This window comes from Centropristis striata, chromosome 13 (assembly GCF_030273125.1).
Source record: "Centropristis striata isolate RG_2023a ecotype Rhode Island chromosome 13, C.striata_1.0, whole genome shotgun sequence".
Classification (NCBI taxonomy): Eukaryota; Metazoa; Chordata; class Actinopteri; order Perciformes; family Serranidae; genus Centropristis; species Centropristis striata.
In genome coordinates this window covers 30,321,561-30,393,649 of record NC_081529.1, presented here as the reverse complement: position 1 = coordinate 30,393,649, position 72,089 = coordinate 30,321,561, and the positions used below count along the sequence as shown (strand labels likewise).

Here is a 72,089-nt window from a genome sequence, read left to right as displayed (position 1 = left end):
TAACACGGAACGACCCCGCCTGCCCCGAGCAGACAAGATCAGACGGCCTCTCCTGCACCAGGAAGACTGAATAATCAGCTTTTATCTCTCCATACGGCCAGATTTTATCTTGCTGATTTAACTGATCAGTAGCTAATCTGCGGAGAGAAAAGTGGTCGCTTAAACACATTATTCATCCGCAGAACATATAAATTGAACTTCTTAGAATTTTCTTTTCTTGTTTTTTTCCAATAAAGACACCAGACTTGACTTACGTATATGCCAGAGCACATAATCGTTGCATTGAAAGTTTACTTAATTACCTCCACCAAGGAGGATACTTCAGACTGTTTCTGTTAGTTTGTCTATTTATTTGTCTGCAGGATTTGAATAAAAAAAGGTCTGATTTTCATGAAATGTATTAAAAACAAATTCATTTTTTGTTCATGCATTCATGCAAGAATACTCGGAAAAACATAGTTACCGGTCATATAGGCCTGTTTAACCCTTTGATGCACAACATGGGTCTAAAGTGACCCGACTAAGTTTTTATATTCTATATCTTTGCAATAAATTAATTTCATCATTCAGTATTGCAGGATTTCCACAAATAACTTGTTTTTGATCATCATACATCCTAATTTTTTGTTTTCATTTCTTACCTTTTGAATAAAAAAACTTTTTTTAGAACTATGCTTCTAATGCACAAGGTCATTTTTGACCCATGTTGTGGATTAGAAGGTGTTTATAGGTTGTCACCAATTTAAAACCTGACAAAGAAGACACAAATATTAACTGTCCTATTTTGTTAAATTTGTGTTTTTCCAATGGAAATTATTATTTGGTGGCTCTAATAAGTCTCAAATGTTAAATATGTGAGTTTCCAATGTAATCTTGTGGTTCTAACAGCTCTTTTTAAAGTTAAACCTTAAAAATATGACAGACGTAGTTACAAATATACTCAAATTGTTAAGTTAGTGTATCACTTTTTTGTATCACTACACTTGTAATGCACAAGGTAATTTTTGACCCATGCGTGTAAACTTAATGTAATAATACAACAACTATTTTTCTTCATAAAGCATGCAAGGAAAAATGGATATAATGATCTGTTGTAATAATTTAAAAAAAGATATTCAAACACATAGTCAGCATTAAATAACATGGGAAATGAATGCAGGTCAAGGTTAATGGTTCACCTGATCTGTTCTGTCCTATTCACTTCATTGTTTACATGCTCTGAGCAATAAATTACACATCTCCATGTCCATGTTGTTTCCAAATTATGACTTAAAGCTCATGAACACTCCGAAGTCAGGAGAACAACTTCCAAACTCTGGAAAAGGCACCATTGGCCTTTGCAGAGGGTCTTCCTCAAGTGCCATTCTAGTTTTATATTGCATTCAGGTAGCTGCAGGTAAACTGTGGCAGTTAAGCAAATAACGCGGCTACAAACAGCTTGTTTTGTAACTTGTTATTCTGTTAAACTAGAGATTATGGATTTAAAGGAACACTCCACCGTTTTTTCATATTAAAACATGTTGTTCGGTCAAGTAAGATGAGTTGATACAGACCTCTCGTGTCTCAATGCGTGCACTCAATCGCCACTTGGCTAGCACTTAGCTTAGCCCAGTTCATTCATTAGGATCCAAACAGATGGACAGTTAGAAGCGACCAAACTCCTCCACGTTTTCCCTATTTAAATACAGCTACACGAGGTCTGTATCAACTCGTCTAACTTGACCGAATAACATGTTTTAATATGAAAAAACGGTGGAGTGTTCCTTTAAGCAAATCCATACAATGGACTTACCCTTCCTCTTTGCCACAGAACATAACGTATACTACATGTAACTCGGAAGCTCTCAAGGCTTGAAAATGGTATCAAGGAAAAGGCACCTGCAGGCCTGACCAACTCTTGTGTAAGCACATGCATCTGATGTAATTTGGGACTTATTCTGGGACTCACAGCTGTGCTGAATCAGATGAAGTCTATGTTTGTTTTTTGCCAACGCACCTTGTAGAATATTGGGGATGTGCGTCAACTACTTTGTGGCCATATAACATTTAAAGATAGAAATGTTGATCTGCATCTTGGTCTCAGTCTGAAAAATATTTCTGTATCACCACCAATAGGAAAAATACCATCAAATTCTGCAGTGGTTATTATGGCACATCTCACTAAATCACTAAATCACTAAATCTAGTTTCAGCTGCACACATTGGTTTATTTAAGAGTTTTTGTGGCTGCAAGATAACATGATAAAATATAATTTAAACCTCGGTACCATTTTTTGTTTAATGATGATAGGCCGGGTAAAAGTGGAGATAAGGTCAAATGTATTTAATATGAAATGTATAATTAGATGGTATCCTCATTTTTACCTCATAGATGTTATATTTGCAACCTGTGTTCACATTGGAAATATTTCAAATTCTTCACTGAGCACGATTTTGTTTTGAAAGTAAAAAAAAACAACATTATTTTCAAAACCTGATTTTATGTTGTTTATTTTGTGTGTTCAAAATTGTTGATAGAGTATGTCAAAGTGAAAAAATAAATATCAGGCCATATATGTGAGGTTGTGCTGAAAAAAAATGCAACCAACATGAAATGGTAAACATTTTTCTAGTAGTATATACATGAAAAAATTGAAGTATTAAAAAACCCCCCACCAAAATAGCCCAAAACTGCCAAGAGTAAGAAAACCATGCAAGTCAATGTGGATCAGCTCTATGCATGTCCTCCAGCACACTCACAACCACACAGACACATAATGTACGTTCACACATATGCTCCTGTAAATTAGGTTTTACGAATTGACTACGTGTTAAGCATGTTATGCACAGCGGGCTGTTCATGCATGTTATGTCGTCAGAAGGCACGTATGTTATGACTTGATGCCAGAAATAAACTGTTCTGTCTGTATTCAAATGTTAATGTATCTGCTTTAATTACATCACTGTTGTTTAAGAAATCAGTCTGTCGGTGTGTTTTCTTCTGCTTCAGCCAAGTAATGTTTAATTCATAGAATTGGAAAAAAGATTGAACTACCAAACATTATAAAAAAAAGAATCTCTGTAGCTTTATAGAGGGAAAAGACAGTCACATTGCTTGGTATTTTGAATGAAATAAGGAGATGAGGATCCTATTTCATCTTATTTTTAACACCAGATCACAAAATATGATATTGTTTTCAGATCAGCTGTGAAGCACTGTGTCCTCACAGGCTTTTCCAGTCTTTTCTGTCCTTTTTACTAATTGATGAAGGCAAACATGGCTGAGAGGGAAATTAGTTTAATGTGTATGATTGGCTGTGGCCTGAGTGGGCTGCAGCTGGTGTGCTTACACTGCTTGAAGGGACACGTTGCCAGGACAGTGCATGTGTTGAGATCCAGCTATGTAACAGAACAGGCTGGGACACAAACACACACTGTAACAAATTGCTGTAAGAAAACAGCCAAATTGTGACAGTAACATTCTGTTTTCCACACTGCAAAAAAGCCAACTTGTATTTTTTTGGCCTAAAACAGTGATTTAATTTGGTAAAACTTGGAAATATAAATTATTGACATTTAGGGCAATAATGTAAGTTAGCACAACAAAGCAAGCCAGTTGTCTGCTCAAAAACAAGTTTGTGAGTTGTTGTTACTTATATCTTTAAGTTGGGGTTCAAAACAAGGGACAATAGTTCTGCTAACTCTTATTTCTTTGTTGTGAAATTCTGTCATTAGCGAAAGCTAGCGGCTAACTGATGCTAGCGGCTAGCTGATGCTAGCGGCTAACTGATGCTAACGGCTAACTGATGCTAACGGCTAACTGATGCTAGCGGCTAACTGATGCTTGTTACAGCTACAAGAGTAGCCATTAGCGTATCACTGCTAACTCAAAACTGTGGTCATTATTAGCTGACATTCATAGCGGCGTTACAATCGTGCCAGAGAAATTCAGAGTTGAGCAAACTCAAAAACGAAACTTAAAATATTTAGTTTAATTGTCCAACTTAAAATTTTATCGAAGTTTGTTGCCTTGAAATTTTGAGTTCACCCAACTTTTCTTTTTTTGCAGTGCATTAAAAAGGTACTATACTGTAGAAAACAATGCATTCTGGGGAAAAATATTTGTAGGTAGTTTGCCGTTTCCCGTAAAATACTGTAATATACCATAAATAGCATTGCATTCTGGGAGTTATGGTAGAATCAACAGCGATTAGGCTGAGAAAATACGGAAAGCTACTGTATTTCCAGAGGAGACATTCAGCCAACTCTGGTCTTTCCTTTCTTGGAACATCCATTTTAATCCTGCATTTCTTGAGCAAATCACAAGTTGAACTATGTTTTATTTGTTAGATGATGTTTGCAGTATCAGTATTTTACTATCAAATCAAGGATATACAGGATTGTACTGTAATGCAGTATGTGGTTTTATCAAAGTAACATACTATAAAGTAAATAACAGTAAGGGAACTGTAAAATTAACAGTAGAATGCTGGCAACCCTGCTGCCAGTATTTTACTGTTAATTTACAAGACAATTGTTTACAGTGCAGTACAAGACTAAAGCATCGGGATCGACACAGACAAAGAGAAAGTGCTTAAAAGACACATTATACTGTACTGTGTGTATGTTTTCTAGTGCTGACCCTGAGCTGGTATCCAGGTGAGCAGCCAGAGTTTCTGTATTTGACATTGAGGTTCAAAGAGAACTCACAGTGAAAATATTGATGTTTCTCTGCCGGCTTAGCTCTCGCCATGAACTGTTCTATCAGCTGTTTCCAAGAAAAAAAAGCTTTTAAATCAGCCAGCTGTCTTTTTATAAAGCATTTCATTGGACATGTTTAAATACACATACTGAGTGCAAAACTCTTGACATCCATCTAAAATACACAGAGACGAGTAACGATGTGTTCCCTAAGTGAAAGAATATAGCACACCATATTCCCTCCGTCCTGTTTTTGTGCAGGCTGTGTTATGGCAGTGCCTTGCTGAACAAGCCCGTATGCACGTGTCCTGTTATACACATATCTGGGAACACACTGGCTTAATTACTGACCAATAGTGAAGGGTATAGCACTGGTTCACTCCACGCTGGTTACACAAACCCATCGTTCAAGCCTCGAACAACCGGGCTTAAGTACACCTATCTAATTTCATCCCCAATGCCCTACAGATGGCTAAAAAAGGTCATCAGTGTCTGCAAGTTTTAGGTTTCACATGAAATCAAGGTAAATACTAAGGTTTGTTTTGGACATTGTGCATTTTTTTTTATTTTATTTCAAGCGTGGATAGAGCAAAGGGGGAAAAAAGATTAGTAGATTCATGATGTAAATGGTTATTTTCTGTGATGATGCTAGTTTGCAGACTCTCTCTCAAGAATCTTGACACACTGACACTTCAAATAAACACTGCTGCCTTTAAATAACACAGGACATTTAAAATTATACAGGAAACTTCCTGAGAATGATCTATTATAACTGATATAATAACCTTTATAAAAAAAAGTCTCAGTAATTGTTATTACATTATTATTTATCTTCCATTTGAAGGGTAGATATCATCTGTCATCTCCTTATTTATTTATTTATTTATTTAATTTTATTTAATTCAACACATATACGTACAATACAGCAAGGAGATGCATATACAATTACACTTGTTAGGACTTAAATTTCTTTCATTTCTGATAGTATTTAAAAAAAAAAAAAAGGTGCTACACAGGTCCATGTGTATGATTCATAGAGGAAAAGAAAAAATATATATGTAGCGTATATAAATTATATATCCTTTCATGTTGTTAGGAAATGAAATAATTTCAGAACAATCAAAAAAGAAAGTAAAAAATAACAGTAATAATAATAATAATAATAATAATAATAATAATAATAATAAACTTAATTTAAAGAGGTGACTGGAGCTCAGGTATTGCCTGTATTAGTGCTTGCAGAGTATGCATGAAAACAAAGCTCATATGAAACTCATGTAGCTCATCAAATGAGAAAAGTTACAGAAATTATAAATTAGGAGCAATATGTTATTCACAATATTAGCATTATGGTAGATGCTGAGACTAACACTTGGCAGCAGGAGTAACAACTGGATCAAGCACAAGACTTTCTCTTTTCAGTCATTTTCTCTCTCTCTACACTGATTCACAGGTGAGAAGATAAGTGAAAGGTGATAAGTGGTAAGGTGGCAAAGTGGATGAGCAGAGTTTGAGTCACAAACAGCAGGATCTATCTTTAGACCGTCTGTGGGGTACTTTGATTAGCACATACGACAAAGTCAATACAAACTTGATTGGATGGCTCCCAGGCACCAGTCACACCCAGCTGTTCTTCAGTTGTAGGTTTTGTTTTTCTCATTGTGACGTCTGTACATTGTTGCTAATTTTGTCAAATCCAGCAGAGAAGATGAGCTTTTACTTTTAAAAGGAGGATTATATCCATAAAATATCTTCTTGAACCCTAAAAAATATTTGCAATATTTAAGAACTACACAACAGCACTGCCACTAGTCCTAAATGCATAAGATTATTTAATTTTAATCTAAATGGATATTGTTTTCATTCTTATGGCATGGGACAGTTGGCATACCCTGAATTAATGGTTATGTTTTTATGTTTTTCGTAAATGTTTTTATTTGTTTATTGTTACAACAATCATTGCAATATTTTGTGTTGCTATTTAGACAATCACTATTGCATTAAATATTGAAAAGCCGGTAAATCTTTTAGCATTAAATCAAGAAAAATGTATTTACTTGCACATTGCATTATCTATTTTTACCATCTTTTATTCTTTTAACTGGTGAAAGTGGGACACTTACAACATTTATATGCATCTGCATATCACCAGAATTTACTTTAATGGTAACTTAAACATCCCCAAAGAAAGTTCTGGATTAAATAAATTATAAAGCCAATAAAATAGATTAAATTAAATATATCAAATAGATACGATGAATGAAACATATTTTAAAACATCAATTCAATATATACTGTATACACGAAACTGCTACAGTATAATAAATGCACATATCTTTATGTGGCATCTGAGACATAAAGTCGTGCTGGTGGGAAAACATACTGGAAGCATCAAGGCTATAAGAGCAAACACACATTTTTAATAAGCCGTGTGTGCTTGTGTGTGCCGCTGCGCCCCCTGCGTTCACCTAACCTCCTCACTGTATTCCAGCTGCTTTCTCCGGAGGAAAAGTCTGTTTACTGATTACTGGTGATTGAGCAAACAGATGAAGCTCGCATGCAGTTTGACTGTATGGAGCCTGCACAGGGACAAACAGGGAAAAGAAAAGGCTAATGATGCATGCACATAAAAGTTTAATATTAGATAGTGCATCGCTTTAGCTAATGCAATAAAACTCATTGGTTTAATATAATGCACACTCTGTCATTTTAACAAATCCAAATTGCATTAACGCCGATGAATCTGTGATGATTACGCACAGATATGGTGTAATGTTTTAACGGTTTAGCATTATATTTGAAAACAAGCTGTCTTCACATGTTTCTGTTGATGAGGGGTGGACAGGGCTGACGCACAAAAACAGCCATAGTAACATTATAATATCGGGTCTTGCTCCAGCTCCCCAAGCTAGAGCGTGTCGCATGACGCATTTGGGAGGCGCGGCAAACCTCCTCCATAAAAACCCAGCCTGCTCTCCTCCGACTTCAGAGACACAGCGAGGTTAGACCCCTCACATCACTGAAAGGACTTAAAAAAAACCTTCTGCAACAGCACCAGAGACCTTCGGGTGCAACTGCTGCAAGCATGATTAAGAAAATGTCCCCGGCAGAGAACGAGTTCGACATACCCGCCAAGAACTGCCACAGGATGGTGATTCTGGGCTCCACTAAAGTTGGGAAGACAGCCATCATCTCTCGATTTCTGAATGAGAGAGTTGAAGATCAGTACACACCTACTATTGAGGACTTTCATAGGAAACTCTACAGCATCAGAGGAGACGTTTACCAGCTGGACATTTTGGACACATCTGGAAATCATCCCTTCCCTGCAATGAGGAGGCTTTCAATTCTTACCGGTGAGTTGAGCTTCAAAACTTGAAATTATAAATAAGCATGTCCCTGTTTGCAGATCTCATGAATTTTATAATAATTATTATTATTTTTCACTGACCCTGTCTTCTCTTGTGTTTTTTCAGGCGATGTGTTCATCTTGGTATTCAGCCTGGACAACAGAGACTCCTTCCAGGAGGTGCAGCGCCTGAAGCGCCAGATTTATGAGACCAAGTCCTGCCTGCGAAACAAAACCAAGGAGAACGTGGACGTCCCGCTGGTCATCTGCGGCAACAAGTGTGATAAAGACTTTTACCGGGAGGTGCAGGAGGAGGAGATCGAGCAGCTGGTTGGTGGAGACGAGCACTGCGCTTACTTTGAAATCTCAGCAAAGAAGAACACCAACGTGGACCAAATGTTTCAGACTCTCTTTACCATGGCCAAGCTGCCAAACGAAATGAGCCCAGGTCGCCACTGCAAAGTGTCCGTTCAGTATGGCGATGTTCTTCACAGAAAGTCCTTCAGAAGCAAGAAGTGCAAAGACGGGAACGCATATGGGATTGTTGCGCCGTTTGCGCAAAGACCGAGCGTGCACAGTGACTTGATGTACATAAAGGAGAAAGCCATAGGAGGCAGCCAGACCAAAGAGAAAGGCTGCATCATATGCTGATACTTTCTGTGAGACTTTCCTGAGCTGAAGTGGAGCCGTTCTGCACCCAGGACAATGTGAAAGCCCCAAAATACTTGCAGTGGCACTTGAACCAAAACTGTGATGAGACACATGGTGGACAGGTGGCTCAGCCCGTCCCCGTGTAGTGATGCAGTAGATGCTCTGAAAATGCTGTACAATCTGCCTCTACATTAGCTTGCTGAGAATGGGACTTGAGGAGGAAAAAAAAGTTTACATTTCGCCATTTTGGTGAAACTTAAATGTTTGTGCATTATGAACAAATTTGAATGTGTATTTATTCTGTCTACGTCAACTTTTGGATACAAGAGAAAATAAAACCACTTGTTACTTTCATAGTCTGTCTCCCTCTTCTCTTTTCTTTCAAGCAAAAAAAAAAAAAATGAAGTCACATAAAACACTGCAAAATTTAAAATGTGCACTACTCTGCACATTATACAGAGAATTTGTTTTATTTCCTGTGCAAATAATAAACAAGCAGATAAAAATGTTGAAGCTGCTACATACTGACCTGAGGGTCCATAATCACCCCCCAACACACACACACTGTTTAAAGCCCATCCATTCAGATTTAACTATTTTTTCAGCGTGAATGTGGATAGAAGCTACATACATTTCACTAAATAATTGGATTCCAGATATCTGCAAATCCAATCTTCATGTCTAAAAGCAATAAATGAATCAATTATCATCTTGCACACTGATAAAATATGGTTAATGGAGAATGGTCACAGATCTAAATGAATGGGTGTGACTAATGAGCTCATTAAAAACAGCTTTAAGCCAACAGTTCCTGATCAATTCATTTTATTACAAAATACAAATAATGTAAGATATCACAAGTTAGGAAAACAATACACTGAAAAACTACAATGAATAGAAATAATACTCCGCAAAGTCTGCAACTTGCAATGCATAACATGTGACTTTCATAAAACTGAGGAAAAATAAGTCCTTGTTCATTCAAACGTCCATCCCGTTTTCTAGAATCCCACCTATGCTCCATGAGTAACGATGGAAACAATAAGAGGTCCTTCCTGCTCCTCCACTGTCTGTGAGCTTCATCCACCCAGTGCAGTAATCCAGTCTTAATTATCATGATGCTTTTGGCACGTCAAACATGCACAGACTTTTGTATTTCTGCAGCAGCTGGTTCTTGGTGCGGACCTGCTCCCGCAGCGTTGAAAACTGCTGCTGCTGCTCCGGCGGACTGCAGTCTATCCCGGGCATGTTGGAGATCTGCTCCCGAGCCTCCTGGATCTTTACCTTCAGCTTGGCCAGTTCTTGATGGACATCCTGGCTGTCCTTGTCCATGCTTAAAGAGAATAAGGTGAATAATGAAAGTGTTATTTTCACATTATGTTATTTCGGTCATTTACCTTAATCTAGTTAGCCTAGCAATAACAGCTAACGCTAGCTTTAGCAAACAGGTCGACCAGTTCAGCACCTCCACCACAACGACAGTTTTACAGCATATAAAGAGAGTTCCACAGAGCCGTGACTTATCACGCAACACACACGGACTTTCCTGTAAACTCACCATTTGATAATGTCATGAACGAGAGGCAGCAAAGAGCAATCGTCGCTCTCCTTCTCTTGCTTTGGTTGAGCAGCCGCCATCGCGCTCTCTGCTTTGCGGCGCAGATAATTTACGTCACGCGTCATATGACACGTCACCATATGGCGACGCTTCATAAAGATATGCTACATTTTCATACATAAATGCAAGATAACAAGAAACAACTCATTTCACATGATCTTGTATTAATGTATTATTATTAATAACAATAATTTAAATTAATCAATTATTTTCTTTTAAGTAATAAAATGTGCACGTTTATTTACCCCCTTTATATCTTTGTCTTGTTTCAAAGTTTATTTAAAATATAACAGCAAAACAGGAAAACCAAAAGCACAGCTAAAACATGAAATACTCATCATAATGAGTATTGTATCATAATGCACATTTCATTGTATTATATGCATACACTTTTTTTCTATGTTCCTCATTTGATCTTGCATCATAAAAGAGCGAAATTAAGAGAAAAAAAAATGGTGAATCCCAAAAAAATCAAAGAGCACAAACAAAATAATGAAAACCATGGATATGGACTAAAAAGAGAGGGAATTTGTCCATGTATTACCTTTAGCATTAAACAAGTCTATTTTGGAGACGACTAATATGATATTGTTTTTCAGGGATCCCCAGTTTCTACGATTGGATTCTCTTTCAAATGAAACCACTGATAACCTATATTTCCCGTGAAATAGGCCACAGACAATCTATAAATACACAAAACACACAAACCTGACCTGCGATGGCCGGGAATAATGGCACATGCCGCTCCCTAGCAACCTCAAGCATCTATACCTAAATTCAACTTCATATGTCTACAAGTGTGCCGCAATATGTGGTCTGCATATAGAGTGAAGCATGGCAACCAGTATTAACCTGTCTGCATGACGGGCACGAATTTGGTCTAATGGACTCCAATGAGTGTCTATTCCACAGGTGAGTGAAGAGCAGTATTCAGGTCATGTATTTCCATATGGGTATCCCTTTTTCCTTGTGTGCATACATGACGTCTTTATGTTGAAATTAGATTAATGATACAAGATAAAAGGGCTAATATCAAAAAGTAAGCATCACTACTTCTTCCTGTCCTGAATTTCTGATTCCAGCCTTCTCTCTTTGCAGTGAGTATCAGAGTAATACAAATAGGCATGATGAGATAAATATATCAATACTGTAGTTCTGTAAATAAAAACCCTGACCCATCTTTTTCTCAGAATTCATTGACCTATATTCCTGTTATATCAGGCCTCAGTCACCCACAGGTATTCATTCTCTCAAGTGCCAGTCATAAGCACCATTAGCCAGACAGCTTGAATGAATGCATTCACAATAAGCTCACTTAGTGTTTGACCAATGATAAGTGAAAGTGCATGCAAATGAAGGTACAGCCATGACATGCACACTATGCTTATGATGCAGTTCACCTGTAGAGACCCAGAGGTATAGAGAAACACAACATTGCATGCAATGATTTTCTCTCTTGATCTTCTAAGCCACTGACCTATATATTCATATATGTTGTCATCAAAGATACGCCAGCTAATCCCTGCTACTTCACACGCACATACCACCCACACCTGGTAAACACCACAGGGACAAGATTCTCATTAGCCACCACAGCACAGAAACCACTGCCGTGACACAGCCACTGCAGACTTAATTAACACCCAAGGTTTATTGAACATTTTCTTTGCTCTCACCTCTGATCGAGCGGTCATTGTGATCTAGAAGGGACTTTAACATGACATACTGAGGAGATTTCTGTGACCCAGATTTGAGTTTGGAGGGTGTTATGTCGGAGTATTCTACAATTTGGGTCACGGGGAAAGCTCTGACGTGACCTCTATGAGAAAAGTGGGACATTTCGTGACCAAACATTTTCACACCACACAAACAATTGAACATATTCGGCAGCAATGACATGACGATTGTTATCGTAATTGGACAGATATTATGCATATCCGTGTCAAAGACTAAAATGACGTGTGGCAATAGTAAAGGTTGTAGCATTTCCTGTCCAGGTAGGTAATTATCCCATTAGTATGTGCACATAAGAGTTTGTTTGATTCAACATTTGTCATTGTGACTTTTGTTTCATCTCCAGTGACCCATTTACAGCTGCAGAATCATCCACAAGGAAGGAAGAAGCTTGTTAACTGACTGTTGGTCAGAATCACTGATATCTCTTTGACTGATTTGTCTCTTAATGTTTTTTTGTTTTTTTTAAAGAAAGCTATCCAATTACACGGTTGCTCAAAAAGTTGGAATACATTATTTTTTGCCTCTTTCCATGAAATAATTGTGACAATGTGATTTATTCTTGTCAGATAGAGTGTTTACAGTCATGGAAAAAATTATTTGACCCTTGTTTTCTTAAATTTTTTGTTCATTTTAATGCCTGGTACAACTAAATGTACATTTTTTTGGACAATATAATGATAACAACAAAATAAGTCTATAAGAGTTCAATTTAAGAGCTGATATCTTGACATTTAACATGGTTTACTTAATAATAACCAAATTATTATCAAGAAAACCATGGAAAATGTCTAGATATCAGCTCTTAAATCAAACTCTTATGAGCTATTTTGTTGTTATCATTATATTGTCCAAAAAATGTACATTTAGTTGCACCAGCCATTAAATGAACAAGAAAGCTAGGAGAAAAGGGTGGTCTAATAATTTTTCCATGACTGTATCTTCTCAAAACGTTATTAATCAATCTCTTCAAAAACATATCAACATGATAATTAATCCACAATTAACAGAGGATTGTGTCTGAAAAAAAAATTATTCAAACTTGGTGACCGTGTATTACACAATGGCAAAAAGATATAATCATATTGATAAGTTAACAAACTAAATATGATGCTCTTAATATGTTTCCAAATTTGCATCTTTCTCCATATGTCTTCATCCTTTTTTTGTTTTAATATGCTATTAAAATAACCACAATAAGGACAAGAGAGACAACTTGAGTCACAGATTTTATAACATTGGACTCAAAATGTGTCACAAATAATGTTCCCTTCACTACCTTAATCAACAAACGTTCAACATTATTATGCTTTTTACTCCCTTTGTTTTTACACTTCAATACATCATGTCCACTTCATAGCTACTACGGCCACAACAGGAAGCTGGTAATCACAAACATAAATATGGGTCATCATAAGCTGCTCTACAAACGAGACATATTTTCAGGGAGGACAGTCTACATCAAGTAATTTCACGAGGCTATTATTATAATTATTATAGAGGCAATGATTCTACAGCAGAGCGTCATGTGTGAACTAGTTTGAAATGGGAACAGTGGGTCTCTAGGACAATAATAGAATATGTTATAAATTTAAATTCAGTCAGTGCACACCTTCTATTCACACCTTCTGCAGTTCTTACACCCTTCCCTTATCTTAGCAACAAAAGGTGGAGGAAAGGAATGAAATCAGTTTTTTCCTGGTTGACTCAAATTTAGTATTCTATTTAAGTGAACTGAAATAATTATTCATTCATTAGTATTTATTCCCTCTACACAATGTAAGGGCCATTCACAAACATGTGCAAGGTAGATTAGTGTACTTTATTATGACTTATTGTACAAAACGTTTTTTTCTAGCTTACATTTTTTTAAAGCCTAGATTTTCACAAAAGCCTGCATGTCGTTATCTGTTTTGTGGAATTTTCTCTGTAGAAATGTGTCTAATCCTTAGAAGAAATTTCAATGAAAAACTTCACAAAAATGTCATTTCACATGAAAGTGATGGAGTAAAATCAGTGAGAAAGGCCAAAGGTGCAGTGGTTTTTCTAAATTTTGGCTTTTAGCAGAAATTCCCATGAACATAATCCCAGAGATAAAACAGTAGCAACTTTCTGGAAAAGATATCATGTGCAGCTCAAAGTAAACTGATTTATGACTCTCAAGGGGACTTCTGTCTCATGGTTGGGCCGGGGTGACTTCAGGCCTCTTCCAGTTGAACCCCTACTTAGCACTCCCCAAGTGGCCTGCCTCGCCCCACCCAGCCGCTGTGATGACGTTAAAGGGCTGCTGACAGCTTCCAGCTGATGTGTCACCTCGCAGCATCTCTGGCAGAGAGCTAGCAGGATGCAGATGTCCTTCCCGCTGATCTGGGGTCTAATATTAGCATGCATCTCCAAATGAGAGATCACTCTACAACGACAACTACAATTACAGTGTCATTTAGCAGACGCTTTTATACAAAGCGACGTACAAATGAGAGTAATACAACACAAGCAAGGATGAAGTCAAGAAACATAGCAAGGGTAAGTGCCGTGGGTTAAGTTCGAGTCCATTAGGACACCAATGCTTTATAGGTCACAAGAGCGGTCAGTGAGATACGTCAGTGTAGATCAGGGATGGGCAACTGGAGGCCCGGGGGCCACATACGGCCCGCACCGTCACTTGAAGTGACCCTCAGTACAGCTACATAAATTTGAGCATGAAATCTTAAAAATGCAGTGTAAAAATGCACAAAATTATTATAATTTATTAAAATTACTTCTTGCAATTAATGTTGGTTAATGCTGTTCTTGCACTAAAAAAAAGAAATCACAGTTAGTGGTTATTTTTTATTTGCTTTAAACCTTTTGTATTCCTATTTATACTGTTACCTGCATTTCAGCATGAAATATGTTAAATTTCTGCACTGTAAACATATTGAAAATTGCAGTTTCATCTTATCTGGTTAAGTGCACGGTCCTATATGTGGCCCTGTGCTAGTGTTGATGAAAAATTGTGGCCCCCTCCAGCATTTAAGTTGCCCATCCCTGGTGTAGAGATGAGGAGCGGAGTGACATGTGCTCTCCTGGGCTGGTTGAGGACCAGACGTGCAGCCGCGTTATGGATCACCATCTAGATCATCCAACACAGTCAGTGATGTACCTACCTACTTGAACGCCCTGATTCAGACATATGCTACCTCACGACCGTTGCGCTCTTCCAATGAACGGTGCCTGGCTCTGCCCCCCGTTGGTCCAAGGCAATCCAGACTCTTTGCACTTCTTGTTCCCCGCTGGTGGAACACACTACCAGTTCCTACCAGAGCAGGGACGTCCCTCTCTACCTTTAAAAAACTCCTGAAGACCCAGCTCTTCAGAGAGCATTTTCTCTCCTAGACCACATGATAATTCTACTCCTCAAAGAATTGTCACTAGCACTTATTGATGCACTAATAGCTCTTACTGCACTATACCTTGATTGTTTGCTTTTACTCTTCCTGTAAGTCGCTTTGGATAAAAGCGTCTGCTAAATGACTAAATGACTAAATGTAAATGTGATGCTGTACATTGACATTTCTATAATATATGTTTTTTAGTTTCTTTTCTCTTCAAATACTATGAATTTAATAAAAACTGAATAAAAAGGATATTAATGGTCAAATTGGCTACACAAAAGAAAAGTTTCATTTGACAGGAACATTTTTACATCATCTGAGTCCAGAGAAGCTTCTTGGAAAGCAACCACCACCAACTGTCCTACCAAGAATAAAGCAGTCAGCTGCTGATCATCATTTGTTCCCGTTTCATATTTAATTCAATAAACAACACTTTCTAGTCATGCATATTTGGGGTCATTTGATCATGACATCCTGTGTGTTTGGACCAATAGTCAACAGGTTCTAAAGCAACCTTAACGCTATGGAGTCTTGGGCTATTTTGTCCATTTTTGAATCCTTTTCATGTCTTTTCGTGTCTCTTGTGTCTTTTTTGGTCATTTGTGTCTTTTTTGTGTCTTGTTTGTGTCTTTTTTGGTAATTTTGTGTCTGTTGTTGTGTCTTTTTTAGTTATTTGGTGTCTTTTTTGTATCTTCTTGTTATTTTGGGTTTTTTTTTGGTAATTTTGTGTCTTTTTTTGGTCTGCTTCATTTTTACGTCTGGATGTGATGAAGAAGCCATGCTTTGGTGCTTTTGGAGACTCCAGAGGGTTACAGAGGGACGGTTCACCTTAAAATCAAAAATACAAATTTATCCAAAACAATCTAAATTGATAAATAGCTGTACAGGAAAAGGGAAATAAGTATTTTTGATTTTGGGGTGAACTGTCCCTTTCAATAAACTGAACAATGATTTATTGCAAACTGAATGATTGTACTTACTTTTACACAGAACTGACTCTATCACTGTGAGGTTATTACTTTAGAACCAGATAATGCTCATCATGCTCTGTAGGTCACTTCGATTTCAAGCAGAGGCTCAGTTCCATGGAGCCTTGACCATCTTTTGCCTTTAAGCATGCACTGTAACTGCACTACAGCTGGTTTTATTAGTGCAAAGAGCCAAGCTTTGAACAAACAGTGTGTCTGTTCAAATCAATCAGTTACACATTGTGGGCAAGACAATTACTTTTTGCAGGATAAGCACTTGATTTCATTACAGATGAGTGACACCAAGGTTATGTTTGTTAAATGCAGTAAATAATTGACAGCAGTGCTTATAGTGTTTAAACTTCAGTTTGCAGTTTAACCTTAATCCAACACTTGAATGACACCTCAACTCCATCTCTGCACACTTAAGCTCCTATAAGTCTTTACACCATCACTCTCATTTAAGCACCTTTCATTGCTCACATTATATTTCCCCCCTTTATCCTTTTACTATTTCCACTCTTCATAGTACAACAGCTCCTTAATACGTTTATTTGTATAGCACAATTCAACACAAGGTATTTCAGAGTGCTTTACATACACATTAAAAACAGCAAGACACAATAGAAAACAGTAAAAACAGTCAATTAAAACAGGGACATAAAAATACAAATAAGATAAAATAAGATACAGTAGGATAAGAAAATAGATAAAATAATAAAAAGCACAAGTCAAACATTGCGTAGTTAAAAAGTAAGGGCAGTAGAGTACAGCAGATAAGTGTTAAAGTTAAGAGTATGCTGTAGTAAACAATAATGTTTTTAGTCCTGATTAGCAATGCTGTTCATCTCCCAGCAATACATACATCAATTATTTTTAGTTTACAGCTTTTCTGCAATAAAGTTAAGCTCCTGTCTGCCCATTCAGCACCAGCATCCCCTCCACAATTTTCTAATGAAGTGTCATTCTGTAGTTTATAATAAAAGCAAACTTTATCAATGTTTTTACTTATTCTTACATACTTTGACCAGCTGGAAAATAAGTTTTAAGTCATACAGAGAAGATTTTGCTGAGCACTGTTGTGTTGATTAATACCCAACTGTGAATTGACGATGAAATGTGAACATGCTGTTCCTTTTACTGGGAGGATTTTGTTTGTGAAATCTACAAATATGCTGAAGGCTTGTGACTAAAACCTCTCCAACTGTCTGGACAATAACATGTGTTGTTTTTTCCCATTCAGTCCATGATAAACAGAACAATCTGAGAATCAGAAACATTAATTCTTCTGTTAAGACAGCAGCTGACTGAGGCTTGAAACTTAGAGGCATGCTGGCCTGTTGTGCCAGTCTGGCTTTGTAGTCTCTCTAGCTGAATTGGACTAGTTTTGTTGTTGTCTATACTATATTGTGTACACTTACAGTCCTAATCATAATGTTTTTTTCCTTTCCTGTAGACACCCAGTGTCAATGGGGACACCAGAGAAACCCCTACTCCTACTACCTTAAGCAGAAAACTCAGTCTTTATCTATTTACATGGGATAGATTAATGTGAAAAAATGGTCTGTGCAGGATAAGTGGGAAAACACATATTAAGGAAGATACAAATTCTTATTATTACAACAGTAGTATTAGTGTAGGGTACCAAGAATAATAGCACTATCCTCCCAAGCGCTCCAAATTTAACCAAGGATAAGAAGACCTGCACTGCCCCCTAGTGACAGTTGAGGGAATTGACATGTTTTCATTTCACAATCTCACAAACAAGGCCTTTATAAAAACAAAATTGAATATCGTCACCCTGTTAAAATAACTGCCTAACTCATTTTTTCAATTTTTGCAGGAAACACAAAAAAAACAAAAGTGTAACATATGACATTGATTGATAATTTCACTCAAAAAGGATGTAACAAAGGATGGCTATTGGCATAGTAATAACACTGTGTGTAAATTATGTAACTTAAGAGAAATAAATGACTTAGGCAATTTTTTTAACATGCCTTTGTGACTTAAGCAAGATATGGTAACACTTTATTTTGAAGGGGTCTACATAAGAGTCACACAAGCCTGTCAGAAACATGACATGACAAGTACCATGAGCATTACTGTTACTTCTAAATGTCATTAATGTTCATGACACATCCCATATCATGTTTATGACATGCTCATGTCACTCTTATGTAGACACCTTCAAAATAAAGTGTTACCTTATCTTGCTTAAGTCACAAAGGCATGTTCAAAAAATTGCCTAAATCACATTTTATTTTGACTTAGGCATACTAAATCCTCTTAAGTCACACACTTGACATAGGCCATTATCTTAAAGGGGTAAAATCACATGATCTGATCAACTGAGGATGTAGGCGATTTTACCATAGGTGATAATGAGGAGATGATTTAGGCAAAAAAAAAAACAATTTTGACAAAAAATGACTTAGGCGATTGTTTTAACAGTGTGACAATATTGAAAGCAAAATTAGGGCTGTAAATCCTGCTAGCCAGACCAAGACATCTGCAGGTCAGCCTGTAGTTCAGAGTATAATGGTGGTTATGAGTATGAGGTTGTAATGCAGCAGGGCCACGATTGAGAAGACACTGAAGAATACATTTGGGCCAGCTGCTTGTTCTGGGTCATCTTCCTCACAGGTGCAGATCTAGTCCACAACTATCACCACTAGTGATGGAAACTAACATTTACTGTACTGTACTTGCAATTTTGAGGTACCTTAAATAAAATTCTTGGCTATATTGAACTCTTATTCCACTATATTTGAGAAGGATTTGAGAAGGCTGTTTTTACTCTACATTTTAAAGCATGGGTCTCAAACTAGCGGCCCGCGGTCCAATTGCGGCCCTTGTAACGATATTTTGTGGCCCCCACCTTGATATGAAAGTTTAGTTTGAGTTTTATATGAATGGCACTTTACCGTGTTGTGTGTGAAAGGTCCCTTTAGTTCTTTTTTTTTTTTGGTAATTTTGTGTCTTTTTTAAATAAGTTTGTGTCTTTTTTTAATAATGATGTGTCTTTTTGGCAATTCTGTTTCTTTTTTTGGTAATTTTGTGTCTTTTATGTGTCAGTTTTTTAATAATTATGTCTTTTTTGGTCATACATTTTTTTTTAGTATTTCTACATTTACACATTTTGTCAATACTGAGCAGAACATATTCTAAAAACGACCATTTTTTTCTAAAGTTTTGACAAATTATGCAAAATTTGTTATATACCATAATGTTGCAATGTAAATGTGGATTGATTTTTTAAAATGTATTTTAGTTCACATTTATTTTCCTGTATATAATCAGATTTTTCTGGGGAAAAAATTACTGGTTGCACCAACTGACACTGGGTTAGATCACGTCAATGACCCACATACATACATACATACATACATACATACATACATACATACATACAGCATATAACCACTAGGTGGTAGTCTTAAATTGATGATGCTAAAGGGTTCAACATTTACTATTATGAATGAGTACATGGAATTTTTGCTGATGGTCATATTAAAACATTTAGTTTGCACTCTCAAGATGTCACACATTTAACTTAATTGCAATCATAAACTGACACATCAGCATCCTTAATGACAGACTATTAAATACATGCATCAACGAGACAGATGACACATCTGGCAGGTCAAACACAGCAATCAACAATGATTGACATGACAATATGTCATCTATTCATACGGTCAATTTGAATGACGTTGTTAGACATTTTGGGGTCGGTTAATAGATTCAATATTACCCTGAATGGGAGGTGTTTTTGTAAAGGCAGCGTCATTGATGCATCCTTTTTTTTTTTTTGAAACTTTATTAAAGCAACATGGTGCAATACAAGACAATACACCAACAAAACGCCTTCAGGGGGGTTCAACAATACAGAGACAAGCTTTCATACAAGGACATTGTAAAGTGTACATAAACTCTGTTTTTATAGCTTTAATGTTGGTAGATTTCTTAATAGACTTAATATATTGTTTGGTTTCATTTTCAAAGACAAGAAAGAGAGGTTTTTGATTAACCTAACGACATTTATGGACATTTAAAGAACATTTAAAGGACATTTATGTCTTTTTTAGTTATTTTGTGTCTTTTTTGGTCATTTGTTTCTTTTTTGTGTCTTTTTTTGGTCATTTTGTGTCTTTCTTTGTCATTTTGTGTCTTCTGTGGGTTTTTTTTTTGGTTATTCTGTCTTCTGATTTTGTGTCTTTTTTTGTCATTTTGTGTCTTTTTTTGGTCTGCTATGTTTTTACGTCTGGATGTGATGAAGAAGCTATGCGTTTGGCACTTTTGGAGACTCAAGAGGGTTAATAGTGTCAGTAAATAGTGATTCTTTCCCAATCTTTTTCATCTTTTTCCAGAGAATTGTTTTATTTTGAATCTTTTTTTAACTTTATTAAAGCAATATGGTGCAATACAAGACAATACACCAACAAAACGCTGTCAGGGGGTTCAACAATACAAGCTTTCATACAAAAACATTGTAAAGTGTACATAAATTCAAAGTTAATAGGGGTAAAATAAGGATTTGTTTCTATATATATATAATGTCTTTATTGTTCCATATGTAGTATCTATGCAGGGGGAAGTTATGTTTGTAGATTAATGACCAGTAAAGAAGCATCTGCTTGTGAAAGTTGGATAATTTTAAGGGGATTTTTTCAATATTGTAATTACAAAATAAAAGGAAATTTATGCCTCCTAATTTAGAGAAAAAAAAGTTTGGTATGAGGTTCTAATTGCGGCCCTCGTGACGATATTTTGTGGCCCCCACCTTGATATGAGAGTTTAATGTGAGTTGTATATGAATGGCACTTTACCGTGTTGTGTGTGGAAGGTCCCTTTAATTACTTTTTTGTAATTTTGTGTCTTTTTTTGTCATTTTATGTCTTCTATGTGTCATTTTGTGTCTGTTTTTTTTTTTTTTTTTTACAATTTTGTGTCTTTTTTTTGGTAATTATGTGTAATTTTTGGTCATTTTTTGTCTGTTTTGTAATTTTGTGTATTTTTTTGGTCATTTTGTGTCTTTTTTTTGTTTACTAATTTGGGGTCTTTTTTTGGTCATTTTGTGTCTTTTTTAAGTAATTTAGTTTTTTTCTGTCATTTTGTGTCTTTTTCTGGTCATTTTGATACTGCCTCCAGCGGCCCCCAGGTAATTTGAGTTTGAGACCCCTGGTTTAAATTAAAAAACACCCATGCGGAACACGCCGGTGTCCAAACCAAGCGCAACTCACGTACTCCAAAACCAACGTGGTGACGTAACGTCTTTGTGTTGGCAAATCACGGTGCACGTTGGGCGGGCATTGTGAAGCTGTAGTTGAGTGTTAGCAGGCTAACTAGAGAAAGAAAGCTAACTAATCGTGAGAGTGGAAGTGGAGCTAATGTTGAAGGAAAAGGCAACTGTCAAAACAGCAAGGGGAGCAGACATTTTAGTGGAGTGATCATTCCGTCAGATGCCTCCATGAACTGATGTGTAGCTAGTTAATCAAAGAGCGTGTTTGTCAGATGCCCGAGGAGCATTTTGGATACTACAGCGATTGTCCCATTTCCAAACGGAAACCATTTCTGGACAGACTGTTCGAGCTAGCTAGTTAGCTAGCTAAGTGAATCATCCAGGAGGCTTTTCATTGTCACCTAAAAACCCTAAAAACTGAATGTTTTGTCTGTCATGAGTCCGGCCGGGTGCTCCCATGTGAACGGCTATAAGGTGGATAATTGGAAACAAAACCTTCGAGTCATTTACCAATGCTTTGTTTGGAGTGGTACTGCTGAGACCAGGAGACGCAAGGTAAAAACACAGGAGCTGGAACGTTAGTTTCAGAAACAAAAGTGAAATAATGTTAATGTGACACAGTCAGACACAAGGCTGGAGTGCAGATGATGTCCCACATGAAGCACGACCACTGAACTGGGTGGAAAAAAAGCTACGGAAACTGCACTCTTGTTGCTAGTACTGGGGTTAGCCAGCCAGCTAGGTTATCACCGGCTATCCCAGCTGCGGGGACTGACTGCTGGCTTCTTTGCTACAAACTGTAACGTTTCATTTCCTTTTTATAGCTTAAGCAACGATTATTTAGCCTTTTTTTGACGTGCGCTAGGTTAGCTTAGCAATCCTGTTTGGTGATTGCTGAACAGTTAGCTGCATGGGCTAAACTTGGGTTTGAGGAGAGTTGTGGCCATGGGCTAACATTACCACACCAAATGGACCCATTGTGTCTCCTCACATGCACACTTTGGGTCCACAGGTTAGCGGTTCTCTCCCAGCCAGCCCAGGTCAGGGTTTTTTTTTCTGCATTGGCCATTCACGCACGAGTTTGGATGCTCTCACGTCAGCTGATTACTTCATTCAGGGTTCATACGGGTGCTTGAAATCCTTGAAAATGCTTACATTTTAATGTTGTGTTTTCAAGGTTTGAAAAGTGTTTGGATTTTGGATAAAGTGCTTGAAAATGCATGAAATTCTTACTGTATTTCTCTTGCAATCTGACTATAGATAATCACATGTTCAATGAAAAAAAAATGATAAATTGAATATTGAGATTAGCAAACTGTACTTTTGGTTGTTAAACGTGTAAAACCATCGCTGTCGGTATGGTTGAGTGAAATTACCCCGTTTAGCATGTAAGTACTCATCTAAAACATGCAACTTACAATCGTTGTAAGATACCGGAAAAGCTTGAAAATGAACCTTGAAAGTCCTTGAAAAGTGCTTGAATTTGACCACTCAAAATGTGTATGAACCTTGTTCATTGCCAATTTCTTTTTGGGTTTATCCCATAGCTTCTCGGCCTACACCGCTCCGAATAGCTCTTTACTGTGTGATGTCATCACTAGACTGTGTTGCAGTTCCTTTCACTTTCCCCATCCTTTCCCTCCACTTTTTGAAAACATAAACTTGTTTTTCTGTTCTGTTTTTGTGCCATGATGCTCATTTTGAGAACCATAGAAGCTCAAATTTCACTGTGGATTAAAAACATTTGTAGGTTGCTTGACTGTTACATTAAAAGATCCATGCTTTTCTTATATATGTCATACATTTTTATGTCGTTGTGATAAAATAGGTGCTTCAGGGTGATGCAGGATGGACAGAGCTGGTGAGTCTATGCTTATCCCCTCCTCATCTTCACTGACATACTGTAGTTCACGAGCTGGCTTGCTTTCTCTCCTCTTGCTCACCTATCTGTGTGCCTCGGTGCCTTTCATTTAATGGACTGAATATTAGATGTAAACCTACGTAGCGGAAGAATTCAGCCCCATCCCTGTGTCTGCTGTTATACACAGTCAAAGCCAGTGAGATTACCAGGTGGGAGGGTGGACTATGAGCAGAACAGCCAAAAGCATAGTTCAGTTACATTGCAAGCATGTGAAGCAAATAGCTAGTGCAAAATGGTCGATGACCCTTCTATTTGTACAGTGTTTAAGAGACATGCTGTGGTTTAAACACAGTGTTCATATTGTCTCTAGTAATGTTTTTTTTTCACCCTGATGTACTTAAGAATCAAACAGTGCTAGAGAGCATCAGAAAATGTATCTGACAGTCCTATAAAAGCCTATCGGACAACGTAGTGCGTGACACTGCAACAATTTTACCAGCATTTGATGAACGTTAATATTGACTGTCTGGTTTCTTTCTCACACTCTACCTGACAAGAATGCAATAAACAGGAGCTCAGTCAGTCTGTTGCGGGAATAAGTCCGGTCAGGGGTGCTTTCTGTTGCTCACTGCTTAGAAATTCATAATTTTCTGGCCAACTTCGTAGGCGTGTTTAGCTGTTACAAACCTGGCCTTTTGCTTCCATTTGGGAGAACCATTTCTATATCAGTTTTAAAAGCCTCGCTGTCCCGGCACCATCAGCGCTAAAATGACAAGCATTGCATCCAGTTTCCAAACAGCATCACCAGTTTTATGCTAATATTTACCTCTGACAAAAAGTGCCATATAGAGAGAAACACAGGCCGTTTATGAAAGGTAAGGTGAAATATCACCACTTACAAGGCATGCTTTTCTACCATGCCCTGTATGTGGTGGAGAGCTGCATGAATACCAGCCTGCTCACTGTCATAGTCCTCAAGGTTAGATGGCATTCAAAGATCCTTTTATATTGAAACTTTTTGTCGTGATCAGCTGTCGTGATCAGGTTTCTGTACATTTAAAAGCTGCCATTGGTAGTTTGAGGATGGATTGCATTGTCATTTTATGATCTGTCCTCCAACAGTACATGTCATCTTAAAAATGAGGACCTCCTAGTTCACCTGACATAGGTGTTCACAAGTAGAGCACAGAAGTAATTTTACATATCCGACAGTTGGCCTTGCTATGACCTGTCATTGAAAAATATATCTTATTTTTTAAGGGAATATTTGTGGCTGTAGTGCAGGTAAAAAGAAGCCTCTGTGGAATGCAGCTATGTAATTTCTCCATTTTCTGTAAAGTGACCATGCTGTTGCATTACTGAATACGGTTGTTTACAATTAAAGTTCCCTGACAAAAAGCATTAAAAGTCAGTTTTGCTCACAAGAGCCATCCTTTTAGCTTTGCACAGGATTCTGTTGTTTAACAGCTGTCTAACATCTGTTGCGGCGTGTACCTCGCGGTGCCGCTCTGCGCATCTGGACCCAGACACTGACAGTACAGGTGACTGATACAGAGAGAAGGGAGTGTGTCTGGTGAATGAAGTGTTTTCTCAACTGCCTAATTGCACTCCAGGATGGCTATGTGGGAGTACGAGCCTTTAGTCTCACACCCCCCCTTCACCGATACTCTTTACCACCTAACTACTCTGACATGCAGAGCAGGTGGAGTGCTGCTCCAGTGGTACACAGGCAATGCAGTCTCCTGAGGTGAGGCAGTCTTTGATTTTGTTCAGCTCTGAATTATAAGATAGGCGCCTTTTAACATCACATCCTAGTATCCTGACATTGTGGAACAAAGATAGGTATACAACTCCTGCATCTGTCCATGCTGTGTGGACATTGTTATTTGAACAGATGACAGTGGTATTGAGGGCTGCTCTAAATGGCAGGATGGTTGACGAAACAAAAAGCTTTTTCACCGCACTGCTTACTGCATATTCGTCTTACAATAGCTCAGTAATTGCGGCACACAACGTAGTAAAAGAGGCACCTTCTGTATGGATGGAAGTTGAAAGGCATTGCCATTCAGGGACTGAGGGGTAGAAAAAATGCATTTTCACATTGTATTTAGGCTTTGTTTCATTAGCCTGCACCTTTTATCCTGAATTGCTGTTCGTCACCTCTTTTTTCCCCCCTCATTTCTTTTTTCCCTTTCCTGTAGTCCGTCCTCAGCAGCCTCCCTGCAAGCTGTCATCCTCTCTACCTCAAGCTAAAATCAATTCCCAGGCAATGTGCAGGGACATTAGTGGAAAATCTGTCACCTGCTCTGCATGCACAATCTTGAAACCCACATGGGTAACAAATGGAAGAATGAGTGCCAGAGATAGGAGTTTGCAGAGATGACATCACAGCCCAGAGTGGCTTGGGATCTGCTATCCTTAATTAGGAAACATTAATTAATAATAATTCTTTTGGCGTGTTGGTCCTAGATGAAATGCCCCATTAGATTGGGATGTGCATGTGGATTCACACTACCGCAGTGTATGACAGCATGCACTTTGGAACTGGCACACAAGTGTTAGACATAAATTATGGATTTATCTTAGTGACAAATGTGATATTGTTGTAGACTCCTACAGGCCTCCAGTCCGATGTCCTTTTGCGTAAACACGTCTCATTTACTATTCCTGAATCGTTTTATAATTGTATATGACACAAATACTCCATGGAGAAAATAATTGAATGCAGAATGAGCTCCCACTAAGGGAGATATAAAAAAAAAAAAGAGAGAAGTGTGCAGTAGTGTTTTCTCTTTGGTGTTAATGGATTTAGAATCTTACATGGTTTTGTTCTTTGCATTCATTGCTTCATTATATTCTGTTCTGGTTGAGGTGTGCTATGTGCCACATATAGCCCGAGGGGCTACACCCACCGTAGTCTGTCAGTTTGTGTCATGTTACAAAAATCGACCCCATTCCAGATTGCAGAGGATGAACTATTGTTCTGATCTACTTCCTCTTCAGGCTTCCTGGGTCCTTACTGTAATTCCAGTCTAATTTATTATTATTGTGCTGTGAGTGTGTGTTTGTTGAGTCTAGTGAGCAATTGTTTGAGTATGGCACGTGAGCCTAAGTGTGTCTTTGTCTGAACAGATTACTTATGCTTCCTCTCTTAGTTGAGACTCATATTACACCAGATTACCATGTGCCATTTTAGCAGACCTGCTCAGAAGACACACCCCAGAGATAGAAACCTGTGCTTGGTTTTAACCGTTTAATTCATTCCTCTTTTCGCCCAACTCCAGTCATATTCATAATTCATAGTTTGTCAATGGCTATGGTAGTGGAGGGATTGTGTGAATATTCATGAAGGTCATGGTTATTTATTTTTGTGCGCTGCTCCATCCAGCAGTAGAATTTATTTACTATAAGAGGAGGTTCTGTCTACTAAAACACTGCCGCCATGAAGGAATCTGCCATGCAGTTAAACCAGAGCTATTATCTTAGGTTGAGTTGAAATTGGATGAGATGAAAGCAGAGTGGGTGGGGCTGGTGGAATTTTACAGCCATAACTTCTTTGAAGAATTGGCTGTCACTTTGATTAAAGGGGTAAGGGTCGTGATTAGAGAGCTGACTGAAGTCAGCCTGTTTTATCTTCTAGTTTTGATAAATCATATATGATCAGAGGAACCATACCCTCCCTTTTTCCCACAAGTGCAAACCCGCTTTCTGCTTGCGATGAGGCAAGATGACAGAGAAATCGTTCGCTAGATGTTGCCTGGAATTTCAGAGGCAGGGAAATGGATATAATTTTAAGGATGACACATTTACTTCCTTCTGTCACTCTTTTCTCCCTCCTGTTCTTCCTACTTCACAAACACACATACACACAATTCACTGAGACACAGCCAATCCCAGAGAGCGGCTGATTCCTGTGCTGTGAGCTGATCTCTTTGTCAGATCAGTCTCCATCACATCACAGGCCTGCTCCCTGACTCATCAGCATACGTTTGTAGCATCAGGATCTATTCCTCCAGCCTCTTCATAGCCCTTTGCTTGTTCCTCTTCTGCGCTCACTCCCACGCTTTTTCTTCCTCCTTTTCCTTGCTTTCGCTTTTTTTATTCTATTTGCAAACCTTGTCAGCCCACGATTCTCATTGCCTCTTGATTATCTCATTAAATTTGTGCAGAAATGCTTTTATTGTTAATCTTTTAATATTTATATTATTGTGGTCGCAACAATTTAAAGATTACACAAAATATACACTGAGTTCTTAAACTGTCATGCCAATTTTCTATGTATTTCATGTGAATTTTCAGATCCTGTAAAATTCAGAGCAAAGCCTCTAATCCTCTCATTTTCCCATCCCATCCTTTTTCCCTCATCCCTCCTCCTCACAGACAACACTCAGTAGGTTTGGTGATGTCAGACGTTGGTTTCTGGCCCCCTTCCAGACCCATTTCTTCCATGTCTGTGTGCTCTGTCACTCCCAGGTCTTGTCTAATGTGGCTTTTGGTCCGTCAGTCAACTGTGGCTGTGGCTCAATGACTCAGACTAAACAAATGGCACAATGTCTGTAACCTCCTCCCAAAGTAATGGGCCTGGTGTTTCACCTTGTGGTGTCCCCTTCCCTAGTTTTCAGACTCAAAGAATCTAGCCTCCCACAAATACCCTGTATCTTATTTAACAGTATGAAGTAGGGCTGCACGATTATGGCCAAAATGATAATCACAATTATTTTGATCCCGATTATTAATCACGATTATTCATCATGTTCTGGAAAACATCTGTATTTTTATTGCACTACTTTTAAACAAACAATAGGAACAGTTTTTAGTGTGTGCACAGAGTGTCCAGTGCTTTTTGTAAACACACAGAGATCGCTAAGTGAACACCTCCTGCAGCAGCAGCACATATACACTGTACTGCTACAGAGCTAACTGTTAGCCTGTTAGCAATTTGCAGACTGGACACTAAGGGGTTAATATCCCCTCCGGCTCTGCAGCTGGGAGAGACTGCTGCAGGAGGACTAGAAGAGTAAAAAGGCATCTCCAAAAGGCAGAAAAAGTCGCTTGTTACCAGTCGATTTTTTTTTTAATTGTCACTAAGGACGTCTGAAAAGTTGCTAAATAAAGCAACAAAGTTGCTAAGTTGGCAACACTGCTTCGCCGGCTTTTACAAATGGCGTGTGTTGTTGCTGCGTTAAGTACTAGGTCACATCCGGCTTATAGCTTGCTTGTTATTTATTTAGGCAGCTACATAACTTCAAACCTTAACTATGCGTCCAACACCTGGTAGTTGGTGGACTCCTGGTGTAAAAAGTGCTTGATTAGATATGCAGGAGAGAAATGGAAATATTGCTGACGATCAGGTTAATTTAATCGTGTCGGCCAAAATCGTCATCACGATTAAAATTTGATTATTGTACAGCCCTAGTATAAGGCACTTTAGTGTACTTTAGGTCTTTGTCATTGTACTGCCCATGCTGGATGTTCTCCACCACAGTGCTTTCATCCTTGATGCTAAAGGAGACTGCCAACCACTGAGAGCTTGATCTCTGCATTAGTAATATTTAATTACAACTAGGTATTGTACCAGTACCAATACCAGTACCCTTAAAGATTCCCATCGTGTGAATGGAAACATTTGTGTAAAATGCCACTACCACATTTATTTTTTACAGATGCCAAAGACTTGTAGTATAGCCATACTTTAAAGGTTTTGATGGCATCTTGACTGCACCAAACCACACACTGTATGGTGTAGCTGCTAATCTCAAAAATAAATTGGATCCATTGATCTTTATATTTCTAAAATTTCCTTGAGCCAACAAAAGTGATTGGGGGGAAAAAAAAATCTATAACATCATCACAATGTAAAGTCTATTGGCTGAGGCTGAACTTGCCAGCAGGGCCTGCGGGGGGAAACACTAGTGTGCATATTCAGTAGGCTGCATAACGCAGAAGTAAACCCAGAGGCAAAAAAAAATATTTGGGGGGTGTTTATGCAAGGCGAGCATTTCTCATTATAATACATCCATGATCTACAACAAGGATTGCCTCTTTCAGTTGACTAGTCCTGGTAAAAAAGATGCAACGCTATTATGCACACGCACACTTGAGACAGTAATGGTGAGAAGACTCATGAAAAATACATTGGCATGAAACAAAAAAAGCAGCATTTTTACAAAAATATTCAAGTTATAAAAGCTTAAGACATTATGTGCCATGTATGCTTACAAGGTTTGGTGAGGGTTAGTCTTAAATATGAAAATGTGTGTGCCGAAGGATGAGCATGACTTTGCGTTTTGATTAAGCTCCTCTCTGTGTAAGCTGCATCCAGCCCCCCTCTCCGCCCCGCCTCCCTTGACAAGTTCACTTTGACTGATTTTCTCCTCCATCTTTCCCCTTGACCATTTCTCTTCTTTTGCCTCCCTTCAACTACCTCTCATTTGACTGTCCAACAGGCTCTGGAAAGACATCACGGCAACAAAGCATGCTGGTCATGGCCTGAGCCAGCCAATGAGGCTGCTGTCCAGCCCCCCTTAGTACCACCATCTGGCTAATGAGCTGTCAATCACTCCCCAGGGGCCGGCCAAGCCCAAAACCAAGAAGCAATCAATCTCTTCTAGTGTGGACACTCAATTATTCCCCATTGTTAAAATCTTGGGCCCAAGTGACAGCTTTTCTTTGGACTAGGCCTTTTTTTCTGGAAATGGTTCTCTGTCCTTGTGGAAAAGATGGAGATTGTGGCATTAGACCCTTGCAACATAATTTATTACTCAGGTCTGCTCGATATATACTCTCTTTTAAAGACTCTGCAGTGCACTAATAGCCCCACTGTGCCTCTTTTCTGTAGGCAGTGCTCATAGATTTTCCTGGAGGTAATGTTCCAGGCTTCGTGGACCCTGATTGATCAACTTGTGATCTGATGAGATTTGAGTCCAAGGGGACCAGTTCAAAGAGTGTCACTCACATCAGCAGCCTCTCTTCGATGTGTGTGTTTATGTGTTTTCGTTCGGTGAAGCAGGGTGGTTGTGGGCATCTGGTAGCTGCAGGGTTTGACAAGTGATCGCACACCCTTTTGTTAAGCTGGAGCTAGGCTGTTAACCATCTGTGCAGACAAACACAAACACACTGCCTTCTGCATGATCCTCCCTCTTGCCGTACATGTTTGTCAATGTTTTTACTCATTCTTGCAGCCTTGGTCAGTCTACACACTGGTGAATTGGATAAATGTTGGCTTGGTGCTCTTGTGTGAAGGGGCTTTGTGCGACGCTTTTATGAATCAGTGTGGCACTTTTCAAAGCATGCGTGTTTGGTGTGTAGCTCCGCTTTGAACATGTGTACAGGGAGCCAGTCTGGGACCAGATGATTTTCTCATATCGTAACACTACTACAACACCATAAACCATAATTTTCACTGAACTTTTCTGAGTGAAAACCCTTCACTGCCTCCTATTTTCTCTCCTACACCCTCTGATCTCTTCAAATCAAATAGGAAGCACAGCCTCTCTCTCCCCAATGAAGTGATCTTAATCAGATTCACACATGCACGCCTATGTAGATCCATCCCATATGCTGCAAACCCTGCGCCATCAACCAAACTACATTTTTTTTTCATCATGGCATCAAAGCTACTCCACCGTGAGTATCTCAGCTTAGTTCCACTCCATCCACACTTTATTCAGTTTTATTTCTTTTCCCGGAGATGGCAAGAAGCTAGGCTCCATAGGCTGGGACTCAGGGTTTAGCTATAATGTCCTTATAGCGGTGTGTGACAGTATGAGGCCAAACCACACACTCCAACAATCCCTCATCTCTCCCGCAACTCGGATTCATTTGGACGAGGAGGGAATACAATCTCGCGCAAAGACCATACAGCATGTCGTTGTCAACAGAGGTTACAATGAGCTGATGGGGGACGGAAGTGAAAAGAGAATAGAGTAAGATTCGTATTGTGTGTTTGTCTCCAGGGCTGCTGACTGAGACTGCATTTTGCAGTCCAGGCATTGTCATGTGGGGATAGTGGGAAGTGAGGAGGGGGGGGAGGCGGTAACAACATCATCCTGCCAAGGCACTGACAGGCTGCAGCCCCACGGGGTCAGTCAGCAGCACGGTTCTGGAGCATCACCATCCGTCTCCTTCCCCAGCATCCCTCGGCTTGTTCATATTAGTTAGAGAATCAGAAAGGACTGTGTGTGTGTGAGTACTCATAGCAAATGTCTAAAAATGCCTGTGTTTAAACTTCTGGAGGGATTCTGCGTGTCTTTTTATGCATATTTATAGCGTGCAGTATGCATGTCAGCCATTGTTAATTTTGTTGATTTACGAGCATGTGTGTAGGCATGCACAGGCTCATGAGTGTGAGGCGGCCTGGTGAGTCACTGCTCTCATATAGCCGTGCTCTCTACCCTGTATTGACTCTCTCCCGTCCCCTCCCCGGCCTGTTCTTTGCAGAGGCAGGAGCATGCTCAGTAGAGCCAGACCTTTGTCCACATCATAATCGTCAGCGTCATTTTCTCTCCTCCTCAGTTACAGCTCATCACATTACTGGCTCTGTTTGAATATATGAATGCATTAACCTAAATGCTGAGGTAGGAGTAATGTAGTGACTTTGAAATAACAAAGTAGAAGATGGAGAAAGTGAATATGGATGGTACTTTATTAAGATTTATATGTATGCACAAAGCAGCAACCTCAGGGCCTGAAAAGTGAAGCCAATGAGGAAGTGCATTAAACCTGTATTCTTTCTAATGGCCAGCAGGAGGCGACTCTACTGGCTGCTATAGAAATCTGAAACAAAAATGACATTACTTACTTGATTTATTACCTCAGTAAATATTTTCCAAATGAGTTTATGGTCTCAATCCCTAGTTTCATGTCTTCTCCAATACAGCATGATGTTCATTTTTTTAAATTATGGTCTCATGTACTGTAAAATAGACGATAAAGCAGGGTATGCTTTAGGCTGTGGCTACCTTGCTAACCTAGTGTTAGTTAATAACTTGGTTGTTTTCTAGTCCCAGATACGGTTGGATTGGTTGCAAAAAGCCAAGATAGCGAAGGCAAAAAAACAAACAAGCATGTGACAGCCAAAAAGCTAAACTTGAGGCTTCAAGTCCAGAGTCCACAAACAATGGATGAAGTGGCTACCAATAGGTATGACCATTAATTATATATAATCAGCTGGATCAAGAACACAGGACAACTTGTACTGTAGCTGTTGGACTTGTGTCTTTGTTAGCTGAAGGCCGCTCAGTGGATTCACAAAGCATGTAATGCTATCTCATCCTCACGTTAAAGATGTATTGGAGATCCATTCATCCAGCTAATGCCTTTCTGCATCTGTTCTTCCATCAATCAGCAGCTTTGTACATTAGCGGGTGATTCCCCTTGACAAGGAGCCCAGCCTAACTTGCCTCAAAGAGCGCATCCCAGATGGGAGATACAACCTAGCGCAGCACGAACGTGAGCTTGCTACCTGTCCGACACTTGTTCCAGTCATCTGAGCCAGCGGCTGATCAATAGCTGATCTAATAGAACATTAAAAGCCCTGGGCGCAGAGAAAGGCAGGACTGCTGACACTGAGGAGTAGACAGCCCGTGAACCATGGTGAGAGGGAGAGGAAAGGGAAACAGAGGGGGGCCTGGAGGAGAGATAGATTTTCTGTCGGCTAAAGGGGTGTTGTGGCAGTGGAGGGGGAGGGCAAGGCGTGGTATTGGCAGGGTTTCTTGTTTTTGACTTGGATTCCTGGTGCAATGGCCGTGGATAGAGGACAACAACACTGTTTCGGTCCTCCTTTAAAAAAAAAAAAGATCTTTCACTAATGCATATATCCTGGTACACATTTGTGAATGACACAAGCTCTGCCTATAACCCATTTAAACCGGGAAAGCATTACCACATTTCTACCATTAAAACCGGGGGCACTGTTGTGTTATTCTACCATTAAAGCCGGGAAAGCAGATACGTCATTTTGTAGTATTTGTAGTTTTTTCCACCTATTTTCGGTCTCTTGGTCAATGAAATGCATCTGAATACATGTGGGAGTGTCGCAATGCAACATGGGACTTTTCCAGAACTTTGAAATCATGACGGAAGACAACTATAGCGGAGGGAGCTCAGATATAACAGGTCATTTTATCTGCTACAGAGGCTGAAAAATTGATTATTTAGTAGGAAGCGTTGACACTTCTGTTGAATTTCCAGAGAAACTTCAGGATTTAGGGGGTTATTTTAAAATCGGCCATAGGTTTTACAGGCATTTTTTTCCGGCGTTTTAGGCCTAAATATATTATGAAAGAGTCTGTTGTAGATTTGGTTGAATTTAGTGACAGTCAACACTTGGCTCCCCATCACTTACCATACATCCTTCTTGGATGAGCACCTCTCACTGATTTGGTTCTGCCCATTCAGAGCTGGCCGGCTAACAGACCAATATGAATAAAAACAGAGCTTAGTGTCTGCGACCCTGAATATCCCCTCTACTGCAATGTCATCACAATCCAGCCTACGCCTACTAATGCTCAGCCAAAACACAGACCCGACTGTGAGTTTTGCAGCCTATCTCTGCGGCAATACGTGCTAGCATGTGCCTGTTTCATGTAACCCTTATGTCCCTAGCCTACCAGAATATAAGCTAATTAATAATCAATTACCTCTGGTACTCCCTGCCAATGCCTACATACCAATAGAAGTCTGCACAAGACTGTTATCTCAATCTAGCACCCATCTGCTCGTTGACAATTTCTGACCATTTCCACCCACTCACACTGATGAGCCATCCCAGCGTTTGGCCCAATTCAGATCTCTACCGTCACAAAATGATTCTTTCTTGAAAACCATTCTGTCTTTTCACATAAAGAACAGTCAAAGTTTTTATTTAACCCATTTAGGCCTAAAACGCCTGGAAAAAATGCCTGCAAAACCTGAAGTTTTTCTGGAAATTCAACTGAAGTGTCAACACCTACTAAATAATAGATTTTCAGCCTCTGTAGCAGATAGAAATGAAATGAGCTTATAGCTGTTATATCTGAGCTCCCTCCGATATAGTTGTCTTCCGCCGTGATTTCAGTTCTGTAAAAGTCCCATGTTGCATTGCGACACCCCCACATGTATTCTGATGCCTTTCATTGGCCAAGAGACCGAAAATGGGTGGAAAAAACTACAAATACTACAAAACGCCGTATCCACTTTCCCATAATGGTAGAAATGCGGTAATGCTTTCCCGGCTTAAATGGGTTAAAGAAATGCACATGGAGTTACTCAACTTTTTTTTTTTTATAGAGCCATCTTAAGTTGAGCTTTATTATTTCTTAAAAAGTATAAAAATCTTCAGGCAGTAGAAATGAGTAGTGGCTAAAACATCATGGATTGTTTCTGAATTTTGACCCATAGGAAGATATACCAGATATTGTAACATCAAGATTCAGAGCAGCAGTATTGGTGTTATTGTTCATGTATAAACATAAGATGTTGATCTTTAGGAATCAAGACTTGATAGTCTAAATACAGCATAGCCATTTGTGTCGAAGTTTCAATCTAAAATTGAATGGGATTGTGACCTTAACATCAAAAGTATAATCAAATTGTTGATTAAGAGAATTGTGATAATCCCTAATAAGATGTAGACTATGGATGGAAAGTTTTGATGGAACATTTGAACTTTGGAACAAAAACGTATGTCTTGGCTGGAATGAGTGATGGAAAAAGAACTTTATTCACCAACCACAAGAATGACTTCATCACTAAGCCCTATATCATAGTATTGGCCTCATTATGGTGGCCCACTTCAAACGATATTTTATGTTGCAAATCCTTTGTTCTCACCATTTGTATTGGTTAAATGATAAAATTAACCTAAAGTGTTGTGGCCTGGAATGTTGAGGTTTAAAGTTATCCCATGAATTATTTAGAGTTAGTCATCGCTTGATTATACCACACAAATGGTATAATTTTTAGTGTGCTATGTGTCATCCAGAGAGAAGAAGGTGAAACTGACTGGCACAACCTCTTTTATTTCTCTACAACAATATGCTTTATGTTGTTCATATGGTGTCAGGTTATTCTATTGTATCTAGTCAAAAGCAGACAATGCTGTGCAGTTTCTGTCCAGTAGCTTCAACAACGTGTGTAGGAGTGTGTGAGTCTTTCTTCCGAGTTCCACACAGTGTACCAGAAACTGAAACCTGGTAAATCTAGCCAATAGTTTTCTTTCTCATTTTGTTTCTCTTCACCTTTGCATTCACACCTACTTTCCCTCTGTCTTCTCTGTATGAGTGGGCGACTCATTGCGGCATGGTCTGCACCCTGAAAGGCTTTGATTAGATCGCTCTGTCTTTCCTCTCTTATTCAATTTCTCCTTCTCAAAGCAGCATCGCAGACTACATTACAGACAGATCTGTATGGTGAATGAATTATGAGTGTAAGCTCTGCTAAAAGATTTTGCATTTCCTGACGTAGTTGTGTAGTCTAAAAACTAGGGGTTTGACGAGATCTTGTGGCACGAGATCTCGCGAGATTAAACTCAACGATATTTCTCATCCCACTAAAAATCAGTTTTGCGAGATTTGTGAGTTATCCAAACTTCTATTTGTGATCTGTGGGGGCAGTAAAATGAGAAGAAGAGGAGGAGAAAGAGGGGAAGCAGCAAGCAGCCAGAATGACGTTGCAGGGGCCGGCAGCTCGTTAAGAAGAGTAAGAACAAATCGAAGTGGCACAGTCCTGCTAATAGGCTAACAGTTAGCTCTGTAGCAGTACAGTGTGTATGTGCTGCTGCTGCAGGAGGTGTTCACTTAGTGATCTCTGTTTGTTTACAACAAGCATCGGACACTCTGTACACAGTTAGCGAGGCCGGTTAATTCAAGATTGCTATGTTTATGATAATTAGCCATGCTGCTTTGTTTTGATCAGCTGCTGATGTTGTGCAGTTAGCGACGGCGGCCACAGTTGAATCTCCTGTGTATAATCCGTTGTGTATGTGATCACGGTCGAAACTGTTGCTAAGCGACTATGCGACGATCGAAAACCATAAGTCACCTCCGGGGTCTCATTAATCCCTCTGGGGTTTTTTATTTTTTATTTATCTCATTTTAACTTTTATACATTTTAGTTTTAGTTTCAATTTGTGGAAGAAGAAGTTTATTAAAAGCTCATGCTTACATCATGCATGTAAAGAGTTATAATAAAACATTTCAAAATGCATATGCAACTCGGTTAAATAAAAGTCTGTTGGTCCAGTCATATATTGTGTCATTGTAGTTTTCTTAAAATCTCGTCTCGTGAGCTGAGAGTATCGTCACACCCCTACTAAATACTATATATTTGTTAGAGGGTCACAAGTAAAATGCAAGAATTCCTAATACTACCTTTAGGCTTGTACCGAATAGTGTAAAGCTTCATTCATAACATTGACATCCAAATTTAAAATTAACATTTGTATCCTGCAATGCCTTTTTTCATGTGTATTTTTGTCTGTTTAAACCTGTTATTTCTGCAGATAAAGATTAGGACTAACCTAATTTTATTAGTATATTATTAGCACCGGTATTAGAGTATTTGGAGAATTACATTCCAGTGGTGGCTGCGTAGGTCTGTTTCCGACTCTTGTGATCCAGATCATTCCTGGCCGCGAGGAGACTTTGCTGGGAGGAAAGTGGACAGCAGCTCTCAACACTTTTTTTTCAAATTGAGGATTTTGTTCAAGGATTATGTTGTTTTTTTTTAGGGTGATGACGTCAAAAAATATGACGACAGACATCTGAAACTCCATTCAAAAACCCAGATAGAAGCTTTGAATATTAAATAAGGAAATTTGGTACAGCCTTAACTAGTTTTATCAAATCTTCAGATGCTTATATGAACATTGTCACTAGTGGTCGACCGATACGGGTTCTTTATGCCTGATACCGATTATTTTGACATCAGTCTTAACCAATCACCGATATGTGCTGCTGATTTTTTTTGGGGCCGATTCTTGAAGCCGATATTGCCTTTTCTCCCTCCATTTACATGATTAAAATGACACAATAATAAAGAATCATTCATTAACAAATCAAACAAAACATATTAACAGTTGGATAGCAAACAATGTGTATGTTGTTCTAGGCCTCGAGGTGGTGGCGCCTCAGATGATCCACATTTTTTATGTGTTTTCTTTTTTCCGGTATCAGCAGCAGCTCACCAGCAAATGGCAGATGTTTCACCGAGCCTTGCTTGGTGTTGGCTCATTGAAATGGGCTAATTGATTGGCAAACGCACGCACATATGGGCCGATGCAGATACAACTAAAAAAAGCAAATATCGGCCCGATATATCGGTCGACCTCTAATTGTCACCTCATGCAGTTCCACCACAGGATTAGCTGTCTGTACACAGCAACATAGGCCTCACATAAGTACAGGCTATATGGTTGTGTGCATTAGCATTAGCTTAGCCTGTTTTTGACACCTGTTTGAAAGGGACAGGGTTTTTGTGCTAAATGTAAAAGCTGTCTGATAGTCTAAAGGTCTTCATAATGCAGTTATTAAGTCTCAAACTAAGTGTACATGAGTGCAAGTCCTCACACAGCATCTGTGTCATATTTCTCCAGAATTTGTAACAATCTTCACCGTGTCCACACTTGTCTGCCACACTATTTTCAGTTAATCTTTGCTCTCACCTATCTTGCCATATTTCTCTACTCAGGAATGGCCAATCCTTCTCTGGACTCCTCTGTCTCATGAATGTCGTAAAACTTTTGCAAATACACAGTGTAACCACCGAACGTAATGTGACTTGTGTATAAGACGGGACCTGTGCTCCTCTGCGGCCCCTGTAGAGCTCATTTATGGCAGGTTTGCAGAAGATGTCAGGCATTCTAATGTTCAATTTTTCCGCTTACCTCTGGGTACTGTAGTCAAACCAATTACACACACTCCAGCTGCTTTTAGTGTGTACTTCAGACAAATTCTGCTTGCCTTCTCCAGTGTGCCTGCCAAGCATTAAATCCCATCATGCCCTGCATGTGTTACAGAGCGAGAGATTCGGTGTGGAAATATGTTGTTATTCAACTGCATTGAATTTGTCAACAGGCCCAGCAATCTTTAGTCTGTCTTCATATCAGGTCTATTCAAGCACCGTGTCCTCCGAAGTGTTTGTGTGACTGACTGGAAGATAGAAATCTGATTCAGCTGGCAGGATGTTCCACCCTGACTGCCTACACCACTCTACAGTGTTGCTCAGGGCTCTGTCCTACTGCAGAGGATTTTCTCACCACACTGACTGTCCTCTTCTTTTTTGCTCTCAATCCCCCCCCCCCACCCCCCCCACCCCCTTTCTCTTTTGGCTCTTTCTTTCCAGGCCAAGTCGTGTATCTGTCACATGTGTGGCGCTCACCTGAACCGACTCCACTCTTGTCTCTACTGTGTCTTTTTTGGCTGTTTTACGAAGAAACACATCCACGAGCACGCAAAAAACAAGAGACACAATCTAGGTAAGTCACTCAACTGTGTAAGAAAAGAAAAAATCTGAATTGCTTTGTGGTTTAAACGGCAACAGCAACGAATTGTGTGTCATAGCTCTCTGCATTCAAAAATAAATCTCACAATAGGGCTGAAATGATAGCGGATGAATGAGGATGTGAATATATTGTCCCTCCCTGCGTCCAAGGCTCAGTCCCATCACGTCAGTCCTCACATTCACATGCACCCCTGCGGCCCACTGCAGCATCAGCTATTATCAGAAAAGGATTACAGCATTACTTTGGGCAACTTCCTCCTCTGAGCAGACCGGGAGCTGAACCTCACTCTAACCGCAGCACATTACCATTCTGGTGGGAGCGCCTTAGCCAGTCAAATGTCACGGGCTTAAGTTGGTACTCTCCCTTTCATACAGCAGCGAGGGAGGAGTAGACATCGCTAATCCACAGCTACTAGAAAGCCTACCTTCAACCTTGTATTCTAATTATGCTAAATAAGATAATGACACTAATGAGCAGGATTTTGATATTACCCTGACGAGAACAACTAAATATGGAACCCGGTAGGGTGGCTTGTAGTTGTCTGAACAGCTTTAATTGATTTAATGCATTTCAACATTTGGGTTATACACACACACACACACACACACACACACACACACATACCCACCCCAAGTGCACAGCCACAGTGTTAATTACCTTTGAGCTTTCCACAGGAGCCTCTCTGACACTGGCGCTCTGTTCTTCTCCATCTCTAATCAAATTAATCCAAACTCCCTGTCTGCTAGATAGCAAGCTCCCTTTTCAGCACTCCTTTTTACGTCTTTCTCTCCTTTTCTAACAAATTCACTCCTTAGGACCTTTTTTCATATCTTCACCCTGTGCTTTTTCTAGCTACCTCATTCTCTGGACTCGGGATGCTCAATTTTGAATTTCTGGGCTGACACTAGGGTTGTCACGATATTAAAATTTTCAACTCGATACCGATACTCAGGAAAATATTCAATACTCGATACCATTTTCGATACCACAAGGATAAAAACAAAGACCCCAAAATTTAACAGAAATATTTTTAATAACAAGAAAAATGCAACATGTAAAAATGAACAGAGCCACAGGTTAAATATTTACAATAAAAAACAGTTGTGCGAAAATAAACTGCAACGATGATAACAAGCTTCAGATACTCGATACTTTTGCAAATGAGTATCGTATCCGGATACAACGTTTTAGTATCAATACTTTTTTAAGTACCGATACTTTTGACAACCCTAGCTGACACTGATGCATAAAATAACAATTTGCCCAACAGCTGATGCCAATACCAATGTCTTTTTTTTTTTATTTTGTTGTTTTTTATTAATGCCTCTGCTCCAGGGAAGCAAATAAGTCTTCCTTATAAAAAAAAATAACTGGACTGTTTTAAAGGAGGGTTTTTGTCCGAGTCCTCCCCCAAATAACCAACAAAACATTTTGCCAGCACAAAATTGATACAACACATCAGATAAACATCAGCCACTGCCATCAGTGAATGCCATCTCATTTACAGATTGGCTGAGTTAACAAGGCGAATATTGGCTGATATATTGGTGCATCCATACTCTGAACACCTTTCAAATCTTCTTCTTTTCTTCCACATCCCTATCCTCTCATTCTTTGCTCTCATCCTTCATTCAAGTGAGCAAGATTGATGAAATCATGCCTGTATCTTCTGCAGTACATCGTCTATATCTTCCTCCTCTTGCTACAACTTGTGTCTCATTTTTCTCTCTTAATCGGGTTGCTGTTGTCCAAAGAATAGAAACCTATTCAGGGCAGAGTTATCCAATAATTATTTATTTCCCGCATGATTTATTTCTTTATACGTTCTCCTATCTTGCACACAAAGAAACGCATTCACACACATACAAAGCATGGCACTGTGACGGCAATATTTCATACAGCAGTCAGTATTTCTACAGGATGTGTTAGCTCACTTTCTCAATGTGGGTAGCACCAAAAACAGAAAAATGTCCAGTTAAGCTAAAAATAGGGTTGTCACGGCAACAGAGCTGAGATATTGTTGCCGTGGAGTTTCAGAATGGAAGAGGATGGTGTGTTAGTTGAAAGCCCAGGTGGGGGTGGGAAAAAAATACACCTATTCCATCACTACTCCCTTCATATCTTTTATAATTGCTCGATGCAGACAATGAGATGGAAACATTTTGCAGTGAGTGGAAAATGAAGGGCACAGAAAATCACTTGTCTTGAGGCTGGCTGTGCCAGCAAGGTTGGACAGCAAAATAAAACCCAATGTGTGTTACTGTGGTGAAAAAAATCTATTTGTAATTACGGTGCAATCTCTCTTTCTCCCTCTCTTCCCCTCCTTTCCGCTTCCAGCGATAGACTTATTATACGGCGGAATATATTGTTTTGTCTGTCAAGACTACATATACGACAAAGAAATGGAGCAGATTGCCAAAGAGGAACAGAGGAAAGCCTGGAAATTGCAAGGTAAAGCGTTTTGTTTTTTTCTCCCAGAGAACTTAATGCAGCTTTTGAAACAAGGCCACCTGATATCTCAGTGTCGTCACGTTTGTATTTCTTGTGTATCCACAGGCATAGGGGAGAAATACACAACATGGGAGCCGACCAAGAGGGAGCTAGAATTATTACGACACAATCCAAAGCGGAGGAAAATCACTACGAACTGTACCATAGGTAAACAACAGACTGCACAGATTTTTATTCTGAGACTGTGTGTGTGTGTGTGTGTGTGTGTGCTCAGGGGATTCTCTATAGCTCTGTGTGTCTCTATGGCGCAAGTGCACTTGGGGTCACTCTCGGTTTAAGTGTGATACCCAAGGTCAACAGGACCGGGCAGCCCTACAGGCAGCACACTGACAGAACACAGTGTTCCCTCGCTCATACTGTAGATGCACAGCGGGCCTGGATTTGTGTCTCTGTCTACCCAGAATTTGTTTTCTCTCATAACTGTTTTTCTCAGTGATCTGTTGCCTTGTTTTCTTCCCGCTGCCTCTGTTCCGTCTCTGATTTTGTACATGTGCTGTAGCTGATTTTATCCTTCCCTCTGCCCACAGTCTCCTGCTGTCCTTCACCTCCTTTATATCTTTAAAGAGCTGGGTTGGTAGCCCTGATTGGGCACTAGACTGTGTGTTTATGTGCGTGTGTGTGTGCACACCAGGACCAGTCTGAAGTATTAAAGCTCACGCTGAGCGCTCTCTTCCAGAACCAAACCTTGCTCAATTGGATTAGACCCAGGACCTCGCTGTGTCTCACCTGTTTTACTGGGCATCACTGGACCACTGTAGCTTCACTTTCTCACTCACTAAATGAATCCATTCACAACTTTGGGGTCTGCTCCAGGTTACACACAGTTTTGCTGGCAGACGTGACCCAGCACCACATTTTTAACAAAAAGAAAACAGAATCTGAAAGTGGCTACGGCTTTTATGTGTCTACCCAGGTCCCGGTTAGCTACTACAACAAATCTAATTCTGTGGGAGGCATTTAACTAGAATTAAATGGCATAGCAATGAGTAAACCTTGCTAAAAGTAACCTGAATAAAACTTTAACACATTTTTCATTTTTTTTCTGGTTGTTAATCAGTTAAGACTTAATGACATGAATTCCTTCTTTTGTTATTGTTGTAATGAGAGACCCCGTGGAAGAAATATCTAGATCAGGGGTCTCAAACTCAAATTACCTGGGGGCCGCTGGAGGCAGTATCAAAATGACCAAAAAAAAGACACAAAATGACCAAAAAAGACAAAGAATTACCAAAAAAGACACAAAATGACCCAAAAAGACAGAAAATTACCAAATAAATACACAAAATTACTAAAAAAGACACACAATTATTGTAAAAGACACAAAATTACCAAAAAAGACACAAAATTACTAGAAAAAAACCCCACAAAATTACAAAAAAGACACAAAATGATCAAAAAATACACAAAATTATTAAAAAAGACACAAAATTATTAAAAAAGGACAAAAAATTATTAAAAAAGACAAAAAATTACCAAAAAAAGACACAAAATTACCAAAAAAGATACAAAATTACCCAAAAAAGTAATTAAAGAGACCTTCCACACACAACATGGTAAAGTGCCATTCATATAAAACTCACATTAAACTTTCATATTAAGGTGAGGGCTGCAAAATATCGTCACGAGGGCCGCAATTGGCCTGCGGGCCGCGAGTTTTAGACCCATGGTCTAGATGTATGTTTCGGTCTGTAATTCTTTCTGATTTTGATGGTTTCTTATAAGCAAGTTGAGCACAGCTAAGAGGCAGTCAGTGCAGAGAAACGGATCAGGCCCTTTGTGGTGATTCAAGTTCCCTCCTATGGCAGCAGTATGAATCAGAAGCACTGTCATGTTCAATTTTCGTTGCCATGTTGCACTCACACTTTTTTCTTTGTCTCTTCTTGTCCTGCAGGTTTACGAGGGTTAATAAACCTGGGCAACACATGTTTCATGAACTGCATTGTTCAGGCCCTAACACACACGCCGCTGCTGCGAGACTTCTTCCTCTCCGACAGACACAAGTGCGAGATGCAATCAAACTCCTGTCTGGTGTGTGAGATGTCGCAGCTCTTTCAGGAGGTATGATGCGCAGTTTTCGTGTCTTGTAACATGCTTAATCCGGCAAAGAAAAGAAAAAGGAGAATGTTTGATTTCTGTAGCAACTGAGTCATAAGTCTAGAGTTTTTCTAAAAAACATATAATACAGAATGTTCCCTTGCAGAGTAACCCACTGCAGAAGGCTGAGTCACTGTTGAGCTCTTTTGTTGAGTCCAAAGAGGGAGGCAGAGAGAAGGGAGAAATCCTGCCTGAAAGGAATGTACAGAGCCACATGCAAATGAATAAGCAGAAAGCCGTAATTACACTTTTATTGAACCTGGTCAGTCAATGTGAATTCTGTTGCAGCCATTTATAGCCTCTAAATCGCAGCTCTTGGATGCGCAAGTTTGAAATTTTGCATCGGATAAACTCATCGGCCCTGAGCGTTATGTAATATCTGCCTGGTCTGCTCCCACACTGCCTCGCTTTTTTCTTACACCCTCTCACTTTCCAGTATATATGGGCCCACAGATGGCAAGTGGTGCTATAATGACTTGAGTCATCAACAACCCCCCCCCTCCACAACACACACACACACACACACACAGAGCCCTGCCCTGTCTCAGTTTGCTGAACCGTTCGGCTACATAACACATGAAGGAGGTAATCGCTCACCTCTATCACCCATGGAGGCTGACATTGATTGAGTATTCAGCTCTGTGAGAGACAGAAAATTCAAGATCAGTCGGACGAGAAAAATGTATCTTTTTAAACACACACAGTATCACTCCTGAGTCCTTCTGTCGCCCCGCCTTGTCCCAAACTCTCTAATTTCATTGCTTACTTGGATCCCTTTCCCTCATTCTTTCTAACCCACCTCCACATCGTCATCAAAAGCTGTCTTCTGACTCTGCAGACACACACACACCGAGTCTTTTAGATGTGAAGTTGAGAGGCTCAGCCTGCTTTGATCAGCCACTCTCTCTCCCCCGTTTCCTCCTCTTCTTGCAGCGTTCGTCAACCACCTTCAAACTGCTGAAAAGGAGGCGAGTTTGTAAGATTCTAAAGAGACGTCAGCGCGGCATGTTTTTCCCTCTCACAGCTCAATCACATTTCAGAGAGAGCCGCGGAGAATAAAGCAAGGTGTGTGCAACGTCTCCGTGTCGAGAAATGAGAGCCCTCTCTGGCATTAATGAGCTCCGGTTGGAACCTCATTGGAGCGTTTGCGCCCCGCCAAGTCTTCGGCTCTGGTACTTTCTTATCCACATCTCCTGACCCCGACCTGGGTTGTCACTCACTTGAATCCCCATGGCAACGCAAAGAATACGCAACACTTCACAGATGGATGTTTTTCGCTCCAAACGCTCCAGTTTTCCAAGCAGTTATTCATCTTATCTGCCCTGTTCATCACACCTCTGCTCTCTATGGGTGTGTTGTCATTAGAGCCGGGGCTGTTGGGCGACATGTGGTGGAATTTATTCATATCTGACGAGGCCAAAAGAAAGTAGGTGCTACGAGTCAGAAAATTACCTTGACTGACGAAACGTTTATGGTTCAGCGATGAATTATAGATGACAGCGTGGAACGAGCCATAACATTGGCAAAGGGGTGATAAAATATAATGTACCTAATAACACCTGGAAAAATAGGCTAACCACCCTCTCCTCCTCACCCCCCCACCAACTCTCCCATCTCTCTTCCCTGCTTTCAGTTCTACTCGGGCCACCGTTCGCCCCACATTCCCTTCCGGCTGCTGCACCTGGTTTGGACTCATGCACGTCACCTCGCAGGCTACGAGCAGCAAGATGCCCACGAGTTCCTCATCGCAGCGCTGGATGTACTACACAGGCACTGCAAAGGGGACACCATCAGTAAGAATAAAGAATCAATATCTTATCCCCAGTGTGTATTCTACATTAAGGATAAAAACACCAATGTGTTGTCTTTCAACCCCAAAACTCTAAGCAGTTTCAGGACATTTATTGCTCCTGTCACATTTTACTCACTGTGGCCTTGTTTTTCGCTGCACCTCTATGGAAATAGCACATGGCAAGAAGTAGGTAGAACTCAAAATGTCTTTAGTGCAGTATAACAGAGCTACAATGAATTCAATAAAAAAATAGAATTTCTTTGATTATTTTACCAAAATTGAAAAAAAAAATTCTTATCTACAACATGGAACCCAAGTCGTCACCCTGTTAAAATAATTTTTTTCGTTTTTTCAAGTTTTGCAGGAAACACAAAAAACTTCACCAAAAGTGTAACATATGACATTTATTGATCATTTCACTCAAAAAGGATGTAACAAAGGATGGCTATTGGCATAGTAATAACACTGTGTGTAAACTGTCAAAAAAATTGCTTCAGTCATTTATTTCTCTTAAGTTGCATTCACTTAAGAGAAATAAATGAATTTTTTGAACATGCCTTTGTGACTTAAGCAAGATATGGTAACACTTTATTTTGAAGGTGTCTACATAAGAGTGACACAAGCTTGTCAGAAACATGACATGACAAGTATCATGAGCATTAATGTTACTTCAAAGTGTCATTAATGTTCATGACACATCCCATGTCATGTTTATGACACGCTCATGTCTCTCTTATGTAGACACCTTCAAAATAAAGTGTTATCATATCTTGCTTAAGTCACAAAGGCATGTTCACACAATTGCCTAAGTCACATTTTATTTTGACTTAGGCATAATAAATCCACATAAGTCACACACTTGACATAGGCCATTATCTTAAAGGGGTAAAATCACATGATCTGATCAACTGAGGACGTGGGGTGATTTTACCATAGGAGATGATTTAGGCAAAAAAAAACAATTTTGACAAAAAATGATTTAGGGGATTATTTTAACAGTGTGACGAAGTGTTACTAATATTGAGATAAAAAAAATATATATATTTTTTGCATTTGCGTTTTTAAAAATAATTTCTGTTAACTCATGATTGCAGCTTTTTCCATTCAGTTCTGAATGGGATGCGGAGGAAAGAGCAGTATCAGTTGAGATTGAGAGGAGTGTGTGTGGGCCACCTACTGCCTCTGATCCGGCATGTCGAGTTACACCTTAGATCTACCCACAGAGCACAGTGCCTTACTTCACTGGAAGCATACTGAAGGAGAATGGCAATGGTGTGTACCGAAGGGACAGGAAGCAAGCAGTGTGAGGAATGTCAATAGGCCCTGCTGCAGTGCAATGGCAGGCTGACTCACCCACAGACCCTGCAGTAATGCCTGCTTCGATTAGCTAGAATCCACAAAGGTGCTGAAAAGGTTGCTGGTGTTCACCTTGCGTGTGTGTGTGTGTGTGTGGTCCTAATGTCTGCTCTTTGTGGTCCGCAGGAGACGACAATGGGAAGAAGGCCAACAATCCAAACCACTGTAACTGCATCATTGACCAAATCTTCACTGGGGGCTTGCAATCAGATGTTACCTGTCAAGTTTGCCAGTAAGTTTGTGTGTCACTTTTTAAAAAGTGTAAAAAAGCAATTTACCAAAAAATAAAGTCCCACCTGAGTTGTTTTCTGTCCTTTTTATCTTGATGGAGCATCACATCTCCACCTACAAACCCCTCCTTCCTTTTTTCCTACATTTACTCCTCCATCCATCATGCACCTATCCTTGTTGTCCTCCGATAGAATAGTCCTCTCTCTCCCCGCTGGGCTGATCGATGTGGACACCACCTGTCCTCCCAGAGTGGCTGAACTACTGGTTGTGTCCACTTCTGCTCTGCTCTTATTTAAAGGCCCCGTCCCTGCAGAGCTTGCTGTAAGGGGGGGTTGTCTAGACAGCAGCGCAACCCAAGCGTTGCCTGCCTGCCCCCTAGAGCTGTCCTGTCACATTAACACTAGCACGCTGCACTGAACTGCAAAGCACCTCGCCCATACTAGCAGGCGAGCCAGGCCCAGCTCAGTGCCATGTTACCTGCCTCCACAGTGAAAAGAGAGACTGCTGGTGCTGAGCTAGCGATGCTGTCTTGGGTATCATTCTGCTGTAAATGAAACCCCTCTGTGGTAATTAAACAACTCTCCTGCTGGCTACAGATTCCTTATGGTTAAGGCCCTAAGAAACAGAAGATGCACCCCCTAAAGCTTTTCCAACAAAAATGGTTCCATACTGACGCCATACTACTGCAGGGTTGCTCTCTCACCTATCATAAATGCATGCCCACTTGTCTTAATAGCCACCTGCTGGTACCACTCGGTGTTACAGCACCATGACTCATCTAATCAAAAGTGATAATGTGAAGCAGCCCTTCCCCTGTGTGCATATATTTGTATATACTGCGTGTATTCTGCTCTGGAAGCCTCCATTTTGCCCGGGCTGCAGTCCATCACAGTCATTGGACTGTAATAATACAAATTCCTTATGTAAAGCCAATTTTCTCTGATGTAACACTTCATTGAATTGCAAATGGACCTGCTGTATATTATGCACATGCACACACTCGATCTTCCAGAGGGCTTAAACAAAAACCTGATTTGAATCTACAGAGGCTGTGTGAAGTCAAGCTGGTGTATTGCCATCTGTGTCATCATCCTTTCATCATGACCTGTAACAAATGACACACAAACTAACGCACACTATTTATTCAACTTCATAGTTAAACTCCCTTTTTTCTCTCTCTCTCTCTCTCTCTTTTCTGTAGTGGGGTTTCCACAACGATAGATCCATTCTGGGACATCAGTCTGGACCTTCCTGGCTCATCGACGCCTTTCTGGCCCCTCAGCCCTGGAGGGGACGGCGGCACAGTCAATGGAGAGAGCCACCTGTCAGGGTCCACCACTCTCACAGACTGCCTACGCAGGTACAGCTTCAGTCTCAGCTTTTTGATTTTTATTTATTTTGTTTTATTTGCACACAATCATTCAAAATACAAACAATAAACACAACAAATATATCTTTCACATGGAAGGAAATAAAGGGTGGGCTTATAGAGAAACCTCACCAGGTTACTATAACTCAAAAAAATACAAACAAAATAATTACAGGCTGAATTTCTAAGCTGACACCAGACAGGTTGTCTCATTTTTTCTGACACGTCAATGTTGATTTGCTCTCTTTTTATACCCTCTCTCAAAATAAAAACTACATTCCCTGCAATCACAGTTGTAGAATATTTAATTGCGCTAAATGATAAGTGCTTCTTTCCAAAAACCTTTAATGTAAAGTACTACTACTAGCTATGTTCCCCTGGGCCACAGACTGTATATAAAAAAATGACATGAAAGTGCCCAAATAGGGAAGCCATAACATCCTGATCGCCCACTAGTGGCTAACTGCAGTAAATATCATAAGCCCCGCCCCCTCTGTGTTAGAGGATGAGACGTTTGCCACAATAAAGGATCATGTGGATCAAGTACATGTTTATTTTTCTGATAAGTTTGGTAAGATATTTGATATTATTGAATGGATTAAATGTCATAATTGACGGCTGTGATTGATTTTTACGATTAGAATTGCAGCAAATCCCAGTATCATTGACCTTTATCTTACCATTGACATTTGCATATACACTACAGGCCAAAAGTTTGGAAGAAACTTAGATTTTCTGTTCACAATGGCTTTCTTAAAAACCAGTATGAATTATTTGGATTTTTGGATGTGTTTACTGCACAATCAGACTTTGGTTTCATTGACTTGAACCATTTTCCTCAATTGACCTTTATGTATACATTGATGTTACCAGATCATTGCTGAATAAATGTTAAAAAAAGAAAACAATTTCAGGGTTGAGAAGATTTGGAAGAGTCACAACTTTAGTGCAAAAGTGCAAAAATCACAGCTTGCATTATTCGTTTTAGCTATTTGGCTTTTAAAAGATTGGATACAAAAATCCCAATAAATCTCAACTGTTCATATCTCTGACAAAAGAAACAGATTTATCCATTAAGGAAAGAAGGATACACAAAGTCTAAGCAATAAAAACCCAAAGACCTGATAATTATAGTAAAAATGTGTTCTAATAAGCGACTCTGCATCATAATCATGTTTATTTCATTGCAAAGCATACCAATGATGATCATTTTTTTACAAATTTGATCTTGCTTCCAAACTTTTGGCCTGTAGAGTATATGGTATGAAAAAAGTACTCCTTACAAATCTCATACTGTTGCAATCCTACTTGCGATTGGTTGGGCGGCGTATGGGCGGGCCCTCGTTACAGATCACCACCCGATCACAACTACTCAGATTCCAAATGCGTAAGATGGCAGGGACCTGGGATATTTTGGCTGAATTGTTCATAAAGTGGGGAAAGTAAATCCACGTCATTCAGTCTATGCCCCGTGCTGATGCAGAGAACATCAGCCATGTTCATAACATTTGGAAAGATAAGAAGGTACTGCTGCTTTCTATTCATTTTCTTTCACTTATTTCCCTGTATCTCTTCTGTCACCTCCACAAATTCGTGGGCATCAATCGTCTCCACTTGAAATAAATTTCATTTATCCCTCCGCTTGTATGAGGGGTCACATATTGTGTCTGCTCAGGCACAACAACCCTGTTATCCCTGGATCTCATCTTCCACCATCACCAGGTTGGCAGAGCAGGTGTGACCTCTCATATCTCCTCCACTGCCTCTTCATTCTTGCAATTTCTTTTCCTCCTCTCCTCTCCTCTTATCTTATTTCATTCCCTCCCCTCTCCACCTAATTCCTTTTCCCCCGTGCCCTCACTCTCTACCTCTCGCATTCGTCTCATCCTCCCCCTCTCTTTCTCTCGCCTCCTTTCCTTCTGACTTTTTTTTTTTTTACTGCAGCACCTCACACACCCCTAGTTGCTGCAGCAAGTCTCTTAAAGGTACAGAGCTGGTTGGTGCTGTTGCCGTGGTGATAGAGGCGTTGGCATTACCAGCAGGGCTCTGGGTTGGGTGGGCTGACATACAGAGTGGCTGCACCAAAACTCTGCAGGCTGACTTGATGCACAAGTCTGCAGATTAACTTCAGGTCTGTGGGAGTGGAACCAGGTTTTGCGAGCTACAGGAGGCGAGATCAAACAGTTTATCTAACATAACAAAAAAAGAACATAACCATGATAGTTTTCTTCCTCTTTTTCCCAGTTTGCACTTCCTGTCTCTTGTTTGCCCACATGTTCTCTGCTCTTTCACACCCGCTCACAAGTCTTCTCGTCTCTTTTATCCCGACCCTCCCTCTGCAGGTTTACGCGGCCCGAACATCTAGGAAGCAGTGCCAAAATCAAGTGCGGCGGTTGCCATAGTTACCAGGAGTCCACCAAACAGCTGACAATGAAGAAGCTCCCCATCGTAGCATGTTTCCATCTCAAAGTGAGTCAGCCAGCGACAACATGCTGCCATTTATCACTTGTTACATTATCTGTCACTGTCTGATATTAGATTATTTAAGGGTACATTAAGCTCATATCATCCACCCATCTCATTTTATAAAACTCTGGACTCTGATGTGCCTTAAACAATCATTCATATGCCAATGCATTATTTATGTATACTTTAATCCTATTTAGTTGTGTAGTTTAAATTTTTATAACTTCATGATTTGCAATATATAAATATATTTATATGATGCAATATTTGGTCCATTTTGCCCTGTGTGTATGCAGCCTTGCATCTTATGAAGGCGAAGTTCAGATTTTGCAGTGACTTATAGCTGTCTGCTACATTGCTTGTGCGTAGGTGTGTTCGTGATTCGATTCAGCTGTTGGTGCATTACCTCCTACTGTGTAGCCCCTTTCACCCAGCGTCCCAGGACACCTATGACTTTAATGACTCGTACAGTCCTAGGCTGGCCATGTTTTATTTATCATAACAGTATTGAGGGGAGGGGCTATAATGTATTTATGATATTCATAGGAACAGGCTGCAAGAAGATTGTCTAAGATCAATCTGAGCCTGTTATTATCTTGTTATGAATGTGTAAATGTGTGAATGCCGGGGGGTGCACAACATGCATTTTCACATTTCACTAGCTGTGTTTTGTATGTTGTAATCATGATGCCTGTTATTTCTAAATATGTGTCCTCTCCCCTCCCCCTCTCTCTCTCTTCCTCTGTATCTCCTTCTCTTGCCATGTTCCTGCCCCTTCCCCCTCTCTCCTCTCTCATCCTCCCTCTCTGGCCATCTCCAGCGGTTTGAGCACTCTGCTAAACTGCGGAGGAAGATCACTACATATGTTTCCTTCCCCCTAGAGTTGGACATGACGCCTTTCATGGCATCCAGGTAACCCTTCACTTCCACATCTTGTCTTGCTGGTTTTCACATCCAGATATAAATACACTGATTTTTTCCCCTAAAAACACAGTTGCCACTAATTGAATCGGTTTATTACACATTAATGTGCATACATCTACATACTGTATGATGAATTATACATACTATGCACTCTGTAATCGCACACATCTGCATCTTTGCCAAACAGCATTATAAAATGCTCCATATGAATACATATTGATGTCAGAAAAGCATGCAGCAGCATTATTGCCCCACCCCTGACTGTAGCATCCATTCAGCTCTGTTCAGAGACAGAAAGATCATTAGAAGCACCAGCTGGAAAGATATCTGCTTTTATGGAAAGGATACTTCTGCCACCTAGTGGATTCAGGTGCAAGTGCAGCATGTTTACACATGCATGCAGCTTTAAAAAAATGCTAATGTCTTGCTATTCTTTTTCCTCACAGTAAAGAGAGCAGAATGAACGGGCAGTATCAACAGACGGTTGATGTATTAAACAACGACAATAAGTGAGTACCGAAGAAAAACATGTACTACAGCAAACAGGTTTATGAACACTCTGCTGCTTCTCAGCAGCACTGACTTATAAGAATAATTTGTCCTCTAGCACAGCAGCACATGCTAATGACCAGAGGCATCCGGCTGTGACTTCCCCAAATTAAATCAATTTGAAGCCTATTAAAAGCTGCTTAGTTTTCTTCATCCATGACAGTTACAATGGCTTTCATTTTCTAGGACATTTACAGGGAATTTACTGTCTTAATACCATTGACAGGTGGTTTGTAGTAGAGACAAGGAGGCCTCTAATACACAACAAAAGTATGAAAATAATGACAGTATGGGCTTTAAGTCGAATAAAGGTGATCATGTATGGAGAGGATAATGGGGTTTTATAAAATACTTGTTTTAAAGTTGGAATGAGTGGGATTTGCATTTAGTGCATACACACTCCCTGACCACAGTGAATGCCACCCCCAAAATCACTCTCGTTTTGGAATGAGCTTTGTCCACTTGACTTTTCGGCCTCGCTGTATTCGTAACTTCCGCTTAGATGCGTGTTTACGATCTTGCACGGGTCATAGTTAATATGAACATCTTGTAAAATAAAGTGTCACCATACATTGCATATTGCTGTGGATATGAATAATTCTGTTCTCTAACTATTCTATTAACAATTGAGATGTTTGGATAGAGGCATTGAGAGTCTGGAAATCTATTATATGTACCTTGAAAGTGCTTGAAAAGTGTTTGAGCCTACTCTTAAAAAGCTGTACAAAGTACCAGTATTTTGATGTTCAATTTATCTTTCTGAGTAACTTTTTTTAAGATAAAAAAACGTCAGGATTCCATTTTTTTATTATGATTATTTTATGGTTCCCTTACTGCCTAATTACTGAAATTGAATATATTTTAATATCTCGTATTTGTGGAGAAAAAAAACATTTGGGAAGCACTGAGTAACTTGTGTTTCCCAAGGCTGTATTTTCTTTTTTTGCAGATACAGAGAGCACCTCTAACCAAATACCTCTAGTGGTTCATAAGTGGTGATTTAGATCAGGGGTCTCAAACTCAAATTACCTCAAAAAGACACAAAATTACTTTAAAAAAGACACAAAATGACAGAAAAAGACACAAAATGACGAAAAAACATGCAGTATTACCAGAAAATACACAAAATTATTTTAAAAAGACACAAAATGACCTAAAGAATAAACAAAATTACCAAAAAAAAACATAGCATTACCAAAAAAAACAACTAAATTACTTTAAAAAAAAAGATACAAAATGAAAAAAAGACACAAAATGAAAAAAAAAAACACAGAATTACCAAAAAAGACAAAAATATTAAAAAAAGACACTTTTTTTTAAAGACACAAAATTATTTAAAAAAGACACAAAATTACCTCACACAACACGGTAAAGTGCCATTCATATAAAACTCACATTAAACTTTCATATCAAGGTGAGGGCCACAAAATATCACCACGAAGGCCGCAATTTGCCCGCGTGCCGCAAGTTTGAGACCCATGATTTAGAGGGAATATTTTTGAGGACCAATTCACATCTTTGTCTTTTATTTCCAGGTATTCCTTGTTTGCGGTGGTCAACCACCAAGGCACATTAGAGAGTGGCCACTACACCAGCTTCATCCGCCAGCACAAAGACCAGTGGTTCAAATGTGATGATGCCATAATCACCAAGGCCAGCATTAAGGACGTACTCGATAGTGAAGGGTGAGTATGGGAATAAGATATTCATTTTATTTTCATTTTATTAATTCTTCTTTTCAAACCGAAAAAATGAACAACATGAAATACAACAGCGTAGACTAGATGCATATACATATTCATACACATACTCACATAGGCACCATTAAACAGATGTACATAAACATATAAACATTTACACACATACAGTATATATAGCCCTATACATATACATGCATCTGCCCCGTCAAATAATAAGATGGATATAAGAACCAGTTAACTTAATATTCAATGCGCATTTCCTTATATAATTTTGGTCCGAAAAAAGGGAGTAGGCTGAAGTAAAAAATACTTATCTAGGCCTAAACCCTGATACTCAGCACTTCAAATAAGATATTTTCTCTCTATAAATAGCCACTTAATGTCAAATAAATGTGTATTATTATTATTATTTATCTTATCAGTCAACCATAGTATATCAAACAAATTAGATCTGAGAATTTTTATAACTCCCGCAAAGAAAACAAACAACAACAACAGAACAAAACACTGAAGGCAGTTACAAGAACGTCCTCATCCTATTTGCAACCTATACTTTTTTAGCATATCATTTTTCATAAGCCTTTTTAAGTTAACAATTGTTGTGCATGATTTCATTTCATCGCTGCAGTTTTTCCATATTCTCACTCCATTACTTGTAAATTATTAGAAGTACTACAAAGTAATAGGAACCAGTTAACTTAATATTCAATGCGCATATCCTTATATCATTTTGGTCCGAAAAAAAGGGAGTAGGCTGAGTAAAAAATACTTATCTAGGCCTATCCCCTGGTACTCAACACTTCAAATAAGAGATTTTCTCTCTATATATAGCCACTTAATATCAAATAAATATGTAATATTATTATTATTTATCTATTTATTTATTTTCTTATCAGTCAACCATAGTATATCAAACAAATTAGATCTGAGAATTTCTATTACTCCCGCAAAGAAAACAAACAAACAAACAAACAAACAAACAAACCAGTTTGCAACCTATACTTTTTTAGCATATCATTTTTCATAAGCCTTTTTAACTTAACACTTGTTGTGCATGATTTCATTTCATCGCTGCAGTTGTTCCATATTCTCACTCCATTACTTGTAAATTATTAGAAGTACTACAAAGTGTTCTACAGTATGAAATCTCAATCAAGTGTCTCTTTTCCCCCTCAGGTATCTCTTATTCTACCATAAACAGTTCCTTGAGTACGAGTAGTCTTTGTGACCACTGACCATGAAGAACCACTGCTCTTCTAACGAGAGAGTCAAGGGACTGGGGACAGGATGAAACACAAACACACAAACCTACCTGAAACTCTTTGACTACCAGTCTGCGCCTCCCACAATGGAGGGCAAAAAAAAAAAAAAAGACGTGTGAAATCATGCAACCTTTCAAAAGAAGAAAAAAAAAAAAGCACTGAGCTACTTCTTGGCATCTACTTGACAAAACTGAATGAAGAGGAGAGAAGGTGGAGGAAGAGTCGGGCACCGTCAGTTCCAGGCTCGGGCACAGGGAAGAGGCCCCACACCCCTCTCTCTCTCTCTCTCTCTCTCTCTCTCTCTCTCTCTCTCTCTCTCTCTCCCCTCCCCGACCTGCTGCAGGGGCTGTCTGAGTGCAACTGACTGTCATGTTGATTGGGCACATCTGGATTTTTTTCTTACAGTATTCTGACCCCCTCCACCCTGTACACACACACACACACACACACACACACACACACACACACACACACACACCCTCCATTTCTCTCCCATGGTGCTATCGTTTCAACTGACCAAGCATTTAACTTGATGGAAGACAGTTTGTTTGTCATATGCATATGGGACTGAACGCAAAAAAAAAGAAAGAAGAATAGAATCGACGTATTATGAACTTTGCAAGAACATTTTTAAAGGTTATGATTCTTATCATTTGTGAATTTAGTTATGAAATACTGTATGAATCTAGTATACATCTATTTTTTAAGAGCAAAAAAAAAAATACAAAAAAAAAAAACATGGGAGAGCTTAGAGACGCTGCCTTTGCCAGTTGCTGGGGAAGTGCTGCCATGGAAACTAAGCAGATTTGGACCTGAGTGTGCTCATGTTCCATTATTTACTGTGTTGATTGTTTTATTTTTAAGTCTGGTTGAGGGCAGGGAAAATCTATTTTTTTTAGCAACTCATTGAATTTTTGTTTACTGTTCTTTTCAGTGTCTTTTTTTTTTTCAGTACAGTCATGTGTCCCTCGCTGTCCTGGTACTGGAAATAATTTTTTTTTGGACGTATTATACTTTCATTCTTGTGGAATTGTTGGTATAATGATGGTGACGGTGATGGTTCAATTGGCTCACCTTTGCTTTTTATGAACTGTATGTTGAATGTGAGCTTTGGGTTTCGTATGGCATTCTGAAGAGAAGACTCGATACATGAACTCCAAATGAGGTCTGATAATATGTGAGAATGCTGTGGTCTCTCCTCATTAAACACCTTGGATGCTCTGTGCAAAAAAAAGGAAAAAAAAGAAGCCCATTTAACAACACTGCATGCGACTTGGGCTCTCACGATCTTATAATATGTGAAAAATTGCCCTCGGTAATGCCTCAAGGCCTGCTGCCCATCATGATTTTTGTTTTGTAGTTTGGGGCTGGGAAGACGATCATGTGAGATATATAGAGGGTAAAACACATTGCACGTATACGGGCACTGTGCGACCACAGCCTGGCTCTGAATCCATCAGTGTTAATCTTCTCCATGGCAACTGTGTGGCTGGTGTAGACCGGTGTGGTTCGTGGTGTGTCTTGCCTCTGCAGTGCAGTAAACCCAGTGCTCTATTCAATCAGTATGCTGTCAAGTCAGACTTTAGATAATGCACATACACATCAGGGTGTTGTGGTCTGTTTTGTTTGAATATCACTGATTGTGTATGTATAAAAAAAAACACAGAATTAAAAAAAAAAAAATCACTCATGTATAAGATGAGGGCCCTAACCTATCACAGTAATGCCACATTAAAAAAAAAACCACAACCCCTGGTTGTTTAGCTGCTCTGTAATTGAAAACAAACATGCATATCCTTTGGTCTGCTGCAGAACCTCAGCTGGAGGGCTACGGCGGGTTTCTGAACAGTGAAGACTTGTGAAATGGTCGCACATTGTTTTGATGTATCATGGAGCAGTTAAGGCCACCCAAGGACATTCAGGGACGCAGCTGAAACGAAGAAGGAAGAGGAGAGCTTCATTATCCGTTTCAGTGATTAAACTCAGAACAAAACTGGAATGTGTATGTTCTCTATTTTGTCTCTTGCTCCATTCACACCGCCCTTCCTTTGAACATTATTATGTTCTGAAACTGAAGTGCTGAAGTATATTCCTGTCAACAAAGTAATGTGAAGGAAACGGGAGCTTTTATTTACAAAGCTGATGTTGAGGATTGTCAGTGCAATGCATTTGCAAACATGAATTTTCAACTATAGCCTTTATAATAAAACCCAGACTGTGTTCCGAAACTCTTGCATGCATTATGCATACAATGTTGACATTGTACTTCAACGTTGACACTTTTGCTCATTATACAGTAGTGTTCAAAATAATAGCAGTCCAATGTGACTAACCAGATTATTCCAGGTTTTTAGTATATTTTTTATTGCTACATGGCAAACAAGGTACCAGTAGGTGCAGTAGATTCTCAGAAAACCAACAAGACCCAGCATTGGTGATATGCACGCTCTTAAGGCTGTGCAATTGGGCAAATAGTTGAAAGGGGTGTGTTCTGGTTAGTCACATTGGACTGCTATTATTTTGAACACTACTGTAAATGCTGCACGGAGGATTGTGGGTCAAAACAGCCAGAAATGCATACTGCAAAATGTAGACATCCTGGTATTTTTGACAAACTATGTATTTGGACATACTTAGTCCTTTTATTTTCAGCATATAGATAGTTGAACGCTATCTATAGCAAGATTTAATAGGCTGAATACGGTACAACACAACTGCAAACATGCACTCTCACCATAGGCTTTCTATTAGACTGTTCATTCTGTTTTGAGAGAAGCTTCAGTTATGCGTTTGGCTTTGGCGCCACTTTGTGGTCAAACTTGGGAAGCTCAGGGAAGGTCAGTTTAAAAAAAAAAAATCAAACCTGCATAAGGATTGAATGCAATGCAGGTATCTTAAAAAAATGTGAAAGGGAAAGTATTCATCTTAAATGAGATGGCCTCACATTAAAATATGTTTTATATCTGATAATAACAAAAAGGCCTTTAAGTTATCAGGCATAGAGCATTTCAAATTCACATTCTTAAGTCAATACATTCTACACATTTCCTCCAAATGTTTATTCTTATTCCAACATAAAGTATTTTCCCACTTTTAAATATTTTCTTCATGAAAAACATTCCACAACATTGGACCCAAAAATGTTCACTTATTACTGACTTTATTTAGTTTCAACACAACTATACAGTCCATGTTTGCTCCATCAAACTTGAAGTTTCACTATAATTGAACAGAACACAAAACTAGAAGAACATACATGATGCAAACTTTATACAATTAAACTTTTAACAGTTGTAATATCTTAAAAAGCCTGTGAGACATAACATTTGAGCGATTCAAATAAGGCTCAACAATAAAACAACTAAACTATCAAAGGAAAGTAGAAAATCTGCAATGTAATCTTAGAAAAAAAGCTGAAAAATAAAATATAAGCATTGTAAGAAAAGCCAAAATCCTAATTACAGCTGAATGATATATTACATTTTGTGCTGCACACTAACACAAACTATACACTTGAATCAGGTTTTATCTGACGGAGGTGTTTGGTTTCACAGCATTAATGCAGCCTTAGTCATCTGAGCAATGTCTACATTCATAATTCATGTCCAGAGTCATCTCTCTATTATTATTAGTATGCTAATTAGTGTAACCATGGGACCAATACTCTTGGTCACTGTTGCTATGGAAATATAAGACACTAGAGGTGTGTCATGTCTTTCGATGGTAATAAGACTTTACAGAGCAGGTAAAGAACTATGCAGAGAGAGAGATTGGATATGGAATTTGATTAGTCATGGCACAATTCACAACACGTGTGTGTGTTTGTGTGTGTGTGTGTGTGCGCACACTTCTATGTATCATGCAATATTGACACATGAAGACGATTTTCATATACATTTTCTACATTTTAGCTTGAGAGTAGCGATGAATGCAGCATGCACACACATGATTCTTTGCACATTAATCTTGATCTGTCACTGGCTTTGGTGTAAATGAAGCGGGGCCTGCATATGTAGGATAAAGGTTTGATAGTTTATATAGATAGACAGATAGTAATCTGACTTCAGCAATAGATGGAGTCACAGGACGGCAGGATGAACTGTGAGCAGCACAGTGATGATGGTGATGATGATAAAGGAACACCAGAGCCTCTTGAGGATAAGTGTTCTAGCCCTTCACAAATTCACGTCACTCAGACACCCGGAGACAAAAACTGGACTTGAAATGTCGCCTCCCAAATGTCACGGATTGTAAGAGGAGGATGGGTCAGTGTCATTATACAAGTGGTTTGCACTGGGAGGCAGTGGCGGGACTAGACTCTGGGGGGCCAGAGGCAATGAAGCCCATCGAGGGCTGTTGTATGAATGACAGTTACAGGTAGCTGGCTGACAGCATCCGGCTAACACAGAACACCTAGAAGGGCCCCACTTAGGGGGGGTTTAGAACAGAGGCAGTATTCTGTAAAGTGACTTTATGGGAGGTTTAAGGGGGTTTATAGCTGGCATTGCACAATGACAACTATAAGCAGCCATCAGGGGCAGTTTCCCACCCAAAACAATTTTGGGGGCCCAAAACATTTGTCTGTTTTTTCTCTCTGAACGGTGTACCCCTTATGGGGGGCAGGAAAAGCTAGGTCCCTCATATTTGCAAAACAGAGTAACCAAAAAAACAACAAGTCATCCAAATCAAATGACCACATTGGACGTTTGTTCCCACCCCCAAACATGACCCACGGGAGCGTTTCTTAAATTAGCACCCCTGCCGTTAGCAGAGAAATCAACACTTCATACCTTAACGTGACATTCACAGTTGTTAAATTTGGAAAAAAAACTACTTCTTCAAGGTTATAGGGAAAAGTACATGGTAAGGCTTAGAAAAGAGGGTTAAATAATTAAGATAAATGGCCATAACTACTGGTTAAGTTACATTGGTGATGTGAAACATGACATAGACCAGGGATGGGCAACTGGAGGCCGCATACGGACCGCACCCTCACTTGATATGGCCCTCAATACAACTACATGCATTTGAGCATGAAATCTTAAAAGTGCAGTGTAAAAATGCACAAAATGACTTCTTGCAATTAATGTTGGTCTGCTGTTCTTGCACTAAAAAAAGAAATCACAGTAAGTGGTTATTTTTTATTTGCTTCAAACCTTTTGTATTCCTATTTCTACTGTAATACATGCATTTGAGCATGAAATATGTTAAGTTACTGCACTGTAAACATATTTAAAATTGCAGTTTCATCATATCTGGTGAAGTGCACGGGCCTATATGTGGCCCTGTGATAGTGTTGATGAAAAATTGTGGCCCCCTCCAGCATTTAAGTTGCCCATCCCTGGCATAGACAGTGAAGTTGCTATGCACAGGCTATGCCTGGAAGTTAGCTTACAGAAAAAAAACCCTACAACCCTACTGCTATAATTCATGTAGACTACAGACATAACAGTGACTTTCTGTGGGCAACACCAAAATGGTGTTTCACAAAGAATAAAGGTTTTATCAAGCTATAACTCATAAAAACTCTGATAAAGACCGTCCTGCATTTTCAGGGCTGTCTGGTCACCCTGTCTGAGCAGGGTTTATACTCTTGGATGACATAAAAACACATTAAGAATCATGCAGTTTTGACAAAAGCAGTTACTGTGACAACTGCAAAAAATGACAGCAACATTATCACATGATATACATAAATAATAAGAGAAAGAACCATTCCCAACAGAAATACAGTCCAGTGGAAACAGGCATACAGTGGCATCACTTTATATAACACTATACAACATTTTAGTAGAGATTCTGTACATCATAGCAGCACTTTGGTTAGAGGCTGGCTCTGTATATCGAGTCAGTACCATTAATGTAATATAAATTATGCATGTAGCTATATTGAAGCAGCGAGTGACACAGGACCAAATATTTGCCTGCAGACTGAACACTGTTCACATTTACATTTGATACATTTCTTCACAAGTAGAACTGGTCGCACATTAAATCAGACTGTTCTACAGACTGTACTACAAAACACAAGAATCAATGGCACTGACATCATCATGTCTCAGATAAAACCTTACTTATTCAGTGTCTCGAAAACGAAATGACACTAAATATAAAATCCTCTTCATATAGTGGCTATACAGTCATTTACAGCCAAATGGAGAAATAACTGATGACACAAGAACAAAAATAGAGGAATGATGAGGTTGCCAGTTTTTAACAACAGTGTTTTGTTTTTCAGGGTATGAGCACACTGTTGTGTTGCTATTTTTTACATAATGCAGGACTGTGGAAACTTGGCACCGGCTCTCCTGTACACTATGTATATAATCCTGCATGGGTCTCCAGGGAAAATTCACATCACCCAGGGGACCATTTGCAAGTGGGTGTTAGTGTCCATTCTGCCTTTCCTCAGAGTCAATACTCCTGAGAACAAACAGCCAAACAGATTTAATTTTCATTGACAGCATAGAGCAAACTGCTGTATGAACTTCTGATTACACTATAATGGATTTGATTACAACCAATGGAACCCTACAATGTGTCAAAGGTAGACAGGAAGAGAGCAGTTCGATATTCTATTGGTGCTTTGTCCTCTTTAACAAGGAAAATGTTCCTCTGTGACATGTTTAATATTTAATTATGTCCTCTTCCTCTCTGATGTGACCTTAGAGACTAGAGATGTAGTGTCTGTTTTTACCCATTGGTTTCTTAAGAGCTGAAATAAAGCTCAAAGTTGGAGGCTGCAGTGGCTTCGACAGATGCCATCTTCGTGCCTGGCTCCCCCCTCCCGGCTAATCCAAAAAAAGGGGCGAAGAGGTGGAGCAGGGATGAGCTGAGGAAGGCTGAAAGCAGGTGAGCCACCTGAGAGAGCAGCAGCCTGTCACTCAAAGCAGCCACGCCCTTAATTATGTATAACTTATTATTATAAGGTATAATATGTTCAGTGAGTAAGTTATATAAAATGTGACCCCTGTACAGTTGTCATGAGGGGAATATTAGCTATAGAGATAAAAGCGTCTTTTGTACCAGGCTTTAAACATGTCTATTTTTGCTGTAAAATTGGACATTTTAACATGGGTTTCTATTAGGGTTTTTCGACCAGAACCGGTTCCCGGCTGGTGTTAGTTGGTTCTACTTGCGAACTCTGAACTGTTTGCTTTTTCCACAGGCTCTAGAGCCACGTAATTGCGTCACTGCTAACGTCTGTATATGTCTCATGACTCTCTCGGCAAGTATAATAACAACAACAGACTACATGTCTCTACAACTCATCTGTGCTGCTCATTTTAATCACTATGGATGCCAAATACATTCTTTTTAACACTGATCGTAAGATGTTAATGTTAGACTTTGTTGTAAGCTAACGCTAGCCTGCTAGCCCGCTTGCCCGTGTCAATCACATTGCAGTTAAACAAATCAAATAAATGAATGATAAATGTTTTAGTTGGTCTCTCTCAATGGCACCGCTAACGATTGCAGGCTACTGTTAGCATGCTAGCTCGTCCGTATCAATCACATTGTAGTTATACAAATGAAATAAATTAACGATACATGCTTTAGTTGGTCTCTTTCAACAGCCAAGTTGGTCTTGTCGGTCAGATAGAGACTTGGTTCCGCTGTGGAACCCGTTTTTTTGGTGGTGGAAACCAAAGAACTGTTCACAATTGGGCACCAGCCGGGCTGCAGCCGGGAACCACCTCCAATGGAAAAACCCTGTGTGAAGACTGAGTCCCTTTTAGAAGCCAGCCTTAAGTGGCCAGTGGAGGAATTGCAGTTTTTGGCACTGGCTTCACTTTTCAGCCTGGTGGTTGTTCTGTATGAGAGAGCGTATGTGAGTCCTCTCAGATGCTGGTCTGCAGGTCCCCGTTCAGCAGAGTACTTTGTGTCTCCGTGGGGTCATTTATCATGCGAGACTTATCCTGACGGCTGTCGCTGCGATCAGCCTCATCCAGCCCACCCACCTTCTTATGACACAGAACATTCTGGAAACTCTTCTTGAAGTTCTCCGATAGGAAGGCGTAGAGGATGGGGTTGGCGCAGCTGTTGGCGTATCCCAGCACCACAACAAAAGCAAATGTGCTCCTCAGAATGGGAGTGGTGCTGATGGTTCCTGTCACAGAGGTGACGTTGAAGACATAGAACGGCAGCCAGCAGAAGACAAACACCGCCACCACGATGGACACCATCCGAGTCACCTTCCTCTCAGAGCGCTTCCTTTTGGAGGAACCCACACGGATGCCTGAGGACTTCACCTTAAAGATGATGAACAAGTAGCAAAGGCAGATGACCATGAGGGGCAGGAAGAAGCCCAGGATGAAGGTGTAGAACATGAAAGCTGTGTAGTATGCCTCTTGAGGCTCAGGCCACACGATGGTGCAGAAGCAGCCGTCGTGCTTTGTGATGATGCCGCTGTAGATGACGATTGGCAAGTTGACCATCAGCGACACCCCCCACACGGCTAAGTTGATAGTCTTGGCCATGCGTGGCTTGCGCCACTTTGTGGACTTAATGGGATGCACCACAGCTAGGTAGCGGTCGATGCTCATGACCATCAGGCAGAAGATGGATGTGAACTGGTTCAGGGAGTCGACGGTCATCACCACCCTGCAGAGCACGGGGCCGAAGGGCCAGTGGACCAGCGCCAGCTGGATGGCGATGAATGGCAGGCCGAGCATGAAGAGCACGTCGGCCACTGCCAGGTTGAGGATGTAGATGTTGGTAACTGTCTTCATCTTGGCGTAGCGCAGTATGACGTAGATGACGAGGGCGTTTCCACAGAGCCCCACGGTGCAAACCAGAAAGTACAAGCAGGTGATGACCACCGTGCTGGTTTTGTTGAAGCTGTGGTCCGTGTAGTTTCCATGGAGGTCGGACTCATTGGCCTGCATGAAGCTGTCGTACATGAGGTGCTCCGAAAGGTTGGGAGGGGACGATGGGAAGATCCAGGAGTCCATGATGCCTCACTGTCTCACATGGATTATGGCATCTCACCTGCACACATAAACACTTATCTCAGTAATGGTGAACATTTTAAAGGTCTAGTATGTGGATAATTGATCATTGAGTCTCATTCCCTGGTTACTGGTTCGCCCTGACAACCAACACAACCTGGATATGAAACTCACTAATCAACTATCTTTCTCCAGAACCACACACTGCACCTTTAAAATGACCTTTTTATTCAAAATTATTTTTACATTCCTGGCAGCTAGGGTCAAGTTAAAAGAGAATTAAAAAAATATTCCACTTGATATTGATTTTATACTTTCCAGAAGAATAAATGATCCATCATCATCATCATCTTCATGATATTGAATGTGATCTCTCATCCTTTCTACTTGCTGATGTGAGGATGTTGAAAATTGATCTAAATGTGACAAGTGGCTGCCACTATGTGTGATCTCTGTGATGCCAAGAATCCATGTTATCAGTCAGAACAAGAGCTTTTCTTGTTTTATGTTTCAGTGCTTGGCTAAGCACAGTATGCTTACATGTGCCCTTTTTGAAAAAAAGAGAAAATCTCCTTTTCTAATCACACATACGGCCAGTAGCAGTAGTTAAGAGGATTTTATAGACTTTATATCTGAATCTCTTGAGAGCAGACCTGATTGATAACGTGTAAAGAAGAGCACCTCGGGATGTTTTGCTGCACCTGCTACCTGAGGCCAGACTATCTGTGTGTTTATTTGATCAGGAACTGCTACCCAGGGAAATCACTCCTCACACCTCACAGTCATAAGCTCTCCTGAGGGAACCGCTTGCCCTTTACGTGTTGCTAGATGATCAGCTGTTATGGGGTTACATTGAATTCTTTGCTGACACATATTTTTTATATTTATTAGGGGGTGGGAATAGATGTAAATTAATCCCAGCCTAAGTAATTGAATGAGGGGGGACCACAGTACTGCCAATAGGCTCGCTGCAGTTGGATTGAAGTGCTCGTCACTGCCAATGCACAGGAGGCAAATGTGGTCTGACAAGTTAGTTTTGTGCCAATAACATAAGAGGTTTTATGATGCCAGTTTATCATTTTCACCATGGCAGCAGAACAGGATGGACACTGCTTGGAGTCTTGTTTTTTGAGTGAATAGCAACTAAATTTCAGCAAAGGGGATGTTTGAGCTCAGTTAAGCTTGTTGATGTTTATAAATGTTTGTGAGTAGGGTGGATGGACATAATATTTTACTATAAAACATTTGGTAACTAATTAAAAGAAATACATTTAGTTTGTGATTCATATGATAATATAAACAAGCATATAGTTTTTACTTCTAAAGAAACAGAAATAAAACACAATAACGTCTTTGTAGCTCTGCTGCTGAGGTGAACAATAAATAGAAAATATCACAAGTCCCTGATCACTGTTGGAATCAGTAATATATCGCCACTCTTATGAAATATTAATTTCTTCACTGTTAAATTGCTGTGTTTGAGGTGTCATTCATACTGTGCAACAGGTATTCTTTATACAAAAACCAGCCTCGAGCCAGAACAATCCAAAGAAAGAAAAAATCTAGTTTGCCATTAAAACAACTGTTGAATAATGTGTCTATAATAAGTTTTTAGTTTTTCATAAGGGCTTTTCTTCTTTGCTGCTCAATGCCATGCTCTAATCTTCGCTTTTAGCAGCTAAAATGTAGAAGACATCAGGAGATCCATTTTCAGCTGAATTAATTATTTCATGCTCCCGGCTAATCATGCAAATCCAGCTTATGGAAAATAAAGTGAGGATAAGGTCAAGCCAGGAATTTCATTACAGTGTTAACAAACTCTGCACAAACTGTGCTGAGGGTTTTGTGCTATAAAATCAAATCAGAACATCAGCATTTTATCAGTAAAATGCTGATATTTTGGTATGTCTGTTGAAGCAAAGGTGATTTTATACTGTAATAGTCTAAATATTGGAGTGAGTGCTTAAAATTTTCCAACAAGGTCCGAAGGCTGCTATTCCCCATATATACTGCTCTCTTACCACTCTACAAAGTATGGTCTTACCTGCGGCTGGGTTCAGTCTCTCTATCTACAAAATGCGCCACTTCTGTACGGCTGAAAGTATTTTAGTGTTTATGGCAGCTCCATCTTCCTCGTCTCCAAATATTGATCAAGTTTGTCTCACCGACATCGAAGTAGTAGATCTCTCTGCAATGTGATCTCCCCTTTTTAATAATCCCATAATGCAGCCTGCTTCACACACGAGGAGAAAATGGCAAAATACAACGCCGGACATGTAAATAAATTAAAAACGTGCTGTGCACAAAGCTCCGATGCGCTCGCGGTGTGGTGCGCGCGGTGACTGCCTCCAGCTGGAGAGCGCGGATATGTTAAAAGACGCGCACAAAAAAGCGCCGACGAGGTGCAGAGGGGACTCACCTCTGAACGACAGAGAGGCTGAGTGCTGTGGTACACGTATTCAGGTGGAGCTCAGTGAACCAGAGCCTTCAATGGCATCTCCATCATATCCATCAGAGTGAAAGCCTGCAGTGACCATATTGATCCAGTGAAAATTAGCACCAATTCTTAAAAAGAAGTCAATTTAAAGCAGGGGTCTCAAACTCGCAGCCCGCGGGCCAATTGCGGCCCTCGTGACAATGTTTTGTGGCCCTCACCTTGATATGAAAGTTTAATGTGAGTTTCATATGAATGGCACTTTACCATGCTGTGTGTGAAAGGTCCCTTTAATTACTTTTTTTTTTTTTCGTAATTTTGTGTGTCCTTTTTTTTTTTGGTAATTTTGTGTCTTTTTAAAATAATTTTGTGTCTTTTTAAAAAAAATAATTTTGTCTTTTTTTAAATAACTTTGTGTCGTTTTTAATAATTTTGTGTCTTTTTTTGGTCATTCTGTGTCTTATTTTGGTCATTTAGTTTTTTTCCTGCCATTTTGTGTCTTTTTTGGTCATTTTGTGTCTTTTTTTGGTCATTTTGATACTGCCTCCAGCGGCCCCCAGGTAATTTGAGTTTGAGACCCCTGATTTTAAGGCTCCTGAAAGGGGTTATATAGTGGAGAGACATTCGTTTTTTTTATTTTTATTATTTTTTAATTTTTTATTAATAATGACATAATGAACACGCACTACGTATTTTGCGCATGCCGTTTCCAACCGTTTTTTTTTTCCCTATAATGCAGCCAAAATGCTTAAAAAAACGTACACTGATATGTTTCTCAAGTCAATGGTAATGGTTGAATAAAATTAATAGTGCAGAATGAACTAATTGTCCAAAATAAATATTTTACCCTTCACAAAATGGACATTGAAAATGTGTCAAACTTGAAAATGCAGTTTTGCGCACCATGTCATTAAACACCCAGAAGGTGTATTGCAAGTCCATCATGTTTGATAAATGAGCTCCCAGCCATCAGAGGCAGCACTGAGCTCAGAGATGCAAAGGTGCACTCCAATAACACGCCATGAAACCCAGCCACACTCCACCGGATCAAGTTTTTAAATTATTGTCTAATCACTGACATGAAAATATAATGTGTGGAAGAATGCATCCCTCCAGTTAGTGGACTCTCCACATTCTGGATGTTGGATTTATGTTCAGTTCATTCACATTGGCAGCAGACAGGCCTTGGATTTCCTGATTTCCCTGACAGTGACAACAGCAGAAGCTAAATCATCTCCTGAGCATGCTGCGGATGATGATACAGATTTTCGTGGTTTTCAACACTTCAGCACTTCACCCTTTGACAGAGACCCACTCTTATGTGCTGGCATGAGTGTGTTCCAATCTGCAGTACAGGTAAGGTACATTTCAGTATCCTTCAGACTACTGGTGTTGTTGACGTTGATTGGCATTTTGCAGGCTTGACAATAAGGAGAAAGTTGTCATGTCATGCAAATTTGTCTTGTCATGACTTTTAACAGCACAAGAAGAACATTGTTTCTGTCAACTTGTATTCTTAAGCCCGTGGCAGCTTCTGTCAGGTAAGTGGTGCTCTTATGGCAACTGAAAACCAAATATTATGCTGCAAGAAGAGACTGTCAGAAAAATGTTTGGGGGAGTTGGTGATGACATAAGATTGCAGTGCTGCTCAAGTTTCTTTAAAGCTGCATAGAGGTAGATATGTTACCATAACAGCTGTGATTACTGAGCCCAAATGTCTGCCTTCAGAGGCCTGCTGCCCCTCACTCTGTTGTCTTATTATCTGCTTCTTTGTAAAATCTAACACTGTCCTGCAATGTTATAGGGCATGGGTCTCAAACTCGCGGCCCGCAGGCCAATTGCGGCCATCGTGACGATTTTTGTGCCCCCCACCTTGATATGAAAGTTTAATGTGAGTTTGATATGAATGGCATTTTACCGTGTTGTGTGTGGAAGGTCCCTTTAATTACTTTGTTTTTGTAATTTTGTGTTTTTTTTAAACAATTTTGTGTCCTTTTTAAATCATTTTGTGTCTTTTTTTGTTCATTTTGTGTCTGTTTTTTTAAATAACTTTGTATCTTTTTTGGTAATTCTGCATATTTTTTGGTAATTTTATGTCTTATTTGTCATTGTGTGTCTTTTTTAAGTAATTTAGTGTTTTTTCAGTCATTTTGTGTCTTTTCTTGTAATTTTGTGTCTTTTATGGGTCATTTTGAGTCTGTTTTTTAAATAATTTTGTATCTTTTGTGGTAATTCTGTGTATTTTTTTGGTAATTTTGTGTCTTTTTTTGGTCATTTTGATACTGCCTCCAGCGGCCCCTAGGTAATTTGAGTTTGAGACCCCTGTTATAGGGACTAAACAAGTCAGGTTTTATCTGTGGCCTAAAATTATGGCTTCAACTTGTGGACACAGTTTTACAGTCTGGGAATGACATGATTGAAATAACAATGCATGTATTGTCTGCTCAGAGATTTCATCACTCCACATTGTTTCAGATCATGGCAGCTGCATTGATTTTTGGACTATAGGTCAAATAATTCAAGTTGAAAGTCTCATCCAACTATCTCCACAAACTCCTCAGCAATGACAAAAGTGAAAATGTCCTTCACACAACTCACTCAGCCTCCACTAAAGCTTTTACAACAGTTAAGGAGTGGGTGATGTAGTGTAGAGGCGTGATGACTTTTATGTAAATCGTCAGATAAGAGTCAGATTCTTTTGAGGTGTGATAAGTTTTTTGACGAGCAGCATCTGTCTATCCTTGACCTGCAGATTCTTATTCAGCTAATTCAAGTGATGAAATATTATGATTGGCACCTGCTTTTTTGAGATCAGAGAGAAGAAGAAAAAAAGATTAATGACGGTATTAGGCTCCATGATGTATGCCACATTACATCACAGTATTGCAGCGTCTCTCCAGTCTTGCTTAGATTCCTCAATCCCCACAGGTTAAAAAAAAGGCTCACATCATAGCCATTCCTCTGCTCAGCCTAACAGTTTTTCATGGGAATGAAGCTGCCTAAGAACTAGGGCTGGGCGATATATTTCCCAATATTTTTATCACAAAGTGAGAGCAAATGTTCAGTCAAAACCAAATATGACATGTCAAAAGTAGTTTTATTGAAACTGTTTATTTAAGTGAACATAAATACTGTATAACAACAGGAGTACCTTTTAAAAAAAGAAAGAAAATCAAAGCTCCATAAAGTGCACATTTAAATAAAAAAAATCTTAAATAGAAATAGCCTATGAAATAAAATGGCCAATCTTTTTCTGAAATAAATATATTTATTTGAGAAAAGAATAACAAACATTACAAAATAACTAATTATGACAAACCCTAGTATAGGCAGCATTTACAGTCATGGAAAAAAAATATAAGACCACCCTTGTTTTATTCAATACACTAGGTACATTTGTTTGGACAAATGTAATGATAACAACAAAATAGCTCATTTAAGAGCTGATATCTAGCCATTTTCCATGGTTTTCTTGATAATGATTTTGGTTATTATTATCAAGAAAACCATGTTAAATGTCTAAATATCAGCTCTTAAATTAAATTTGTATCAGCTATTTTTGTTGTTATCATTATATTTGTCCAAACAAATGTCCCTTTAGTTGTACCAGGCATTAAAATGAAAAAAAAATTGAAGAAACCAAAGGTGGTCTAATCGTTTTTTTTTTCATTTACATTTATATAATATAAACATATACAAAAAGAAAAAGAACAAACAATCACAATGACGACAAGTGCTGATTGGTACAATTTACATGGCATGTGAGGGGAGGTTATATATTCAAATCAGAAATATTCATTTTAATATCATAGTGTATCTTTAATCTGTACAAGGTTTTCAAAGTAAAGTCTCACTGCTCAGTATTAGTCTGTATTAATTGAATTAATGAGACAAACTTTTCCACAAGTCATTCCAGAATTATATTAAGTATCACGAATCATATCAGCTACTCGTTCCATACTAATGAGATTAAAACATTAAAGTAACTATGTTTCATTAATTTTAGCTTATGAATCTTTCAATTTAACAAAATAATTATTTTAGTAGGTAAAAGGTTGTTTTTTTACCTTAGCTGTTCAGGCCTACACACCAGCAGGCAAACTACAGGATAAGGAGAGATATTTATATTCATTATTGCAGAAATTGAACACAGTATATTAGTCCTGAAGGACTTGACTGCACCACATGCACCAATGTTCCCACTTGTCCACCACCATGCCAGCAGAGATCAGAGTAGCTTGGATCCATTTTTTAAGCCTGGAAGGTGCAATATGAGCTCTATGAAGGATTTTCATATAATGAATCCGACTGACTTTGAAACAGCTGCAGGCTCCCTCCATAATTTTTCCCACTCTGCAGGGCTGATTGAAACCCCTGAAAAATGTTCCCATTGGAACCAAGTTTGAATGTTGCCATCCTGAGACCAAATCTCCATTTGACACTAACAACTTGAACTGTTTGTCTGTTAATATACTCTGGGTATTGTTTTCCAGCTTTGAACGTATTCATTTTAATTGTGCATACTGTAAGAAGGCATTTGTATTCAAATGATATCTCTCTCTGCTCCCCCATTCTCTACATTTAGTGAAATGTCTGTATTATTTCATAGCTGCCATATATATATCTCGACAGTGGGTTCCCTGCAGCTTTGACTCACATATTCTGATATATTGGACAGGAAGCTAATACACTTCTTGTGATGCCCAGTGTTTTTAATGAAGATTTTTATATGTAATAATACAGTTCTCTAATTTTGTAGTTGGAAGAAGATGACACCACAGTGATACTAATGAGATCTTTTTGATTCTGCTCCAGCCAATCTCAGCTAACTCAGATTCTCTTTTTTTATAGCCTCAAATTAGAGGATTTCTGGCAACCAATGCAAGATAATACAGATATAAATCGCAGACACCAAGACCCCTTAATCTCTTGGTAGTGAAAGCTTTTTCTGATTGATTCTGGGCTTATTGTCCCTCCACAGAAAATAGGAAATCATTCTGTTTATATTGTCCACAGTAGAGTTTTGGAATATACAAAGGAACAGAAGAGAAATGACTGTATTGATAGATATTTGTTGATTGGTAGATAGTTACGTCTCTTTGTCTTAAAATGTACACTAGGCAGGATTTCCTAAACAATAAATGTATAGACAAAGAAAAAAAATCCGTCTGTGTCTTTTACTGCAGATACTTTTTTTTCCTTCTGTTTTCATTTTGGTGTGTTCAGCATGCCAAACAAACAACTACCCAACACTCTAAATATAGGGAGTATGGATCAAAAAATTCAGTTTGGACTGCATCACGATTTATTAGATCTTTTTTTTGGATGAGCATGGAATAGGAGACAAATATAACTTTCAAAAGAACATCCTAACATTCATCTTTTTTTAAGGGAGCTGGGATTACTGGGTTAATCTGTAAACAAACCACGCTGATAATGAGAGGATACGATTAGGATCAGATTCAGACTTAATATAATATCGTCACCCT

The 72,089-nt window shown here is 39.3% G+C and overlaps 4 protein-coding genes across 6 annotated transcripts; 2 read left to right on the top strand and 2 right to left on the bottom strand.

The window, feature by feature from the left end:
- The first annotated feature begins 7,706 nt into the window (after nt 1-7,706).
- Nucleotides 7,707-8,680, top strand: LOC131983864 (dexamethasone-induced Ras-related protein 1-like). The gene is made up of 2 exons (XM_059348689.1): nt 7,707-8,036; nt 8,157-8,680. The coding sequence occupies exons 1-2, from the start codon at nt 7,766-7,768 to the stop codon at nt 8,678-8,680; spliced, it is 795 nt and encodes a 264-aa protein (XP_059204672.1). The 5' UTR covers nt 7,707-7,765.
- Nucleotides 8,681-9,488: 808 nt separating this feature from the next.
- med9 (mediator complex subunit 9) lies at nt 9,489-10,361 on the bottom strand. Its single transcript, XM_059348505.1, has 2 exons — nt 10,239-10,361; nt 9,489-10,013 (listed from the first exon to the last, which is right to left on the bottom strand). The coding sequence occupies exons 1-2, from the start codon at nt 10,316-10,318 to the stop codon at nt 9,794-9,796; spliced, it is 300 nt and encodes a 99-aa protein (XP_059204488.1). The 5' UTR covers nt 10,319-10,361; the 3' UTR covers nt 9,489-9,793.
- Nucleotides 10,362-21,648: 11,287 nt separating this feature from the next.
- Nucleotides 21,649-57,443, top strand: LOC131982728 (ubiquitin carboxyl-terminal hydrolase 22-like). Of its 3 annotated transcripts, XM_059347298.1 has the most exons (14): nt 21,649-22,174; nt 23,448-23,480; nt 38,802-38,934; nt 41,299-41,412; nt 41,518-41,619; nt 43,364-43,530; nt 45,200-45,359; nt 46,841-46,946; nt 48,147-48,305; nt 50,657-50,783; nt 51,601-51,692; nt 52,151-52,213; nt 53,789-53,938; nt 55,130-57,443. In XM_059347298.1, the coding sequence occupies exons 1-14, from the start codon at nt 22,055-22,057 to the stop codon at nt 55,170-55,172; spliced, it is 1,569 nt and encodes a 522-aa protein (XP_059203281.1). In that variant the 5' UTR covers nt 21,649-22,054; the 3' UTR covers nt 55,173-57,443. The 3 variants fall into 3 exon arrangements, with proteins under 3 accessions (XP_059203281.1, XP_059203280.1, XP_059203282.1); XM_059347299.1 differs by lacking the exon at nt 23,448-23,480 and having other exon boundaries at nt 21,666-22,174; XM_059347297.1 differs by lacking the exon at nt 23,448-23,480 and having other exon boundaries at nt 21,656-22,174; nt 41,299-41,619.
- Nucleotides 57,444-58,363: 920 nt separating this feature from the next.
- On the bottom strand, nt 58,364-66,747 carry LOC131982729 (somatostatin receptor type 2-like). Its single transcript, XM_059347300.1, has 2 exons — nt 66,211-66,747; nt 58,364-64,206 (listed from the first exon to the last, which is right to left on the bottom strand). The coding sequence occupies exon 2, from the start codon at nt 64,167-64,169 to the stop codon at nt 63,057-63,059; it is 1,113 nt and encodes a 370-aa protein (XP_059203283.1). The 5' UTR covers nt 64,170-64,206; nt 66,211-66,747; the 3' UTR covers nt 58,364-63,056.
- Nucleotides 66,748-72,089: the final 5,342 nt, after the last annotated feature.

What these genes read in the sequence shown, in the direction of transcription:
- LOC131982729 (XM_059347300.1), bottom strand. Translation starts at nt 64,169, where the DNA reads ATGGACTCCTGGATCTTCCCATCGTCCCCTCCCAACCTTTCGGAGCAC.
- med9 (XM_059348505.1), bottom strand. Translation starts at nt 10,318, where the DNA reads ATGGCGGCTGCTCAACCAAAGCAAGAGAAGGAGAGCGACGATTGCTCT. An exon ending in GTTCATGACATTATCAAATG is followed by an intron (nt 10,014 to 10,238) that starts GTGAGTTTACAG and finishes ATTCTCTTTAAG; the next exon opens with CATGGACAAGGACAGCCAGG.
- LOC131983864 (XM_059348689.1), top strand. Translation starts at nt 7,766, where the DNA reads ATGATTAAGAAAATGTCCCCGGCAGAGAACGAGTTCGACATACCCGCC. An exon ending in GAGGCTTTCAATTCTTACCG is followed by an intron (nt 8,037 to 8,156) that starts GTGAGTTGAGCT and finishes GTGTTTTTTCAG; the next exon opens with GCGATGTGTTCATCTTGGTA.
- LOC131982728 (XM_059347297.1), top strand. Translation starts at nt 22,055, where the DNA reads ATGAGTCCGGCCGGGTGCTCCCATGTGAACGGCTATAAGGTGGATAAT. An exon ending in ACGCCTTTCATGGCATCCAG is followed by an intron (nt 51,693 to 52,150) that starts GTAACCCTTCAC and finishes TTTTCCTCACAG; the next exon opens with TAAAGAGAGCAGAATGAACG. An exon ending in GACGTACTCGATAGTGAAGG is followed by an intron (nt 53,939 to 55,129) that starts GTGAGTATGGGA and finishes TTTCCCCCTCAG; the next exon opens with GTATCTCTTATTCTACCATA.